The sequence below is a fragment of the Aegilops tauschii genome, chromosome 2 (assembly GCF_002575655.3).
Source record: "Aegilops tauschii subsp. strangulata cultivar AL8/78 chromosome 2, Aet v6.0, whole genome shotgun sequence".
Taxonomy (NCBI): Eukaryota; Viridiplantae; Streptophyta; class Magnoliopsida; order Poales; family Poaceae; genus Aegilops; species Aegilops tauschii.
In genome coordinates this window covers 366,881,464-366,953,552 of record NC_053036.3, presented here as the reverse complement: position 1 = coordinate 366,953,552, position 72,089 = coordinate 366,881,464, and positions in this window count along the sequence as shown.

The following is a 72,089-nucleotide window of genomic DNA, read 5'->3' as shown; positions in this document are numbered from 1 at the left end:
ACTCATGGAAGGCTTGGTCGGCTTGATCATTCCACTCGAAGTGAGTGGACTTCTTCATGAGTCGGTACAAGGGGAGAGCCTTTTCTCCTAGTTGGCTGATAAAACGATTCAGGGAGGCTAAGCAGCCAGTGAACTTCTGCACATCTCGCAGCTTGGTGGGAATCTCCATCCTCTCGATGGCCTTGATCTTGACGGGGTTGCACTCAATGCCGCGTTCGGACACCACGAAGCCCAGCAGCTGGCCGGCTGGCACTCCGAAGACGCACTTCTCGGGGTTGAGCTTGATCTGGAATCGGCGCAAGTTGGCGAATGTTTCTTTCAGGTCTTCCAGCAAGGTACCGTGCTTCTCTGTCTTCACCACAATGTCGTCTACGTAGACGTGGGCATTTCTGCCGAGTTGTTTCAAGAGGCATTTCTGCATGCAACGCTGAAAAGTGGCACCGGCATTTCTCAAGCCGAATGTCATAGTCAGGTAGCAGAAAGCTCCAAAGGGTGTGATGAAGGCAGTCTTCAGGCGGTCGGCTGGGTCCAACTTGATCTGATGGTACCCTGAGTACGCATCCAAAAAACTTAACAGCTCGCATCCGGCTGTGGAGTCTATCACTTGGTCAATCCGTGGCACAGCAAACGGATCCTTTGGGCAAGCCTTGTTCAGACTAGTGTAGTCTATACACATACGCCACTTGTTATTCTTCTTCAGAACCAGAACTGGGTTGGCAAGCCACTCTGGAAAGAATACTTCCATGATAAAGCCAGCGGCAAGGAGCCGGGCTATCTCTTCTCCCACAATTCCTCGCTTCTCTTCGGACAGTCGGCGGAGGGGTTGCTTGACCGGCTTTGCATCAGCTCGGACATGTAGCTTGTGCTCGGCGAAATCCTTCGGGACACCCGGCATGTCCTTTGGGGACCATGCAAAGATGTCTCGATTCTCACGGAGGAAGTCGACGAGCTCGCCTTCCTATTTACTGTCCAAGTTCGCCCCAATGACAGTGAACCTCTCCGAGTTCTCCGGGTCCAGAGGTATCTTCTTCGTCTCTTTGGCAGGCTGGAAGGAGCCCTGCGCATCACAATCCTTGGGGTTGGGGGACAAGGCCGGCTGCTTGCCGGCCATGGCCACAACCCGTTCCAACATCTTCTTCTCTTCTGCCACCACAGGGACTCGGCCAGCCGGCTACTGGCCATGGCGCACTCGATGGACTTCTTGTAGTCGCGGGCTACCGTGATGATCCCCTTCGAGCTCGGCATCTTCATCTTCAGGTAGGCGTAGTGGGGCACAGCCATGAACTTGGCCAGAGCAGGTCGGCCAAGCAGTGCATGATAGGGGCTCTCCAAATACACTACCTCGAACCATATTGCTTCTCGGCGAAAATGATCTTTGTCTCCGAAGAGAACATCCATTTTGATCTTGCCGATTGGGGAGCAAGACAGGCCGGGGACGATACCATGGAAGACGGTGCGGCTCGGCATGAGCTGCTTCGCTTTGATGTTCAGCTTCTCCATGGTATCGCGGTACAGTATGTTGATACTGCTTCCGCCGTCTATCAGGACGCGGGAAAATCTGGCAGCTCGCCTCTCCGTCGCGAGGGTGACGTCCAAGACCATTGCCTAGGAGCCAGGCGAAGGCATCACCTCTGGGTGGTCAGCCTGGCTCCAGCTGATTGGCTTTTCTGACCAGTGCATGAACTCAGGGGCGCTGGTGGCGACTGCATTTACTTCTTGGTGCTGTCGGCGTCGGCTGCGCTTGTCGTCGGCTTGACTGGTGAAGACGACGTAGGCGGCGTGCTCTTCGGGGAATTCGTCTTGGATGGCGCCGACTGCCGGCCGAGCTGCCGGCTGCTGGGGGGCTGGAGGCGGCGGGCCGGGAGGCGGAGGCGGCAACATCCCCTCGCCCTTGGTGATGCGGGTGAGCCAGTGGCATTTCCGGGTTGTGTGGTTGGACGGCTTCGCGCCGCTGTGGAACTTGCAGGGGGCGTCGAGTGCTTGTTCGTAGGAGAAAGACGGCTGCCAAGCCGGCCTTCCACCCTTCTTCTTAGGAGCGGGCCATTCTTCGGGCTGCTCGTCTTCAACTGTGGCCACCTGCCGACTGGAGGAAGTCAGCATGGGGGCCTTGCGCTTGTGGTCGTTCTGGTAGGGGCGCCGATTAGGGTCGCCGGCCGGCGTCTTCGGAGCCGGAGCAATCACCTTTCCGGAGGCGTCTACTCGCAGCTCGGTCTTCATTGAGGAGTTGGCCGTGGCGTATTTGTCTGCGGTGATCAGCAGTTCGTCGAGGGTAGCCGGCTCGTCGCGGAGGAGTCGGTGCTTGAGGAGGGTGCCCTCTCGGCACCCGGCGGTGAAGTACTCGATGGCCTGGACCTCGTGCACCCCCTCGCAGGACTTGCGGAGCTCAGCCCTTCGCGTGAGGTAGTCGCGGGTCGACTCGTTGGGCCCTTGGACGCAGAGGGAGAGCTGGCGAGGCTTGGGAGGCCGCTTGTAGGTGCTGGTGAAGTTGCGGACGAAGACTTCGGTGAAGTCCAGCCAACTGTTGATGCTGTAGGGCTTGAGGCTGTTGAGCCATGTGCGCGCCGTGCCTTGCAGCATGAGGGGGACGTACTTCACGGCGACGCGCCGATTGCCGTTGGCTATGCTGACGGCCGTGGAGTAGTCGATGATCCAATCTTCCGGCTTCACCGAGCCGTTGTAATTGGGCGTGTCTCTGGGGAGCGAGAACCCTTTGGGGAAGGGCTCATCGCGGATGCGGGGGCCAAAGCATGGCGGGCCGACATCGTCTTCTTCTTCTAACGCCAAGGATCGAGCAAGGCGGTCGATCCTGTGGCGGGCGTCGTTCTCGCCGACCCCTTCTCGGCGGCCGAGTCGGTCGCCAAGAGTCGGGTGTGTGATAGGCCGCGGAGTGAGGCGTCTTTCTCTTCGAGGCGGGGGAGGAGGCAGATTTCCTTGGTGTTCAACCGCTCGAGGGCGGCCTTCCGCGTCGCGCTCGATGGTAATGCGAGTCCGGCTGCGGCTGCCAGCCGGCTCCTTGTCTTTCTTCTGGCGCGCGCCGCTCGCAGTGGCGAGCGGGAAGTTGCGGCGTGCTCTCGGCGCGGGGGATGACTATCAGCACGAGCGCCGGCTTCGTGCCGTTCTGTAGCCGCGTCGAGCAGCTGCTGGATCCGTCTTGTCATGTAGGTGAGCTCATCGGCTCCCAGCCCATTGAGCTCTTCTGCGGCCGCCTGAGCGGCTCGCAGATTCTCGAGCGGGGTGGCGTAGACGGGGCGATCTGCGCCCATCATGCTGGCGACGGCCGCGCCGCGCTTCTGGACGAAGCCGGCTCGGCTCGGGCCGCTAGGCGGCGGCGTGCCGAAGGCGGCGCGGTCGACTTCGCGCTGGTGGGCCCCAGTGAGGCGTCTCATGGAGGCTATCTTCTGGCCCTCCGCGATGAGGGCAAGGCGGCGTGCCTCCAGGATCTCGGCGTCGGCGTCGGCCGGGATGGGGACGGAGAGGTCGTGCATTGCCGCTTGCAGGGCGTCGTGGGCATTCTCGCCCGAGTTGGTGACGTGGCTGAGGACCAGCACTTCGGTGACAGCGCTGCTGCCGCTGTCAGCTCGAGGGAGGGGGTCGTCGAAGACCACCACGTCGGAGGGGTAGGCGTCAAGCGATGCGGTGTCGGAGTCCATGAGCATCGGGTCGGTGGAGCCGACCGACTCCATGTCTGCAGCAGGCTTGCTGGAGACGTGAAGTTGGTCGAGGAGGCTGACGAGGCGGTTCTCGGGGTAGTCGGTGCCTGCGTCGGACGCAGGCTCGTCGGAGATGCGAGTCTCGCCGAGCAAATCGGCGAGGCGGCTTGCTGCGCAAGCGTCGTCGACGCCTTGCAGCACGTCGAGGCAAACGCCATCAGGCGCAGCAGGCTGGCTGCGCTCGCGGGGGAGGAAGAGGGTTCCCGTCCAGAACAGGTCTCCGGACGACACGGTGGGCGCCAAATGTCGGGTGGTTGGTGCGACATATGCCAAAGGATGGCTTATCATTGTGGGTGCCAATAAGACGTCGCCGGTGCCTGGAAACGGGATGAGGCGAAGACATGCACGCCGGCGGATCTTACCCAGGTTCGGGGCTCTCCGAGGAGATAACACCCCTAGTCCTGCTCTGCGGGGTCTCCGCATGATCACTAGATCAAGGAAAGGTAGCTACAATCGCTCCTAGAGCTGTTGGGTTCAAGGGAGAAGAAGAACAAGGCTAGCTCTTGCTTCTCTCTATCTATGGTGTGTGTGCTATGCTTAGAAGCCAACCCTTTGCATGGGTGCTCCGGGGGGTTTATATAGGCCTACCCCCCGGGGGTACAATGGTAATCCGACTGGGTGCTGGTCCCAGCCGTCAGTGTCTATGCTCGCCGGCTTCTCCGCCGGCTGTTGGGTCCCGCCGGCTGGTGGGTCCCGCCGGCTGCCGGCTTCTTGGTCGACAGGCCGGCCCCACCGCCTAGGGTCTTGTCGGCGGCTGCTTACTGTAGCCTCGCCTCTGATGACAAGGGCTTTGTCGAGGTAAGCGTGGCTACAGTGGGCCGCCTCGGGGGCTCTCACTGTAGCCTTACCTCCTCTTGTCTCCTTAATGGGGCTCCTGCTTCGAGGAAGGGAGTAGCCGACTTCTGGGGGCCGGCTACGCCCTTGGCCGACTGGGAAAGACCGGGCCGCCTTCACGCCTCTCTCTGGCTGAAGGGGCCCGCGGCCCGTGGGCCGTACGGGAGTCTGTCGTGGATGACGTTGAGGCTAGCATGGCTACAGTGCCGAGCCGCACAGGAGACGGCCGTCCCGTACGGCCTCCTGTAGCCATGCCCGCCTCGGGCTTCGGGGGTATTGGGCTGCACTGTGGCCACACCCCGTCTTGTCGCCGTTATGTGGGAGTAGCTTTGGTGGTTGTGGTCTCGGCCGGCTCCTTGGAGTCGGCGTCCTTCTTGGCCGGCTTCTTGGAGTCGGCCACCCCGTAGTCGTCCTGGGGAGGGGTTGCTGAGGCTGGGTCGCCTTCCGGGAGTGGGCTTCAGAGGTAATCGGCCAGGGAAGGCGGCCCAATGCTTGGAGTGCTTGGAGGCCCGAAGGCCTGATAATTTTTTCAGAAGAACCAGGGGCAGTCGGTTAGGCTACCCGTGGCCATTTACTCCGACAAAACTCCCCGTGTACTCACACATCAAACTGGGGCGCTGGCTTAAGGGCAGAATGCTCTAGCTTATCCAGCAACGAGCAAGATCAACTCCTCTCAAACCATTCGCCATGAAGGCTCTAAGCTTTGACAGTTGGTGAGCATAGTTGTCCCGTTCTCTTGCTGTCAACCTCTGAGGAAACGGGTGTGTGTTGCTCAGGCGTTCAGGGCGGTAACCCGGCAGGGGGTTTTTGTCAGATGGAGAGGTATCCATGCAGTAAAACCAAGTTTGGTTCCAATCTTTGGGGTGACTGTGGAGTTTGGGATGGGGGAAGGTGACTTCTTTCCTCTTCTGAACCGCCATTCCGCCCAGTTCCGTATTGGGTCGATCTGAGAACTCGGTGCGACGGTTTAAGTGAAAGAAATCCCTAAACAGTTCGACTGTAGGTTCCTCTTGCAGATAAACTTCACAGAATACTTGGAAGTGGCAGATGTTGGTAACAGAGTTGGGACCGATGTCTTGAGGGCGCAGCTAAAAATTGGCTAGCACATCTCGGAAATTTTTTGAACCAGGAGGGCTAAAACCTCGTCCGAGATGATAAGCAAACACGACTACCTCTCCATCCTCGGGTGTAGGAGGATTTTCCGGGCCAGGGACCCTCCTGTGGATGACATCTTTCTTGGCTAAAGCGCTCGTTTTAAGAAGGTTGTTTAACTGCTCCTCGGTTACTCCAGAGGGAGCCCAATTGCACTCATAGACTTGTTTAGCCATGACAAGGAAAAATCTGAAAAATGATTATTACCGGTTTAAGATTTACAGTGGACAACTATACAGCGGTATGAGGATACAAGCATATTGGTAAACCGGATTTGGTTATTCGTAAGCCGGAGTCTGACAATGGAACGGTATAATGCATTGACGGTTCAACAGGGGACTAATGGTATCTACCGGGTCATCATTTTTTCTGTGAAGTTAAACCGGCCAATCTGGTATTCAAAGTGTGTAAGTGGAGGAAGAAACAAGTTTCACATCTTGCTATGGTAATTTCAGATCTACCGCGCGTAGGAAAAAAATATATTCTGACATAAATTCCAGCGTACTAAAAGTTCACCAAGTTAAGATGAGTTGGATATCAAACAGGTGCTAAAACTACTACCGTGCGAGATCTATGTGGCTTAAACTACTACCGCGCGAGATCTATGTGGTTTTTGGATCTAATCCATCGATATAAATAAGGAAAAAGAACTGCGGCGACGAACACTGATGAACGACAGAACCCTAAGTGCAGATCTATGGTAAGAGAAAGGGGAGACTTACGGATGCTGTTGAGCAGCGGCGGCGTGCGGAGGAGCTCTGGTACGTTCAGGTCAATGCAGCGGCCAAGGTTGGTGCAGCAGTCGAAGGTTGACGGCGGCGGCCGAGGTCGAAGGGTCGGGCGTCGCGAGGATGACGATGAAGCGAAGAGGCACGAGGGGGAAAATGGAAAGACCCCCTGGCCCTATTTATAAGGGAGATAAACGACAGATGCGAAAATCGAGGAGCCGGATTTTTGGATATGAGGTGATGCTATCGCCTCGATTGTTGGAGGCTCGTTAATGACAGGTGACGTCACGCCGGTTTACCATGATCCTAGAAAATGATGTCATGGCGGTTTACAAGATTGTGTGAAGATGTTGAAGAAGAAATTTTCTTAAGTATTGAGGATTGACATGAACCAGTTCAAATCAATCTGGGGCCTAATGTTGGGGATATTACCACTGGGCATAAACCGGCCAGGAGAGGCCGGGTTAACTTCATAAGTAGTTCATCTGTATCTGAAGCCCATGAAGACAGACGGTGACGCTTCATGAAGGCCCAGGGGCCAAAGCCGGTAGACACAAACCGGCGTTGAGATGTAAACTTGTGTTGTAAGATAGAAGTAGCAGAGACCGAGCTGGACACGATTATGAGCCGGCCTCGGAGTCTGTAAACCGACGGGCGTCAACCCATGTATATAAGGGGACGACCCAGCGGCGGTTCATGGACAACAGACAACAACTCGAGACTCAGGGAAAGCGTATTCGCTCCCTGGTCATCGAAACCCCATCAATTCCATCACAACTAGACGTAGGCTTTTACCTTCATCGTAAGGGGCCGAACTAGTATAAAACTCTCTTGCATCCCTTGTCCGCTTTAACCCCTTTAAGCTAACCCGTAGCGATGGCTCCACGACTAAGTCCTTTCTCCAGGACATCTGCCGTGACAAAACCACGGCAATTTCCATAAGGCTTCAATTTCTGGGACACAACCGAGATTTAGCAGAGTCAACTTAAATTATTTCCAAGTGGTTACTCCTTGCCATCCATTGATGGTTTGGTACATCCTCCACTAAATAGCAGCACCTCTTTCAAAGCACTTAAGAGCATTCTGGGCCATATCCTTTACGGCTATGGTGTTATTGTTCATGTGATCTTCCATGTTCTGAATCCATCGGTCCGTCTCCAATTGAGACATCGCTCCAAAAAATATGAGTTCATCTCCATTCATCCTCTATTAGTTCCAGGGGTTTGGGGCGAGATAAGAGAGATAGAGAGGGATACACACAATACAAACAATAATTTTGTAGAGATGGTTTTATTTTGTGGATGTTCAAAAAAAACATCAAACAAATGACATCTCACAATCGTCGCATCTAACGTAAGTATATAACATGGGCTTGGTCTTCTACTGATCATTCTTGTTGATCTTCTTAAGTTCTTCTGCCAGGCCATTTCTGTTGACGCGAAGTCTCTCGTGACGTCCTTTAATATTCTGGAGTTGCATTCCAAACTTCTGGGTTTCAACATCCTTGGCATGAACCATGGTCCTATTGTCCTTCAGTTCCTGACGAATCTCCGGTATCTCAAGGTTTTTCTCCTCTAGCTTGGCTACTTTCAGCTTCTGGGTCCCGAGTTCTTTACAAAATGCTTCCTTGTCAAATACGGCTTCCTGAAGGTCCATCTTAAAATTCTTGATGTAATACTCCAAATCCTGGCATTACACCAGCTAAGGTTAAAACTTTATCTTTTGTTGATAGATGCTCCATTAGCATTTTTGTCATCCAATCCTTCCGATGAAATGCATGATTAACTCAGCACGGTGACAATAGCATAAGCCGGCGATAACATCATGGATAGCCGTGTTTCTGCCCTTTTCATTGCCATGAGGTATCATTCCATAGTTGGTATCTCCTTCCTTAGGGTTTTCTTGACAAAAACTTTGAGTTTTAACGCTCCATGTTCCGGTCTTTCTCCGACACACCTTGATCTCGGATATTGACAACTTCAATAGTCTGACAAATTCCCTAAGGGTAGCCTTCCTAGGTCATACTAATCTGGAAATTCTTCAGAGCCTTCAAATTCTCCTAGTCTTCGGAGTCTTCAACCGTTGTAGTTTCCATCATAATGCTCGGTAAAATCCTCTTCATTCCGAAGTGGTCTTAGTTGTCCGATATCTTCTCGGAGTGGTCTCATCAGCTGAATCTTTGTGTGGTCAAAAGGGGAAAGGGTATAGTCTAACTATTTGAGATGAGAGGAAAATACTTGGTAAAGCTTAAAAAAGATGAGAGTTAAGGGATCCTTTTTTTGAAACTAAAGTTTTAGAGAAAACCTGTCCTAAGGGCTTGCCAGTTTCTAGGGGTCACATCCTATAGTCAACATGTGCTCTGATACCATCTTGGAGTGACCCGACCCGAATGGATCAAAGTCTCTGTGCTTAAGTGTCATCCCTAGATTGGTATCCTGACATACACAGTAGTCGAGGATTTATAACAGAGGTAAATCACATGTATAGAGTAACGTAAATACTATTACCTCAATCCATATAGAGGAAGTAACAACAAGGTTGTGGAGTTCCAACAATACCAACGGCAAAGTTGAGTGTAGACATCATAACCCTAACGTATCACTTACTCGTCGTAAGAATCCTGCAATATGAGATGTTGCAGCCATGTAGGTCAGTACATTGAATGTACTAGCAATTTCACACCATAAAACAATAATGAGAATATCTATCTCTATATGCATATTTGGCTGGCGGAGGCTCTAAGTTTGATTTTTTTGCATAAAGCTAAATTTTTCCTACAACAAAGGAATATATTTTATTTACTACCAAGTTCATGCCATTATTTAGAAGGTAACCCCAATCCAATCCCAAAATTCCCAAATTGTTAATAACCCAATACGGTAATTAAGTAACATGACAAGATCAACCAATAATTCAAATACCTGATACTCAAAGATGTCCATAACCGGGGACACGACAAATCATGATTTGTTTATACACTCTGCAGAGGTTTGCGCACTTTTCCCTACAAGACTTGATCTCCTCCGTTGAATTTCTCGCACTGCATGATGTTTGAGAAACGGATAATCGAGACACAGTCTTTCTAAGGAGGTCCCCTTAACCGATAGATAGGCCGGTACACCTACAATTCCCCTACATCTACTAGCCTATGATGGAAAGGTTTCCCACAACTTACTCAACTATGCCAGAGCCCATAATGGCTTGTGGCTGCACACGGAAGTTTCTAGCATGAATAATCTTATTATCCCTTTGAACCTAGGTGGCATTCCATAAGATGATCACACGGATACCCCGGTATCTCCTAGGACAACACTAGATTCCCCAAGTGCCCGACAAGCCACTGGTTTCCCCAGGGTGCCCCAACCATTCCACCCAGATGTGTGTTAATTTTGCCACCTTGAAGTTACCCTTAATTTTTATAATTCTCGCAACTTTCATGAATCTCACATACCAATCCCCGTCTACGAACATGGCTAAGCAATATGAGCATAACGTATATTCTCGGGGTTTTCAAGGATCATAGGTTCCTACCTCATGAACTACGTATCAGTGCCCAATTCCCAATCCTACTCATGCAAATCTGTAGTGGTGAACTAATGCATAGTAAAAAAACTGGGTATAGAAAAATATGATCAACGTGTGAACTTGCCTTGTACTGTTGATGAAGATTTGTCGCACTCATAATGCCTGATAGTTCTACTTGTGACACTCCGATCAATCTATCGTAAGTAAGCAATTATAACCACACATCAGCAATCACTCAAAGATCCAAAAGAACGCAGAAAACACTTCGGAAAACTAAAAATATCATCAAATAAAGCTTCTAGACAGAAACATATTTTTAACAGTAACATAATTATGTGATTTTGATCTTAACATAAGGTACATGTCAAGAGCTTTGATTTGCAAAAATAATCAATTAAATCAGAGTTGTAAAACTTAAGTTATAGCCAAAACAAGTTTGAAATAGAATCTGATCTAATTCAAATTTTAAAATTGCAAGAATTTGATTTAATATGTTCTTTGGATAGAGGGGGTCATAACGAAGAATTTGGCGTTGGTTTCGTTGAATTTGGACAAACGGTTTAAAAGTTGTGAGGGTTTGAAAAACAGGTACTGATTTGTAAGAAAAGTATTTTCAGATGGGTCCCTGGCCGAAACTAAAACAGAAAAGAAAAAATCTATCGGACGAACGTCCGCTACGGAAGACTAACGAACGAAATCGTTCGCTACAGAAACTTAACGAACAAATGGTTGGTAAATAACTAAACTAAAATAATAAACCGTGTCTTAAAAGAAAAACCGAAAAGAAAAACCGGATCGGACCGGGGTCGGTTTATTACCGGACCGGCAAAACCGGCAGGTCGGGTCGGGCTGATCGTCGGCGAGTCCGGTGGCGGCTCGGAGCTCCGGCGATGGCGGCGGGGCGAGGCGGCGGCGACTACGCGGGCGGCGGCGTCGGCTACGCGGGAGGCGGAGTAGCGGCGGCGGCTGCTGTGGTTGTTGTTGCTGCTGCTGCTGCGTTGAGGGAGAGAGGGGGCCGGGGCCGGGCTATTTAAGGAGGGGGTGGCCTCGGGAGGCATGGGGGAGGGGCAAGAGAGGCGGCGGCGAGGCGGAGTCCGGGGCGGACACAGGTGCAGGCGGCGTGCTGGCTCGGGACTTTGTCCCGAGCTCGGAGACGAGCGCGCGGTGGCTTGGGACGGCTAGGTTGGGCGCGGCCCAGTTCGGTCAGCCAGAACTAACTTTTTTTAGAACAAAATAGAACAAACAAATAAATAATAAAAATTATATATAGGCATATTATATATCAAAATTTTCAGAAAAAGATTTTTGAAAACATGAACAATATTTTAGCGGCAAATAAATTTCACAAAAATTTCAAATAGAGCAAACAGTGCTACTGTTACAATAAAACCGAATAAAAGTCATTTTAAAATACCAACAACGTCTTCAAATTTATTTTCTCCAAATTTTACATTGAAGGGAATCATTTTACCCTTATTTCCATTTATTTTATTTTTGGAGAAAAATAATTTGAATAAAACCTAATAACTCCAAATTGAAAATGGTTTTCAAAATACCTTCAATGGGACTTTAAATTTGGTTGTCTTAAACTTCAACTCATATTTCATATGATTTGAAGAAGTCATTTTATCTTCTCTCTTGAAAATCATTGAGTTGCATAAAGTTTCTGAATTTGAAATATTTCCAAATGAAATTCAAATATTTTCAAAACCCCTTTTCATTTTAAATGGAAGAAGTCATGTCATCTTCTCTCTAGGGTTTTGTATTTGAAAAAAAATTGAATTCATGGAGATCAGAATACAAAGTGAAAGTTTGGGAAAGTCATTTCATTCCCTCTCATTCAACTTTCAAAAAGAGTCAAATTTCACTCAGTTTCACACAACAAATCACACAAGCAATCATTCTTACTTAATTTAATATAACATTTCAAAATTTAGAATTTTTGGATGTTACGGCGACGAACTGCCTTGGTCTCGCCTCGTCCCTTCGTTAAGGAAGTTATGCGGGCACACATAGTGGTAGTGCCTAGTGCGATGGTGCGGCTACTATTTACTACGTGGTACTGTAGCAGTAGTAGTACTACTTTCTCAACTAGTAGTGTGATGTACTGTACTTCTAAAGTTCATCAGTTTTGAACTCTTGAATCTCAAGGCCAAGGAGCTATAGTTGCAAGTGGAGGGTACTACTGTTCTCTAGAACCACCGTTGTACTATCAATGCAGGGAAAGTAGACATGCGTACTCTTCATGCTCTATTAAAGCGCGTAGCTAGCGTACTCCGTTGCTCCTCTCACGCACACACTAGCAGCCATTTTATCAGCGATGGTTACTGCGGGGGCAGAAAATTGGAGTTCTTTGATACAGCGAGACTAGGCTTTTCGCGTCCATTTGTGCAGGTGTACTCACTACAAAAAAAAAGACACATCCGTCACATTTTGGGCCGAACGAATTTTTTTTCTGTCATACATATGACACTTCTATGAAGATAATTGTGACAAAACCTGGTATCATCATAGATGTGGTGGGCTCCTACTTCTATGACAAAAAATCATGAAAGAAAATGGGCTTTTCGTCCTGGGCGGGCCGGAGACGCAGCTGCATGACAAATTTTTGGGCCATCCATGACGGAAAAAACCGTGGTAGAAGCGAGGGCGAGGAAAATTTCGGGGAGTTCCCGGTTACGGTGGGAGGTCCGGGGCCGAGCGATGCGCGTTTCTCTCGTACACGTACGTGCGTGTGTGCGAGGCGTTGGCTCTAACCGAACCCGAGCGATTGCACTGCAGGCTACGCGTTACTGAACCCGAGCGATCGATCGATGGCTGTTAACTGAACCCGATCGAGCGATTCCTTCGCTACTGCTGCTAACTGAAGCCGATCGATGCTGCCTCTCGGATGAACAGTGAGCGTTGCGGGGGGGGTGGGGGTTGGATGAACATTGAGCGGTGGCATTGCCTCTCGATGAACATGATCCCGTGGTGTGGTCGAGGGCTGGATGAACAGCAGACGGTGGAGGGGTGCCCGTGGAGGGGTGGTTGAACAGGACCCCGTGGTGTGGACGGCTGGATGAACAGTAGACGGTGGAGGGGTGCCCGTGGAGGAGTGGTTGAACAGTAGCCGGTGGAGTAGCGCGCGGTGGAGGCTGGATGAACAGGAGCCCGTGGAGGCTGGAGGAGGTCGACGGTAGCCCGTGGAGACTAGAGGAGGTCGACGGTGGAGATGAACAGTATCCCGTGGAGGCTGGAGGAGGTCGACGGTAGCCCGTAGAGGCTGGAGGAGGTCGACGGTGGAGATGAACAGTATCCCGTGGAGTCCCGTTTTGCGGTACGCCACACCCCTCCCGATGAACAGGGCCCCCGTTTCGACCGTAGGACGTCCGTTTCATCCGTTTTGCGGTACGCCACACCCGTCCCGATCAACAGGACCCCCGTTTTGACCGTAGGAGGTCCGTTTCGTCCGTTTTGCGGTACGCCACACACCTCCCGATCAACAGGACCCCCGTTTTGACCGTAGGAGGTCCATTAACTCCGTTTTGCGGTACGCCACACCCCTCCCGATCAACAGGACCCCGTTCCGAACGTAGGAGGTCCGTTTCCTCCATTGTGCGGTACGCGAGGCCTCGTTTCCATCGCCTGTTCCGTCCAAGCCCTCCCGATGAACATGACCACGCATTCCGTTCCGACCCAGCCGGTTGGCTCCCACGCGTTCCGTTGCCTCCCGATGAACACGACGCATTCCGTTGCCTCCCCATGAACACGACGCATTCCGTTGCCTCCCCATGAACACGACGACGACGCTGTTTCTCCCTTCTAACCCAGCCATGTACACGAGCCCTGGCCGTACATATGCGCGAGTAGGCGTTCGAGACCCCGCCCGTATGTACACATACGTGGCTGTATTTTCTTTCTTGCACCCTGGCCGCTGTACGTACGTGTACATGCTACGTGCGCGCCTCTACTATGACACGTACGCGCCTCTACTACGACACGTGCGCGCCTCTACATCCACCAGTATATATGTACGTACACGTTCGCGACCAGAATGACAATGCTACGTACGCTTCGTCCAGGTGGGTCCCGACTGTCAGGCACTTCCTTGCCTGCAAAGATGTAGCTGGTGGGTCCCAGCAGTCAGGGGGTGAATCATTTTTTTTTCCTGGACGCACTTCCTTGTGTGCAAAGATGTAGCTGGTGGGTCCCAGCAGTCAGGGGGAAACGTTTTTTTCGCGAAATACAGTGGCCCGTCCGGTGGGTCCTAGCTGTCAGGTGGAGGAATCATTATTCTCCGCGTAATAAGGAGGCACTTCCTTGCTGCGGCCGTGGACCCAGCTATCAGCCTCTCCACGTAGAGTCCACGTCCGATGGAAGTCATTCCTTGACTACGTTGACCAAGCGGCGCCGAGAGCACCAGGGCGGTGGACGACGGCGAGGCCTAGGAAGGGGACGACGAGGATCCGGGGAAGACGCGGCAGTGGAAGCCCGCGCGGAGAGGAGTACGAGGATTCACTGGTTCGGCTGCGGTGTGAGGCTGCCGTCGCCGCAGGGCCTGTCCAGGGGTGGGAATAGTAGGGGGCGGTGAGGCATCCGCGGCAGCACAGCCGGCCACGGGAGGCAGGAGCATGAGGCACGAGCGGCGCTGCTTTGGGCGGCTAGAGCAAGAAGACCAGAGGTTGAAGAAGCACTACGGCCGTTGGATGGACATCGTACGGTCACTGGAGCTAGAATCGTTCATATTGACTAAAGTTGACAAAGGCCCCCGTCCCAGTCAACTTAGTATGCCCCCAAGTCAGCCTCCCACCATGGTGGGTCCCAGCTAGCAGGGGGAGTATTCATTTTTTTGTGCGTAATAAGGAGGCACTTCCTTGCGTGCGAAGATATAGCTGGTGGGTCCGAGCTGTCAGCGGCGGTAACGTTTTTTTTTTGCGAAATACAGAGGCCCTTTCGGTGGGTCCCTGATGTCAGGTGGAGGAATCATTATTTTGCGCGTAGTAAGGAGGCATTTCCTTGCGTGCGGCCGTGGACCCAGCTGTCGGCCTCTCCACGTACAGTCCACTTCAGATGCATGTCGGTCGTTGACCACGTTGACCAGGCCGCGCCGAGAGCACCAGGGCGGTGGACGACGGCGAGGCCTACGAAGGGAACGACACAGAGGTAGGGAAGACTCGGCAGTTGTTTCCCACACGGAGGGGAGTACGACTGTACGAGGGTTTACTGGTTCGTCTGCCATCGCCGGAGAATAACAGCAGGTGTGGATGAGTAGAGGGATGGCTAGGCCAACGATGGGAGTACGATGGGGCGGTGAGGCCTGCGCGGCAGCAGAGCCGGCCGCGGGGAGGAGGGAGCAGGCAGTCCCGTCGGCGCTTGTTTGAGCGGCTGGAGCAGGAAGAGCAGAGATTGAAGAAGCACGACGGCCGTTGGATGGCCATCCAACAGTCACTGCTTGTGCGTCAACCTTTTTTTAGGAAAGCCTCAAATCTGTGGAAAATCGCATACAACCCATATGCCATTATTTCTAATAATTTACAGCCCAATTGCTAATTATTAAGGTTTTTTTGGAGCCCATATTCTTTTTGTTAGCATTACAGCCCATATTGTGGCCACGGTTAAAAAATTATACGAAATTTTGCATATTTTGGTGCAGTCCGAACTGTTTTTAATCCCGAAATTTTGACTCACATTCAAACTGATTTTAAAAATAAATGTATATCAATATAAAATCAAACAAATTCTCCATGCATAAAAATTAATGTAATTTAAATCTCAAAATGAAAAAAAGATATTTGAAACTAATTGCCGGTTTGATGTGTTTTAAAAATGTATAGCCCATTTCTCATTACTGATGGGCCATTTTCTCGGCCAGCCACATGAAAGCTCTCCTCGTATTGAAAGATTTGCAGCCCAACAGGCCTGACAAAGCGACTTACTTGGCAAATCACGAAAAAACTGGGCTGTGGTCGTGGACCCAGCTGTCAGCCTCTCCACGTATAGTACTCTTCTGATGGAAGTCGTTCCTTGACCATGTTGACCACGCCGCGCAGAGAGCACCACGGCGGTGGGCGACGGCGAGGCCTAGGAAGGGGACGACGCGGAGCCGGGGAAGACGCGGCAGTGGAAGCCCGCGCGGAGAGGAGTACGAGGGTTCACTGGTTCGGCTGCGGTGTGAGGCTGCCGTCCCCGCAGGGCCTGGCCAGCGATGGGAATAGTAGGGGCAGTGAGGCCTCTGCGGCAGCACAGCCAGCCACGGGAGGCAGGAGCATGCGGCACGACCGGCGCTGCTTTGGGCGGCTGGAGCAAGACCAGAGGTTGAAGAAGCACTACGGCCGTTGGATGGACATCGTACGGTCACTGGAGCTAGAATCGTTTCCTCCATTGTGCGGTACGCGAGGCCTCGTTTCCATCGCCTGTTCCGTCCAAGCCCTCCCGATGAACACGACCACGCATTCCGTTCCGACCCAGCCGGTTGGCTCCCACGTGTTCCGTTGCCTCCCGATGAACACGACGCATTCCGTTGCCTCCCCAAGAACACGACGCATTCCGTTGCCTCCCCATGAACACGACGACGACGCTGTTTCTCCCTTCTGACCCAGCCATGTACACGAGCCCTGGCCGTACATATGCGCGAGTAGGCGTTCGAGACCCCGCCCGTATGTACACATACGTGGCTGTATTTTCTTTCTTGCACCCTGGCCGCTGTACGTACGTGTACATGCTACGTGCGCGCCTCTACTACGACACGTACGCGCCTCTACTACGACACGTGCGCGCCTCTACATCCACCAGTATATATGTACGTACACGTTCGCGACCAGAATGACAATGCTACGTACGCTTCGTCCAGGTGGGTCCCGACTGTCAGGCACTTCCTTGCCTGCAAAGATGTAGCTGGTGGGTCCCAGCAGTCAGGGGGCGAATCATTTTTTTTTCCTGGACGCACTTCCTTGTGTGCAAAGATGTAGCTGGTGGGTCCCAGCAGTCAGGGGGAAACGTTTTTTTCGCGAAATACAGTGGCCCGTCCGGTGGGTCCTAGCTGTCAGGTGGAGGAATCATTATTCTCCGCGTAATAAGGAGGCACTTCCTTGCTGCGGCCGTGGACCCAGCTATCAGCCTCTCCACGTAGAGTCCACGTCCGATGGAAGTCATTCCTTGACTACGTTGACCAAGCGGCGCCGAGAGCACCAGGGCGGTGGACGACGGCGAGGCCTAGGAAGGGGACGACGAGGATCCGGGGAAGACGCGGCAGTGGAAGCCCGCGCGGAGAGGAGTACGAGGATTCACTGGTTCGGCTGCGGTGTGAGGCTGCCGTCGCCGCAGGGCCTGTCCAGGGGTGGGAATAGTAGGGGGCGGTGAGGCATCCGCGGCAGCACAGCCGGCCACGGGAGGCAGGAGCATGAGGCACGAGCGGCGCTGCTTTGGGCGGCTAGAGCAAGAAGACCAGAGGTTGAAGAAGCACTACGGCCGTTGGATGGACAACGTACGGTCACTGGAGCTAGAATCGTTCATATTGACTAAAGTTGACAAAGGCCCCCGTCCCAGTCAACTTAGTATGCCCCCAAGTCAGCCTCCCACCATGGTGGGTCCCAGCTAGCAGGGGGAGTATTCATTTTTTTGTGCGTAATAAGGAGGCACTTCCTTGCGTGCGAAGATATAGCTGGTGGGTCCGAGATGTCAGCGGCGGTAACGTTTTTTTTTGCGAAATACAGAGGCCCTTTCGGTGGGTCCCTGATGTCAGGTGGAGGAATCATTATTTTGCGCGTAGTAAGGAGGCATTTCCTTGCGTGCGGCCGTGGACCCAGCTGTCGGCCTCTCCACGTACAGTCCACTTCAGATGCATGTCGGTCGTTGACCACGTTGACCAGGCCGCGCCGAGAGCACCAGGGCGGTGGAAGACGGCGAGGCCTACGAAGGGAACGACACAGAGGCAGGGAAGACTCGGCAGTTGTTTCCCACACGGAGGGGAGTATGACTGTACGAGGGTTTACTGGTTCGTCTGCCGTCGCCGGAGAATAACAGCGGGTGTGGGTGAGTAGATGGATGGCTAGGCCAGCGATGGGAGTACGGTGGGGCGGTGAGGCCATCGCGGCAGCAGAGCTGGCCGCGGGGAGGAGGGAGCAGGCAGTCCCGCCGGCGCTTGTTTGAGCGGCTGGAGCAAGAAGAGCAGAGATTGAAGAAGCACGACGGCCGTTGGATGGCCATCCAACAGTCACTGCTTGTGCGTCAACCTTTTTTTTAGGAAAGCCTCAAATCTGTGGAAAACATCATATAGCCCATCTGCCATTATTTCTAATAATTTATAGCCCAATTGCTAATTATTAATGTTTTTTTGGAGCCCATATTCTTTTTGTTAGCATTACAACCCGTATTGTGGCCACGGTTGAAAAATTCTACGAAATTTTGCATATTTCGGTGCGGTCCAAACTGTTTTTAATCCCGAAATTTCGACTCACATTCAAACTGATTTTAAAAATAAATGTATATCAAAATAAAATCAAACAAATTCTCCACGCATAAAAATTAATGTAATTTAAAATCTGAAAATGAAAAAAAGATATTTGAAACTAATTGCCGGTTTGATGTGTTTTAAAAATGTATAGCCCATTTCTCATTACTGATGGGCCATTTTCTCGGCCAGCCACATGAAAGCTCTCCTCGTATTGAAAGATTTGCAGCCCAACAGGCCTGACAAAGCGACTTACTTGGCAAATCACGAAAAAACTGGGCTGTGGCCGTGGACCCAGCTGTCAGCCTCTCCACGTACAGTACTCTTCCGATGGAAGTGGTTCCTTGACCACGTTGACCAAGCCGCGCAGAGAGCACCACGGCGGTGCACGACGGCGAGGCCTAGGAAGTGGACGATGCGGAGCCGGGGAAGACGCGGCAGTGGAAGCCTGCGCGGAGAGGAGTACGAGGGTTCACTGGTTCGGCTGCGGTGTGAGGCTGCCGTCGCCGCAGGGCCTGGCCAGCGGTGGGAATAGTCGGGGGCGGTGAGGCCTCCACGGCAGCACAGCCGGCCATGGGAGGCAGGAGCATGCGGCACGACCGGCGCTGCTTTGGGCGGCTAGAGCAAGAAGACCAGAGGTTGAAGAAGCACTACGGCCGTTGGATGGACATCGTACGGTCACTGAGCTAGAATCGTTCATATTGACTAAAGTTGACAAAGGCCCCCGTCCCAGTCAACTTAGTAGGCCCACAAGTCAGCCTCCCACCATGGTGGGTCCCAGCTAGCAGGGGGAGTGTTCATTTTTTTGTGCGTAATAAGGAGGCACTTCCTTGCGTGCGAAGATATAGCTGGTGGGTCCGAGCTGTCAGCGGCGGTAATGTTTTTTTGCCAAATACAGAGGCCCTTTCGGTGGGTCCCTGATGTCAGGTGGAGGAATCATTATTTTGCGCGTAATAAGGAGGCATTTCCTTGCGTGCGGGCATGGACCCAGCTGTCGGCCTCTCCACGTACAATCCACTTCAGATGCATGTCGGTCGTTGACCACGTTGCCCAGGCCGCGCCGAGAGCACCAGGGTGGTGGACGACGGCGAGGCCTACGAAAGGAATGACACGGAGGCAGGGAAGACTCGGCAGTTGTTTCCCACGCGAAGGGGATTACGACTGTACGAGGGTTTACTGGTTCGTCTGCCGTCGCCGGAGAATAACAACAGGTGTGGGTGAGTAGAGGGATGGCTAGGCCAGTGATGCGAGTACGGTGGGGCGGTGAGGCCTACGCGGCAGCAGAGCCAGCCGCAGTGAGGAGGGAGCAGGCAATCCCGCCGGCGCTTGTTTGAGCGGCTGGAGCAGGAAGAGCAGAGATTGAAGAAGCACGACGGCCGTTGGATGGCCATCCAATAGTCACTGCTAGTGCGTCAACCTTTTTTTTAGGAAAGCCTCAAATCTATGGAAAATAGCATACAGCCCATCTGCCATTATTTCTAATAATTTACAGCCCATTTGCTAATTATTAAGGTTTTTTTGGAGCCCATCTTCTTTTTGTTAGCATTACAGCCCATATTGTGGCCACGGTTAAAAAATTATACGAAATTTTGCATATTTCGGTGCGGTCCGAACTGTTTTTAATCCTGAAATTTCGACTCACATTCAAACTGATTTTAAAAATAAATGTATATCAATATAAAATCCAACAAATTCTCCACGCATAAAAATTAATGTAATTTAAAATCTCGAAATAAAAAAAAAGATATTTGAAACTAATTGCCGGTTTGATGTGTTTTAAAAATGTATAGCCCATTTCTCATTACTGATGGGCCATTTTCTCGGCCAACCGAAAGAAAGCTCTCCTCGTCTTGAAAGATTTGCAGCCCAACAGGCCTGACAAAGCGACTTACTTGGCAAATCACAAAAAAACTGGGCTGTGGCCGTGGACCCAGCTGCCAGCCTCTCCACGTATAGTACTCTTCCGATGGAAGTTGTTCCTTGACCACATTGACCACGCCGCGCGGAGAGCACCACGACGGTGGACGACGGTGAGGCCTAGGAAGGGGACGACGCGGAGCCGGGGAAGACGCGGCAGTGGAAGCCCGCGCGGAGAGGAGTACGAGGGTTCACTGGTTCGGCTGCGGTGTGAGGCTGCCGTCGCCACAGGGCCTGGCCAGCGGTGGGAATACTAGGGGACTGTGAGGCCTCCGCGGCAGCACAGCCGGCCACGGGAGGCAGGAGCATGCGGCACGACCGGCGCTGCTTTGGGCGGCTGGAGCAAGAAGACCAGAGGTTGAAGAAGCACTACGGCCGTTGGATGGACATCGTACGGTCACTGGAGCTAGAATCATTCATATTGACTAAAGTTGACAAAGGCCCCCGTCCCAGTCAACTTAGTAGGCCCACATGTCAGCCTCCCACCATGGTGGGTCCCAGCTAGCAGGGGGAGTATTCATTTTTTTGTGCGTAATAAGCAGGCACTTCCTTGCGTGCGAAGATATAGCTGGTGGGTCCGAGCTGTCAGCGGCGGTAACGTTTTTTTGCCAAATACAGAGGCCCTTTCGGTGGGTCCCTGATGTCAGGTGGAGGAATCATTATTTTGCGCGTAATAAGGAGGCATTTCCTTGTGTGCGGCCATGGACCCAGCTGTCGGCCTCTCCACGTACAGTCCACTTCAGATAAATGTCGGTCGTTGACCTCGTTGACCAGGCCGCGCCGAGAGCACCAGGGTGGTGGACGACGGCGAGGCCTACGAAAGGAATGACCCGGAGGCAGGGAAGACTCGGCAGTTGTTTCCCACGCGAAGGGGAGTACGACTGTACGAGGGTTTACTGGTTCGTCTGCCGTCGCCGGAGAATAACAGCAGGTGTGGGTGAGTAGAGGGATGGCTAGGCCAGCGATGGGAGTACGGTGGGGCGGTGAGGCCTGCGCGGCAGCAGAGCCAGCCGCAGGAAGGAGGGAGCAGGCAGTCCCGCCGGCGCTTGTTTGAGCGGCTGGAGCAGGAAGAGCAGAGATTGAAGAAGCACGGCGGCCGTTGGATGGCCATCCAATAGTCACTGCTTGTGCGTCAACCTTTTTTTTAGGAAAGCCTCAAATCTGTGGAAAATAGCATACATCCCATCTGCCATTATTTCTAATAATTTACAGCCCATTTGCTAATTATTAAGGTTTTTTTGGAGCCCATATTCTTTTTGTTAGCATTACAGCCCATATTGTGGCCACGGTTAAAAAATTATACGAAATTTTGCATATTTCGGTGCGGTCCGAACTGTTTTTAATCCCGAAATTTCGACTCACATTCAAACTGATTTTAAAAATAAATGTATATCAATATAAAATCCAACAAATTCTCCACGCATAAAAATTAATGTAATTTAAAATCTCGAAATAAAAAAATATATTTGAAACTAATTGCCGGTTTGATGTGTTTTAAAAATGTATAGCCCATTTCTCATTACTGATGGGCCATTTTCTGGGCCAGCCGAAAGAAAGCTCTCCTCGTCTTGAAAGATTTGCAGCCCAACAGGCCTGACAAAGCGACTTACTTGGCAAATCACAAAAAAACTGGGCTGTGGCCGTGGACCCAGCTGTCAGCCTCTCCACGTACAGTACTCTTTCGATGGAAGTTGTTCCTTGACCATGTTGACCACGCCGCGCGGAGAGCACCACGGCGGTGGACGACGGTGAGGCCTAGGAAGGGGACGACGCGGAGCCGGGGAAGGCGCGGCAGTGGAAGCTCGCGCGGAGAGGAGTACGAGGGTTCACTGGTTCGGCTGCGGTGTGAGGCTGCCGTCGCCACAGGGCCTGGCCAGCGGTGGGAATACTAGGGGACGGTGAGGCCTCCGCGGCAGCACAGCCGGCCACGGGAGGCAGGAGCATGCGGCACGACCGGCGCTGCTTTGGGCGGCTGGAGCAAGAAGACCAGAGGTTGAAGAAGCACTACGGCCGTTGGATGGACATCGTCCGGTCATTGGAGCTAGAATCATTCATATTGACTAAAGTTGAAAAAGGCCCCCGTCCCAGTCAACTTAGTAGGCCCACATGTCAGCCTCCCACCATGGTGGGTCCCAGCTAGCAGGGGGAGTATTCATTTTTTGTGCGTAATAAGGAGGCACTTCCTTGCGTGCGAAGATATAGCTGGTGGGTCCGAGCTGTCAGCGGCGGTAATGTTTTTTTTGCGAAATACAAAGGCCCTTTCGGTGGGTCCCTGATGTGAGGTGGAGGAATCATTATTTTGCGCGTAATAAGGAGGCATTTCCTTGCGTGCGGCCATGGACCCAGCTGTCGGCCTCTCCACGTACAGTCCACTTCAGATGCATGTTGGTCGTTGACCACGTTGACCAGGCCGCGCCGAGAGCACCAGGGTGGTGGACGACGGCGAGGTCTAGGAAGGGAACGACACGGAGGCAGGGAAGACTCGGCAGTTGTTTTCCACGCGAAGGGGAGTACGACTGTACGAGGGTTTACTGGTTCGTCTGCCGTCGCTGGAGAATAACAGCAGGTGTGGGTGAGTAGAGGGATGGCTAGGCCAGCGATGAGAGTATGGTGGGGCGGTGAGGCCTGCGCGGCAGCAGAGCCAGCCGCGGGGAGGAGGGAGCAGCCCAAAACCACGTCCAACACTTGCCAAAACTTCGTCCCTCGTTTTCTCTGTGTTTCGCACACTCGGCATTGTGTGGGCATTTTGACTGTGCATCATATGAAGATGTGCTATGCATGAATGTTGATCAGCATGATGCTAACTGGCTGGTAGTTCCATTTTCGACCATGAATAAAACTTCCAGCATGATGTTAACCCTGTTTGAAAAGGCCGTGTTAATATAAATGCTCTGCCTCTGAAAGTTGCAGTTTCTTAGCTGAAACTGAACTTGCAATTTCTTATCTGAAACTGAAACTTGCAGTTTCTTCTCTGAGAATCACATTGTCTGCACTTTTATACTCCTATGAAACTACATTTTTTAAGTGCTAAAAATAGATCTCTAGAATTCATAAAATACTTCATATGCTCATTACTGCAAATCTGAAATTCAAAAGACATTCATATCTGAAAGTTCTCTCAAAATACACAACACAAAACACAATTCACAACCTGCAAATACTGACAACCCTAAGCTCCTCCTGACAATTCACAACTTGCCTGACTATTGGGCTGGGGGGGGGCAGCCCCCTCCTATTTCAGAAAAGAGTACTCCCTAGAAAACTGCCAATATAAGCTACTAGTATTTGGTTAGATGATTTGCGGCCGAGAAAGATCCGTCCACAGAGAGCGCCACACATCCCACTGGTGGTGGTGGATGCCAATGCGTGCATGCAGCATGGTTGGTGTCAGTAATTTTTACTTGGCACACCTCGCACTCTGCATATATGCTGGTTCCATACGTACATTTGTGCAGTTCCACCAAAATGCAGCTGAATAACCCTGTTTGCACAGATAATGAAAAAACGTGATTACATTATAGTGGCACTAGTTGATGAAACACACAAAATAAATAGAAGAAAATATTGTGATAGTATCATAGTATGCCATGCTGCGAGGGCGAGATGGGCCCTGCGACGCCTCATACTGGATATCGTCCCAAGTCTCCCAGATACACCTTCTGCCAGTGATGAACATCAGTGTACAACGGTAGTACAAGGAGGCGCCTTGAGACATTCAAATCTCTATTTTTGTACATATCAACTAAAATTAAGCACCCCAGTTTGCAGAAACGCTTAAACATTAACAATGGGACTAGTTCATGAAACATACATTAAAAAAGAGAAGCACTTTCTTTATCTACATTGGAAATGAAATGATAGAGATGACACTCGCTCTTAACTGTATTATTACTTCATTTTATTAGTGACACTAGGGTCGAGCAGGTGGCAAACGAGGTGTACCGTGCGTCGCAAGGATGGAGGCCGGGGGTGCTTAGACTGGGATGCTGAAGCTGTCTCTTTCAGTCACCAACATGGATGATTCAATTCATGGGACCTTTTGGTGCAGTTCACCTAAAATGAAGCAATGTCCCGTGAGCTAGCAGCTTCTTCTTCAATTTTTTTAAGAAAAGGGCTCCAGCCCCGGTTCCATTTCCATCAGAAAACGAAACCCACAGAGCTTCTTCTTCATTAGTTGCAATAAAATTGAGCAACATCAAGGGTTGTTGTGAAGCTCCTGGAATGCTCAACTATAATTTGGATATGATTTGTGCAGTTCAACTAAGATCGAGCGTGAAATGTATATCTCTGTTTGCACAAAAAAGGGTGGAAAGGAGGGTGACTAACAAGTGATGAAACATGCATCAAATGAAAAGAAGCATGTTCCTTATCTGAATGACAATCCTACAAGGACAGTAGCAATTTCTAAAGCACTGGCATTTCTAAAGCACTGACACTATGATAACCGTTAAATACGACATTACTTTGGGCATGGGAGAGTAGGCGGACTAGGACAGTTGCATTTCTAACGAAAAGAACCAACTTATCTTAATGGGAAATTTTAGCAGGAGATGTAAAGAAGTGCCATTGATTCATATTACTGGAGGCATTACATTGAAAACAACATTGGTTTAACGTGTCCTTACTTTTAACAGTGCGACTGCTACATTTTACCAGTGGCATTACATAAGAGTGGCTCGGGGCAACAAACATCAGAACAGGATATCTGGGTTGGTCCCATTTTTGTTCGGTATAGCCACCTTATACTATGTGAGGCTAGCAAATCTAGTGCTGGACTTACTCTGTTGACTTGTCCCCCAGTCCCCACTTTCTTTCCTTTTTCAACCAATAGATCGGGTTTATATTGAGTTTGTACTGCGTTTCCCTTTATTTCCCTATTAGACATAGAGACCAGTTGGATAGCCAGTCTCTGCTACTTTTCGCCCCCATTATTTCCTCTTTCGACCAAGTTCTAGATTCAGGTAACAAATCCTCCCCCAGCCCCACCTCCTTTCTTCCTTCTTTGAACCAAGTAGTACTAGATTCGAGTGCATGAACTAGTTTTACCTTTTAAACGTAAAAAAATTAGGTGGTTTTTGAACAGCCGATCGATCCTATCCACGAGGGGGCCTGAGAAATAGTAAAAGATACAAATGCAGCGACGTCAGGAGCTCGGGAAGTAGAGCAAGGCCGGTTTTGAAGGAAGTTATACCTGATGGTCGCCGGGATGTCGCTAGGTGGGCTGCGGGAGGCCGGATCTGCCCACACTACGGCAGCGAGGAAGAAGGGGTCGGAGGCCCTCCCTCGCCAGCGATGCTTGGGAGAGAACGGCAAGGCAGGCTGATCGGGACGCGCCCAGCAGTGGGTAAGAGCCGTTGCCGAGGACGACCGCGTGAACGTTGCACCTTCTCACCTTCCCCGGCGGAGAGGATCCGGCTGGATCTATGACCAGCAGTGAGCAGAGAGAGAGAGAGAGTGTGGCCACCGCTATCGTGTTTAGATATGGAGAGGCCGAGACAGTGTGAAGAGAGCATCACTAGCAAGCAAGCGCGGAGGCTCCTGCCTATACAGTGGAGTAGTACTAGTTTTCTTTTGTCTACCGGAGCCGGCTTGACCTCGTCAATGACTCTCGAGAAGTCTTCATGCACATGGCCCGGAGGCGCAGTTTTCGTCATTTTGATCTGAAGCGCCGGATTATAACATATAACACGAAAAAATGCCGCATGACAAGAAATCATAACCTCACTGCCCAAAGGAGACAACATGAATCCCGACGGACAAACTAGACGAGGAACAAAGCTCAAATTAAAGATAAACTCGTAGAAAAGGGGTCCATCGATAGATGTCCTAATTAACATAGCCGGCTTGACCTAGATGGCAGCCGAGTAGTCACTGTTCGTGCATGTGCACCCAATGACTAGCCCAACTCGGTTGTCGCTGTTTAACCCTCGCAGTGATCCGAAGCACATGACACCTAATTTTGCGAGATGACAAGAAACCTTTTTTTAGATTTCTGACCACAACTACAGCCATGTACAACATAGCCTGCACGATATGTAGACGATAGCCAATCCAGGCGTGTCTGCTGGAGTCTCGTCACATGCATGGACAAACTGATCTTCCGTGTCTTGCAGGGTTCGTCCAGGCACCAACGTAGTACAACACTTCTCTAGTACTATCGCTCGTCTCCCTCTTCTATTAAGTCACCCGACTTGCGGGGCCGGCGAGTGTGCCTATGGTCGGTTCTCAATTGCCATCCCACATGTGTGTGCAAACGCAATATGACGCGCGTTCCATTCGGAGAGCAGCGTGCCAGACCGACCGACCGTCTGGGGTGCGACGCGAACGCGAGGGCGTGCTGTATACTCCGTACATGTGTACCACCGTTTTCTAGACGCTTTGCTCCATGGCGCGGGCGCAATCCATGGATACAAAATTAGTATACTGTATACTATTTAAAAGTCGAGGGCGGGGCTTTTCCTGCGCGGTAGGCGGGGCAGTTCCGCCTAGTCGGTTTGACAAAGATGCGAGAAGACGAGGGAGTAGGCTGCTGCAAACGTAGGGCTGTGTGATTTGACAGCGAGTTACTGCTGGACAGGTGGGGCCCCGTGATTGGACTTGCCATTATCATTTTAACTATGGCGCTATGACCGGCGTGAGTCTCCCGATTCCTGATCACGTCCATACAGGTGCCTCTCCCAACGCTCCACCATGTAGTAGAGGCTGGCTCTTGCATGAGAGCCCACTTCTCCACTTTTTCCTTGCCTCTCTTTCCTCCACATATGCAAAAATGCCATGTAAAGCGCACTATTGTACTTACTTTTACTTGCTCCTACAGGTGCTTAAGCTTGCCACATAGGCATAAAGTCTGATGTGGCAAGTTAATCAAGAAGAGAGAGACTAGATTGGTGACCCAAGGAAGAAACGGTGCTAAGCGCGTGTACCTAGGTGAAAAGACAATTTTGAGTCTATAGCTAATTAAATGAAGCAAACTTAGCGACACCATTTCATTGGAAGAGGTCACTCCTTGGCAAATGCAATAAATACTAGTACTCCCTGTGTCGTTCTTATATTATGGGACGGAGGGATTACGAAGAAAGAAATAGAGAGGAGTAAAAAAATTACACTTATAGCCAACCTTATAGCCAACCATGTTGTAGTATGTGTGACTAAGTGATGACTATGTATGACATGCCAACATCAGATAGCCTAACAAACCGTGTTAAATCTCCAAGGGCGTGACCACGCGAGCGACACGACGGTCGTGGTTGGCGCGACCATGATACGGGCTGCTGGCAGGCCTTGGATCTGAGATCAAATGGTCGCATGCTATGTTGCTGAAAATTTGCAGAATAACCCTCCAGGATAGGATATTCACCCATAGGTCTAGAATCACGCCATGCAACCGTTCGATCTCAGATCCAAGGGCTCTCGGAAGCCCGTATCATGGGAGAATGGAAAGCCACTACCCTGCCGTTCGCACGCTGGCAGTTCTCTCCTACTCGCCCCCGCACGTCCTTCAATACTACGGCGGTTCGCTCCTAGTCGTCCCGTCCATTCACATTAAAGCAGTTCCACGAATCCTAACCCTCCTCCGAAATCCATGGCATCCCAAATCTCCACGATCGGCGGTGAGTACAAGGTTAGAACCATCACCGGCCATGAGTTCGATGCCATCTACACCCGTTCTTCCACGACGGTGAAAGGATGCCTTTCTCGCTTCAGACACATGTTCGAAGACTCAGATGATGAGTGGGTCGCTGGGCTAGATGTTGAGTACACCACAGTCCTGGGACGAGAGAAGGATCTAAAGGACGAAGAGAGGATGAAGCCCGCCGTGATCCAGGTTTGCGTGCATGACTTATGCTTGGTCTACCACATATGCCATGCCGACGTTGAGTGCCAGGATTTTAAGGACTTCCTCGAGAGCAACCTAGTCAAATTCGTTACTGTAGACTTTGGTACCGACAAATAAGTCATGCGTCGGATAGGCCTCGTTGTAGGAAACACCTTCGACCTCCAGAAGAATAGGCTGGTGTCCTCTCGTCAGCCTTCAATGCTGACCCTGGCAGGAGCCATGGTTCATCCTTAGTACGGTAAACTAGAGAAACCTTCATACACGTTTCATCGTCATGCATGGCAGCGGAATGTACTAGACATAGACCACATCCACTACGCTGAAATGGATGGCTACCTTTGCTTCAATATCTACAAGGGTTGGGTGAAGAGCAACAACCAAGTGTGCGGTTCAAGCAAAGAAGTATCGGCCAAGAGGAAGAGGGACAAGGACGAAGTCGAGGACGTGGACGAGAACTCCGAGTAAGGTGGCAGTGTCGTTGCTCATGGTGGTTCTAATGCGGTGTCTACCGGAATAGTTGCAAAGTTGCATTTCAGGTGTGGTTAATTTAATTTGAGGGGTGTGTTGTGCTGAGCCCCCAGCAGAACTATGTTATGTTTCTTCTCGTTACTTTAACTCTTCAGTACGTACATACTAGTATTTCTTACATTTCATCTTTTAGTTGGTATAGTACTACCACTCGTTTCTTCACATTATATACGTACAATATATATGGCCAACATCATATAGCCAGCAGTTTAGTTGTCAAAGAATTTCAGGGTGCTTAGTTTTGTCAAAGAATTCCAGGATGCTTAGAGGGTGACTGGATCCAAGGGACTTATTTTAGTCTGACTAAAAATAGTCTCTTTAAGAAGATAAAGTTCCAAGCACCCCTGACTAAAGAGGGGCTAAAACTAGTCTTGAGACTAAAAAATTTTAGTCAGGGGTACCCCTACTAAAATGTGGATTAGTCCTCTCTCTACTCATTTAACTCCTCTCCTTTAACACAGGCGAGTTTTGGATTGGAGGGTTTGGAGGATAATAAATGCTCATTAACTTTATTTTAGCCGTTTTAGTATTTGGATCCAAGCATGGGTGAGGCTAGCATGTTTTAGTCCCACTACTTTTAGTCATGGGACTAAAACGTATCCAAGCACCCTCTAGTTTTATTTGAGGGGTGGGTTGTGCTGGACACCATTATTGTGACTAGCCTTTTTAATAGTACTATATGCATAATTTGGCGACGAGCGCTCTCTATATGTACCACCTTTTTTTTAATTTCAAGTTTTGCTCCATGGCGCAATCCATTGATACTACTGTTGTACAAAAGTATACATTTTTTAAAAGGCTAGAGGGCGGGGAAGTCTAGCTTGGTCGGTTTCATGAGAGGCGAGGGCCTTTGTGATTTGACGACTCATTACTGCTGGAAGGCAGGGCCTTGTGATTTGACTGCTCGTATAAATTCGCCGACGACTTGATCAAGGAGGAGCAAAGAACCGTGCGGTATACTCAAGTTTTCCACTGGAGTAGTACTGCGACGGAGGAGCACGAAACACGGCAGCCCAGTGCCATATGGCGATAAAAATGATCTAATTTGCTAGTCATCTCATTGTTAGCATTGTTCTATTCATTCCCTAAAAAACATTGTTCTATTCATGCCTCGCAGAGAATGTGACACATGCGGCGAAACACCCGAAGCAAAAGATGAAACACAGTAGCAAAAGAAGAAGGAAGATTATCACCCCAAATGATCTAATTCGCCGCGGAGTTGTAACTGCTTCTTCATCGCCTTCACGACCTCCATCTCCTTGCACGTCTCCTCTGCCATCTTCTTCATTCTGTCCATGACGTAGGATTTCTCGACGCGAGCCTTCATCATCTGTTCCACAGCCGCATTACGTACATTGACAGCAGTCGGGTGCTCGATGCGGAGCTTCGCCAACTCCTCCTTCTGTTCCATGACGAGGGCCTGCAACATCTTCATCGAGGAACTACTATTCTCATGCAGCTTCTTCCAGCCGGCGTTCTTCTCCTTCAACAGGTCGATCTCGTGGCAGAGCTTCGCCTTGTCCTCCTGAAGTCGCAGGATTTCGCCGGTCGCCTTCTTCTCCGAGGCAATGCTCTTCTTCAGCAGCATCACCAAGCCGGCGGTCAACTCCCCCTACTGATTGAGCTCAGCGGGCATGTCGTCGAGGCTCTCCTTTAGCAACTCCATCAAGCCTTGGATGAACTCCTTTTGCTTATTGAGCTGATCGGGCATGCGGTCGAGGGATAACGACTCCAGCTCCGCCGGCTCGGCATTTTTGCCTCCGCGGCTAGGGCGCTCCTGGGAGCCATCGCCTGCCCGTGAGAGATCTTTCGAGGTCTCTGCGTGGTGGTGAGCCCTCTCTTTTTTTCCGCAGCCTTGGTTGCCGCTCCCTTGTTACGAGTAGTTCTCGACCTAGAGCTCTGCTCACCGGCCATGGCCACGACAGACGAAGAAGAAGCACTTATGAGGAGGAAAGGTAGAGTAATTTTCGGTTAGGTAGTTCCCCTTTTTATAACCTAAGTAATACCTGCATAGTGGGAACACATTCAGGTTTGGTACGTACTAGTAGGTGTGAGCAGGCTTTCAAATGTGATGGGAACAAGGTAAAGATTAGTTGATGGTTTTGGTTTCGAGGCCTGAAACGGCTCCCGATGAGTTTAGCGGAACATAAATTTCAAGTACTACACTGCTCAAATGCGTAAATATTATGTTACTGTCAAAAATTGGCACAAAATACGAAGGAGACCAATGGAAGTACTACTAGCAACCCACGATTTAACTACTCGCATGCGCGCAGAGGAGTAATAATGTCTTTCTTCCGCCCTCACGTCCACTCAATTTGCATGCGCTGTATTAATTGACCATCAATGAAGTGAACAACTTTACACGCGTCAAATTATCACATGGGGTGGATCTTGGTACAAAATTGCGTCCGCCCGTGTACCCGCGTGTGCGTGCGAGGGATGAGTGCGTGCGTGGCGTGCGTGCACATCTTCGTTTCGTGCATGTACCGCCAGTATGGCTTAGGGAGGACGAGTACATTCTTCTGGAACCAGCAGCACGTCACTGTGATCAATCCACGCAAGGAGGTCGCGACAACGCCTCCACATGTGCCACGTGGCTTCATGAACTATAAGAGAGACACTATAGCATGTAAGCTCTGAGTCATATATGCCTGATGTAGCCCTTCGTTTAATTCTTATAGTTCATCTCATTCAAAATCAATTAGTTTTTATAAAAAAGCTAAGAACGCGGGAATAGGAAAAACATGGGATTATAGTGGAATGTCGTCTTGAATCCTACAGGATTGTACGAGTGTTTGATTGTGCATAGAAAAAACACAAAATTCTTTCAAAGAGGTTTGAGTGGATGGGATGTTTCCTATGAAATCTAGTGCAAATGAATCATATGGAAAAATTCCTATGGTTTACAATCCTACAAATCAAACAACCAAGATAGGAAAAATTCCTAATGATTAGAATCCTCCAAAATTCCTTTGAGAATCCTTTGAATCAAAGAAGCCCTTAATCTATTTTATGATTCATGGAATTGTGCGTTGTAAAGCATAAAGTAAAAACAAATAATGGCAATTCAACTAGAAAAAAAGTTTGGGCAGTTATGATACGGAAGATTCTAGAACAAAAGAGAACCACTATTGTTTTGAGGTTTGTGCATTATGCTTAAGTTCAACCATGGAGTCTGCTAGATTGTACATGTGGCAAAATCCGGTGGGGGCTAGAAGATGGTGCGAGGGGCCGAGTGGAGGGAGACTATGAAGGAATGCACAAGTGCGAGATCGATATTTAGAGAGAGGGGGCGAACACGTGCGTTGTTGCGCGCAGTGGCGGAGCCATGAAAAATAAATGAGCTAGGGGGCCAAGCATTGCTAATCCTTTACGAGGAGTGTCAATTCATGAACTTAAACCATTTTTAGCAGCAATTGTCTAATGATCACATTCATATTAGCCTCGATATATAGTGATGTTAGGGGGGAGGGGGCAGGGCCCTTACTGCCCCCTGTCTTCGCCATTGTGCACGCGTCTGAGAGATGAAGCGGAAGGCATGGATGATGAGAGGGGGATGTTGGATATATAATTAATGTGGGTGTATTAGCTATATATATAATCCTATATAGAGAGGTATAGATTGATCGATGTGGACGTGGGAAGAGGGTGAGACCTCACTGGATATATCGATTGATCAGTTTGTGTGGAAAACTATGAAAGACCTAGCTATATACACACATACATAGAGGAACTTCGATCGTTGCGCATGAACGCGTGAGAGATAAAGAATGCCCGATATGATGGAGAGGGGGATGTGTGTGGGTGTGTGCCTTCATGGGAGACCGACCTAAAGAAAAAGATTGTATGCGTGCGATGGATAATGCTGACTGGTAGTGTGTGTGCATGCATGCACGAGAGAAAGTTAGTGGTAAAATTATAAAGAGAAGACTACTGTGTGGGTGTAAAAGAATAGGTGAGGTCATAATCAATGTAAAGTTGAATTCAAATATTTGAATAAGAGATCCTGATGTTTGAAACCCATGCATGCATGAATATAACTGAGATCTGCGCGGTGTGGTTTGGAAACAAGCATGTTGTAATGTATACACATTGAACAAGGTCAGAATGATTTGAATTTGAGATACCGATGGCAGACATCATTTGGCCATGTCGCATCCGTGCATGGACACACTATTCTAATTGGAGATGATGGGCGGCTTTCGCATCACATATCTATATCTATACCCCTATATATATATATTATATATTATATATATTTTTATATTGTGTGCGGGTAACTTTAACTTTGAAAGATGGTCGTTGGATGAGGCGAATCCGATGGTCCAAAGATGGCAAATTTGAGCACTACTGGCCGTTGGATATCATCTAGATTCCACCAGATTTCGCCACAGGTATAATCTAGAAGACTCCATGGTTGAACTTAAGCATAATGCACAAACATCAAAACACAAGCACTTCTTATTTGTTCTAGAATCTTCCATATCAGAATTGCCCAAATGTTTTTCTACATGATTTGCCATTATTTGTTTTTACTTTATGTCTTACGACGCACAATTCCATGAATCTTAAAAATGATTAGCTTTCTTATAAAAACTAGATGATTTTGAATGAAATGAACTATAAGAATTAAACGAATATCTACATCATGCATATATGACTCAAAGCTTGCATGCTATAATGTGGTATTTATTCATAATTTGGTTGCCACATCTCATGCGTGCATTGCACGTGTACCTTACTCTAGTCTAAATGGTGTTTGTGTGTGTGTTGTGCGTGTTGAGGTGCAAATTGTCTTTTTTTTGGTACACGTTAAGCTTGGTTCCCCACTGCTATCCCATCTGCCCACCCATTCGTACACCGAGGCCGCGAAAACCCGCAACAAAACCCCACACCCTGCTCCGTTTGCCACCCAGCCGGAGCCTCTTCCCCGACGACGTCGTCCACAGCAACACCTTGACGTCCCTCATCCACCGTACCGGATGAGGATCCGTCTTCGATCTCATCGTCCCGCCGGTTCAGCCACTCCGTCCTCCACCTCCAAGGAGCTGCCCCGACATTCCCCTCGTCTTTCGCGCCACCTCCATTCCCACACCGCTGTCTTCGCCTGCACCACCGGAAGAGCATCATCATCACCGTTTCCTCGGATGAAGCTGTGGCCTAATCGGCGCCACCAAAGATGTTGTACACTAATCGCCGCATTCTTCTTGATTCGATCTCACGGTGCTGTCGGCGCTCGGTCCCGAGCCAACACGGCGCGGCTCCATCCACGGCGGCGTCGCCGGCCACTTCCTCCACGACGTCGCTCCCTCGGCGGCAACGTCCACATCAGTAAGAGTTGCTGCTGCTTTAGCTCTCGCTCGCGCTGCTGCTCTGCTCTTGCTCTCGGTCCCCTGCCTGGTCTGCTCTTGCTCGCGCTGCTGCTCTCGGTCTTGCTCTTGCTTGCGATGCTCCTCCGATTTAGCTACACTTCAGTCGACTGAATCGACTTTTGGGTCAGTCGATTTTCAGGGGGTGGGGGGCTCGCCGGGGTGAAGGAAGAACCAGCCGCAGCGGGGAGGGGAGCTCGCCGGAGAGGTACCCCACTATCTATCTTAGGGTTCAGGATGGGGGCGGCGGTCGCCGGCGGTGGTGGGGCGTTGGCGGGGCGGTGGCGTGGGGATCGCCGGAGAAAAAGCTCAGCACGGGGGGGGGCCTAGAGGGATGGCCTGGGCGGCGGCGGACCGGCGGTGGGGAGTGTTTTTGTGGCGGGCGGGGCGGCGCACCGCGGGCGGCGGGGGGCTGCTGTTTGGCCGGTGGTGGCTGGCGGCTCAGGGGGGTGGAGGTTGAAGATGAACCGCAGGCCCTTGATTTCATATCCAACGGCTGCAAAATCGACTGACCAGAGATGGAAAAGTCAGTCGACCGACGTGTAGCCTCACCTTGCTAGTGCGTTCAGTTTCGACAGCAAAATTCAGTTTCGATAGTTAAGTTAAGTTTCGACAGTTAAGTTCAGTTTCGACAGTTAAATTCAGTTTCGACTGTTAAGTTCAGAGATGAGCGGCTGATGTATTTTACATCTAGCACTTTGTGGTTATGTATTTTACGTCATGTATTGGAGATGCTATTAGAATTCCACTCAGGTTAACGTTGTTCGTTGTCTCTCTTGTCCTGCTTCAGCCTCTGCGTCGTACAACTCATCGGAGTTGCTCCAACGACGAAACCCTCCATCACAGTGGAGCAGTACCTCGGGCTCCATCTCCAGACGCCTAAGATCTTCTTCCCCTCCTCCGACAGCCAAGTCAGCCGGAGCGTCCTCATCGGCCAACCCAATCACGCTGAGATCGACATGGCTTCTCCAAAGAGGTTGTACACTTGTTGCATCTCTTTTTTACTCTACATGTTATATATATTGTCCACTGAGCACTCGTAGTAACGGGAAATACGATTATTTTATCCTACTATATGACAAGCAGTGAGGTACTAGGCAACTTAGCTATCTGTGATGTACTCTCTTGAACGCCATCATTATTTATCTCTGCGCGTTTGAGCTGTGCATTTGTCGATGGGCCTGGGAGTTGAGCTTGTATGGCAGTGGCCTGGGTCCAAAGTAATAGAAGTAGCACAAAAACATTTTTTAGTGTAGGAGTTTCCTTGCTCAAGCCTGCCTACTAGAATCGTCAGTGCTTGAAAGGAAAAGTGAATGAAAAACATCGGAATTGGAAAGTTTCCTATGGTACTACTTTTCATGAATTTGGTGCAAAGGAATGGAGCAAAGGAAAACTATAGGATTTGTTCCTTTAGAGTCTCCTTGAAAGAAAAACCGTAGGAAGTCTAATTTCCACTTCTCCTCCTTTTCATATTCATATTCATCAAGCACAAGACTAAGAGATAGTAGCATAATAGCATTATAACCGTACATTTTCTTGTGGTTTGACTTAATCTCACCATGCTTTTTTGCATCCTGTGATCTTCCAATTGTTGTGAATCAAACACCCAGATTGGCAGAAATCCTGTGTTTTTAAATTCTCTGTTTTGCACGTGCATTCCTATCCTATTCCTGTCTATTTCCTATCCCTGCATTGTTAGAATCCTCAAATTAAAACAAGCCCTTACTCAATTACTTCTGTTACAGATATGTGTTAAAGAAAACCTTGTGTGGTTTGTCCTGCTCCTGCGGCGCTGTGTTCCACCCCAGCTCAGCTGCTCCAACGATGGAAGGGTTCACCACTGCAGGGATCTGCTCTCCAGACTGTCTTTCGCCGCCTCGGATCTTCTTCCCCGCCGCTGGCAGCCACGGCAACTGCATTACCATCATCAACTGAGCAGATGACCTTGAGGACTACACGGGTCCGCAAGAGAGGTCGCACTCTTCCGTGTCTGCTTACGTTATGCGGCGCTTAATATGATGACATGCTACATTATCGTCGTGTTCACCTATTAGACTCCGAGTCAGGTCCAAACTAATGTTGAAACTTGAGTTTTTAAATGGTTGTGGGGTACATATTGGGGCAGCAATCAGTACTATCTGTCTACTATCTGGTTAATCTCCGGTGTCTACTATGAGTTTCATGTTGGCTGCAAACAAACATTAAAGGAGCCATTATCTGTATTTTTGAACTAAAGCTATTATCTGCCTGCTATCATTGGTTTTGGGTCTATCCACAGTTTCCTACCATCACTCTGGATTTGTGCATGCACTCCTTACATAATCTCACTATGTTTTATTCCTATGCATGCCAGTTATTGTACACAATGGAACTGATCATGTAGAGCAAAAGAGACGAGCCTTGCGTGGCAATAAAATTTAATGCAGACGTTGTTCCATGGTGGGCGCAAAGGCAGCCCCCCTCCACCCGTTTCGGATCGTAATCAAGAGGAAGATAACTGTTCTGAGGGGGATTCAGAAGGAGAAGACCACTCCTATTTACCCCATGAGGTCTTCGCTCTAACTTGACATGCTGATGTTGGTAATATCATGCATATGGTGCTTTGCATTGCTTACTGTATACATTAAAGATGTCATCTGCTTAGTTTAGACATGCTTTGTGTCAATGCCATCTGTTTAGTTTCTTTATCGTATATGTGAATCATGCAATGCCATCTTGTCCAGCCAGGCATCATATATGTGAATTTTGCAATGCCACCCTGGTTAGCCAGTCATCTTATATGTGAATTATATCATGCCATCATTTTTTTATTACGTGTTAAATTTGTCAACAATTTTAGTACATTCAATTACTCTTCCTGTGCATCAGCCATTCGGCACGGTCATGGAAAAATCTGGAGTGGAAACATGGTCTTCAGAGCAGACAATACTATGTGACGAAGCGCATGTCTTGCTGGTTACCGATAGCTCCTCAGAGGAGGATTCAGAGACAGATGACCAGTCATATCCCCCCCCCCGAGGTGCATGCCCTAACTTGGCAGGGTTATGTTGCTCATATCGTGCGTATGGTATCTTGCCTTGCTATGTCATTTGCTTAGTTTAGACATGCTTTGTGTGAATGCCACCTGTTTAGTGTCTAATTACCATATATGTGAATTATGCAATGCCATCTTGTTGCAAGACATTATATATGTGAATTATGCAATGTTATCTTGTTGCAAGGCATTATGTATGTGAATTATGCAATGCCATGCTGTTTAGGCAAGCGTCATATATGTGAATTATATCATGCCGTCCTTTTTTTGTATTTCTCATTGCTTTTGTCGACAATGTTTGTATATTCAACTGCTCTTCCTGTGCATCAGCCATTTAATTGGTGATGGAGAAATCTGGAGTGAAAACAAGGTCTTCAGAGCAGACAATGCTACCTGCTGAAGCAGATATCTTGCTGGTTACAGATAGCTCTTCAGAGGAGGATTCAGAGGCAGATGACCAGTCCTATTATCCCCCTGAGGTGTATGCTCAAACTTGGCAGGGTTATATTACTCATATAATGCATATGTTGTATTGCAATGCTTAGTTTTTACATCATATACACAATATTGAATGCCATCTCCTTAGTTGACACATCATATATGCGATTGTGCTCTGCTCACTTCCTTAGTATATAAATCATATATTTGAATTATGTCATGCCATGATGTTTACATAGACAGCATGTATCTGAATTATGGCATGCCAACCCATTTTCTAAAGACATAATATAGTTATATCATCTCATCATGTTTACATAGTCATCATATTTTAAATTATGTCATTCTATCTGTGAATTATATCATGCCATCATGTTTCCATCGACGACATGTTTGTGATTTATGGCATGCTAACCACTTTAATAGACACATCGTATAGTTATATCATGTCATCCTGTTTACATAGTCATCATATTTTGAAGTATGTCATTCTATCCTGTTTAGTTAGCCATCATACATGTGAAATTGTGTCATGCTATCCTGTTTAATTAGCCATCATATATTTGAAATTATGTCCTGGTATTCTGTTTGCTTAGATAACATAAATGTGAATTATTTCATGCCCTGTTTTCTTCCCTACTATCCATTGCACCTGTCTATCTAACAATGTCTGTACATTCAATTACTTTTCTTGTTTATCGGCCATTTCAATTGGAGGGAGTGATGGCAGTATCCGTGGGAGTAAAAACACGGTCTTCAGAAAAGATCGTGCTACCTGTCGATGCAGATAGAACCACGGTTGTACTTGCCCAATAACCAGCCCCACCACACATAACCCACACTCATGCAGATTGTACCCCTACCCAGTTGGACAGAGAACCAGCTACACCCCTTCTAACCCCAACCCCAGCAGATAGACACCCAGTTCCCGTTGACACAGCACCGTCTCCACCACAGAGCACCCAAACACGAGCAGTTAGTAAGGCAACTGCAGTGCCCAAATCACGAGGACCACCACTCCGAACCCGAAGTCAACGCTTAAAGCAGAAGAAGAAGTGTTCTCAGGTCAGGTTCCGTAGCTATGGTTCATACTACTTTGCTCTTGCATCACTGTATTTACTGATACCAACTAATTTCAAATTTGAAGGATGCAATTGAAACTCCAATGGTGCAACAGGTATGTTTTAAACCTCTTTCTTCAACGTGTTTGGCTGTTTGCTGTTGTAACTTGCTCTATGTTGATTTCAGTTTCAATTGAATAAACAGTTATGTTCTCATGCCATGCACATTACAAGTGTTGTTATTGCTGTGTAGTTTCCCACACTTATATTCTGTCTATGCAGCTTTGTCTTAAATAGATATGATTCAAACTGTATCTATCTTGATTTGGCAACATAAACATGAATGATATAGACCATACAGTGACCATACTACATAGATATATGTTTGTTTCATGCTGTTATCCTGTCCACCTTACTACTAAACTAGTTTACCAAAATGAGTTTCATATACTACATTGTAAACCTGGGATGTGTTTGTTTGTTTCTCTTTTATAACGCGGATAAAATATTGGAGAAGCGTACCCTGTTATGCAATGGTAAAGGAAGTAATGCAGATAAGGTTCAAGATAGTGAGACATCCCTGTTGGTCTCCAAGAAAGCTGATAAAAACTATATTGAAGACACTGAGACAACCCCAAAGTCCTGTCTTGATGTAGTGTTCGAGTTACTGGCTACCACTGCTCGCACCAGCTCTTCGAACTCGTTGCCTGAATCATTTCGGCTTCTTGAGTCTCAACTTCAAGTTGAAAGACATCGATCGGATGTTATGCGACAGGAAGCCGAAGGACTGAGGAAGTCCCTGCAGAATTCAGATGCATACTTTCTGGTGCAACAGCAAGCGCTGGAGGACTTAAGCGCCAAACAAGAGAAAGTTAATAAGCTTGCTAAGCATCTTGCCAGCATTATGGGTACCCAGGATATTGTTTCTTGAGCTCTTCTGAAGTGGTTTCAGTTCTGGACTTGTTTTGCTGCGGCGTTTATATGCTGTTGTGTTCCCTATATTTGCACTGGTGGCGAACTTTGATGCCCAGTGGATGTAATATGTGTAATAGCCGTGATAGCCTAGTGTAAGTTGCTTGCTTATTTATTTCCTTGTTGTCTTGTTTATTTGTTTGCTTGTAGTCAGTGCAGTTCTTTTTCTGCGGTTTGCTAGTGGCTGCAATAACCTATTTTTTAAAACTAGGCCACAATAACCATGGGCTAATATATACTGTAGTGACACTGGGCCTCCTACGGGCCGTAGAAACAGTGGGCCTTCTACGGGCCGTAGAAACAGTGGGCCTTCTACGGGCCGTAGAAACAAAGGGCCTTCTACGGGCCGTAGAAACAGTGGGCCTTCTACGGGCCGTAGAAACAATGGGCCTTCTACGGGTCGTATCATCAATGGGCCTTATACGGGCCGTATGATCGATTGGCCAAACATGGGCCAAACAGACCGCATTCTGGCCATGAACGGGCTAGAGTTGGAATCGTCCGTTCACGGGCCGACCATAACGAGCCATCGTTAATAGGCCGTATTTGATGATGCTATGAAAACGGCCCAACGTATTAACAGACCACAAACGGGCCGACTGTAACCATGGGCTAAATTTGGCCCACAAGCAGAAAATGACAGTAACGGGCCGTAAGTAAACGAATGCTGGAAAATAGCCCAAGAATAAATGGGCTCTGAGAAGGCCGACAGATAACATGGGCTGGAAACAGCCCAACGGAATAACGGGCCGTTAATGGGTATAAAGTGATACACTGTTCTTTACGGGCCAGTTTCACCACGGGCCGTTAATGGGTGTAAAGTGATACACTGTTCATTACGGGCCAGTTTCACCACGGGTCGTTAATAGGCCAAGAGTTACATAGGCCCTCATATGGGCCGAACGACGTCATGGGCCAGAAGTGAAAATGGGCTGGAATCATATTGGATGGCCCAGATGACGCTACTGGGCCTAATTCGAATAGGGCGTAACGGGCCTTGGGTTAGCGGGCTGTAAATGGGCTATATGCGACCAGGCCGTTAACAGGCTTTCCATGGGCCGGCCCGCCACCTTTTGAGCAAGTCAAACGGGCCGGCCTTTTCACAGGAATGGGCCTCTGTTGGGCCGTGCCACGTGTCGACGTATCATAGGCGCCTTCTGTCCAATGAGTGGATGACATCTGTCCCAGCGATGAGCCGACACGTGTTTCCTCCAGCCAATGATGATTTTGCACGTGGAAAATCCCCATTGATCGGGGCTGTTAACGGGTTATCGGATCCAAAACCCGACCCGATAGCTTAACGGCATTCTGTGACGCGCGATTTATCGTCATGGAAGTGGACACTTCCGTGATGATAATTTTGGTAATGTCATGGAACACTTCTACGATAGCACAGGTATGACTATCTTGATTCTGTCATAAATTTGTCATGGATGTACATGCATGACAAAAAACGCGACCTACTGTGACAAACACGTATCATCACGGAAGTGTATTTTTTGTAGTGAATGGATCTCGTCGAACTTTGTTAGTTGGCCCTTCCTTCTTTATGAATGAGATGAGGCAAAGCTTTTGCCTCCGTTTCGAAACAAAAAAATCACATCAGGAGGAATATTTTTATAGAGTTTAGAGCCGATAATGGAGCAAAGTCCATGAGTGCAACGCCACAAGCTATAGATTAGTAATGTACAGAGCCATATTGCACAGTTCCCAATGCCAGCCAGGCTTTTCCGGCTCCTCGGGCTTAAATGGGAGGCGCTAGTTTAAATATGGTAGCTAATGAGGAAGCTGGAAGCGAGGTGGGGCTAGGGTGAGAGCACGCAGGCAAGAAACGTTGCACAGTGTGAACTGATATATAGGAGTACTAAGTACTACTTTACACAGTAGTAGTACTAGTAGGAGTACTACTCTAGTACGCAAGCCATGAGATGATGGCAGGGAAAACACGTTAACGTGACCGGGGCATCCAGTGCACCCATATTGTGGTGCAACATGTCCGTTCAACTTCAAAAGTCAAACTACCAGTGTATAATATTGGCTCGCAATGAGGTTAATATTTAAAAAAAGGCTGCCGTGCGTTCAGCCAGGATCGACCCACAAAACGAGCTATACACTCCCGCGACCACTATTAGTAAAACACAACCTAGAATATCCTTTTGTCGCTAGTAGATTCTTCCTTACAAGAAACCACTACCAAGAAACTACCACTTTCCAACCAGCCCTACCAAGAAACGACTACTCTACAACAATTAGCAAAAACATACCAAAATTTTCTTAATCTGTCGCAATAAACTACCAAGCGCTGTTATGGGCACGTTTCAACCCATCTCGCCCCTTAAGTCAATGCCTTCTATTTGACCGATAAGTTAGGCATTATAACTTGTGGGACCTACATGTCAGTCTGGACAAAAATCCCCGAGTGACCTCCTACCTCCGGCCCGTCCACCTAGTCCTCCTCGGCCATGGGACGCAGCTACCGTCCCCGGCAGAAGGTGAGGTAAAAAGCGCCGGCGGCGCGGAGGCCATCTTGCGGCAGCCCGGATGCCAGCTCCGTCCGGCGCTCGCGGCCGCTAGCTAGCCAAGCTAGCACACACCCTGCTGATGCATCCAGCTGTTTGTCTGCAAGGTTTGCTTGCTAGGTTGGCACGACGGTGCGGCGGCTTGCTCGCGCACGCTGCGCTAAGGCTAGCCATCTGGCTCGAGCAAAGGCCAGAGCGGCGGCTTGCTCGCGCGTGAGCCATGCTCGGGCTAGCCAGCCAACCCGTGCGGAGGCCCGCGTGGCGTCCGGCCAGTCCGGCGGAGTGGCGGCCAGCTCGCTCATCACCGGCGCCATGGAAAAACACGCATAAGAAATGTTTGAAGTAATGTTCAGGAAAAATAATGATTGGACAAGGAAGAAGAGGATAGAAGCTCATATGTGGGTCCCTCGTGTCTTAACGATCAGCACAAGGTCAAACAAAAGGTGTTGGTTTAAGGTGCCTCGTCAGCACGGACGTGTGGGCCAACCCTGTCATAAACGGGTTCAAACGAGCCTAATCGACACTAGGTACTAGTTTTTGGGCGCGGATTAAGAAATTTTCAGTATATTTTTGCTATTTTTTGTACAGTAGTTTCTTCCTAGGGCTGGTTGAAAGTGGTAGTTTTTTGTTAAATACTCTACATACTGGAAGTAGGAGTGAAAGTTAAGCTTTGGAAGCGAATAGCATGACTACTTACATAGTGCCTATTTGTTCATACTTCAAACTAAATATCAACCATGAGTGACTAATATCTTGGAAAACTCGAAACTTTGGAAATAATAGCAAATTTCATTGCGTGGTTGGAAATCCTAGCAATGTGCACGTGCGTTGCAGCGGATCATAAGTAGAATAATACTTATTCATAAACTTGATAGAAAACACTCTAATTTTGATGAAGTGAGGGAGCGATGTGGTTGGCTTTTAAGATACTAATTAAGGGTTCTTCTGCAAATTGGGTAGAGAAGTAGGATGTTGTTGAGAAAAGGCAACAACTTACCTCACAGTCGTTAGATGTAGATCTAATGGTCAGAAATGACGGATGGCAGACACACCATCATCACCAACTAAGTCTTCTTTAGGAGTACTAGCAAGATGCACGTGCATTGCACGGAACATCAAGATGCATTTTTTTATAAAACACTTGTTGTGATTGACCCATGCGGGAGGAATCCCATGTGTAAAAACTAATGATATCTCGAGAAAGAGGATAGACAAGATGAGGAGGAGTGGGGCGTGGTGGTGAATTGTGGTCAGACTGAGCGGAGGCATGGGGATGGACAACGCTGGCAGCGACCACCATGCCAGATTGTTCCAGAGGCTTCATTTTTTAATTGCTCAACAATGAGGTTGTGGGAGATAAGGATAAACAAGAGAAGGCCTTATCTACAAATGTGGAGAGAGGTGCGGGTATCTTTTTTCAAAATTGCCATAGTTTGCTTTCTATCCGTCAGATATAGATCGGGCGGTCTATATTGCAAGATGGCAGGCATACCATCATCACCAACTCAGTATTTCTATATCTAGAAATGTGCCCTTGCATTGCAACGGATCCGAAGTAGAGTAGTACTTGTTCACAAAGTTGAAAGAAAACTCTCTTGTTTTGATATACACATACCACTAAAAATATATTACGTGTCACTCGAAATATATTTCTCAGACTGTTTTGATGACGTGAGGGAGGGATGTGGTTGTTTTCAAGATAATAAGGGCTTTTCTGCAAATTGGAGCAGAGAAGTGGGCTATTGTTGCAAAAATGCCAAAACTTACCTCACAGCCGTTAGATGCAGATCTAATGGTCAGAAATGACGGATGGCGGACACCCCATCATCACCAACTGAGTCTTTTATATTTTTTTATAAGAAGAGATATAAGTATGGAGATACAAACATATTATCGATACTTATTTCCATAAACATGGATCTACGTTCTATTCAACGGCTGAGCATGTGGGGCCTTAGCATGATGACTTCCCGATTGTGTAAAACAAAGGTTTTCCCGTCGCCGATAGGGAGGGGCTGACGGCGGCGCGCTTTCGGCTCGCTCTAGTCCTAGTAGTCATACTAGGTAGTCTACCGACGTGTAGATTTATTGTTTTTCACGTCTCGTATTCGACGTACTGCCATGACTGTTGATGAATAGACGGTAAGGTATTCATGAGAAAACCTTGGTTGAGTGTGTGTGCGAGACAGATATAGCGCGTATGTGTGTGATATGTAGAAACTGAGGCAATGATAAGAGATTCTTTGTGTGTCTCTGTGTGTGGAGGATAGAGAGATACATGAGCATGGGGCTTTTTGTTGTGTAACGTGGACACACATAGACATAATTAGAGAGTGAGTGCCTGAGGTAGACATGCGGACATAGGGAGCACTAGTAGAAAACTAGGCTTTGGTCACAGGGCAATATTCACATTAGTCCCGGTTCAGTCACGAACCGAGACTAATGTGAGCATTGGTACCGATTCGTGCGGCCAGGGGCCTGCCGGGCCTCGTGGGGGCATTGGTCCCGGTTCTTCCGGCCCCTTTGGTCCTGGTTGGTGGGACAAACCGGGACCAATGGGCCTCGCTCCTTGCCCACCACCATTGGTCCCGGTTGGTGGCTTGAACCGGGACCAGAGGCTCACCCTTTAGTCCCGGTTCATACCACAAACCGGGACTAAAGGGTTGGTCCTAGTAGCGGTCAGAGTTTAGTCCCACCTCGCCAACCGAAGGGCGCTCACACCGGCTTATAAGCCCGTCCCTCTCTGCCTTCTTGAGCTCCTCTCAAAGTGAAAATAGATGCCCTTATACAGGGAATTTGACCTAAATTCACAGTAAATTCCTTTGAATTTCATAGAAATTTATTATGAATTTAGCTTGAATTTTCTCTATAGGTGCATCTATGTTCATTTTTTATAGTAAATAAAATAAATAAGCCTTAATAAAATAAATAAACCTTAATAAAATAAAATAAAATAAACTATAGTAAATAAAATAAATAAACCTTAATAAAATAAAATAAAATAAACTATAGTAATTAAAATAAATAAACCTTAATAAATTAAATAAAAATAGCAGCAGTAAAATAAATAAAAGTAGCAGCAGTAAAATAAATAAAAATAAAATAAATAAAGTAAAGTAAAATACATAAGTAATTAGAAACAAAATGGAATAAAATAAATAAGTTTTTTGTTGTAAATAGAAACAAAACAAAATAAATAAAGCAAAAGAGAAAACAAAAACAGGGAAAAAATTATGCCACCTACTGGGCCACCACGGACTGAATACGACTTGAAACCCATCCATGGGCCAGGATTCAGGCCCGTAGAAGGCCCAGTAGGCCCCACAGGCCAAGAGAATGGTTAGGCCCGAAAGCCTGCAGTTGAGAGGAGCTCGAGAGGGTGGGCGCCGCAGCGCTTATAAACCACTCTCGAGCTCTCTCAACTAGCGAGGTGGGACTAAACTTTTGATGCGGGGCAGCACAAGGCCTTTGGTCCCGGTTGGTGCCACCAACCGGGACTAAAGGGGGGCATTGGTCCCGGTTCGTGGCACCAACCGGGACCAAAGGCCTTTAGTCCCGGTTGGTGCCACGAACCGGGACCAATGAGTTGCCTATATATACCCCATCGCCACAGCAGAGCACTCCACAGTGCTCTATTTTTTCTGGCCGGCGAGGGGAGGGCATTTGGGTGCTCTAGCTCACCTCCTATGCACATGAGGTGTTCGATGAAATGTCTGAGCCACACTAGTTAATCTCTCTCCTCTCGAAACTCGACCTCCGAGCTCCATTTTCCCCGAGATTTGTCTAGGTTTAGCGGTCCGTCACGTCCCGTCCCCGTATTCACCGCCGTCGATCGCCCGCGCCGATCTCGTCGCCAGCACCACCGTGGTGAGCCTCTTGTTCTTATCTTCTTTCTGAAATAAAAAAAATTCTTACTTTAGATAGATACTTGTCTAATTTTGTTACTTTTATTATTCCTTCTTATTACATAGTGCGATGGTTTTGGTATCCGCCCCCGTCGGCCCTCGTCCTGTCTATGATTCGGACGTGGTATATATTATCTTTTTATAACTATTTGGTTCATTTATTGTTTATGACAAATATGCCGACCAACGTGACATAGATTTTATTTATCTAGGAGGTGGTTGAACCGGAAATTCTAACCGACCCTATTGTCGAGAGGTTGAATTTAGTTGAAGAAGAAAACAATTACTTGAAGGAAAAAATAAAAAAAATTGAGGAGGAGAAGATGATATTGGAGTTGCATGTTGCGGATGTCGTCGATGATCACAAGATCAAGATGGATGCAATGCGCTTGAAGATTAGAAAGATTAGAAAATATGCCATTCATACCGAGGCTTGGTATCATTATGCCTTTGGATCAATTGTTACCTTGGTTGCGATTATGATCGCATTTGTTTTCGCATTGAAATGTTTTACATACTTTCAATGTATGGTTTAATTAATTAGATGCTCTGGAGAGCTATATATATGTTGTTAGATGAGAACTATGTATGTAATTTGGTTTTAATGTGATGATGAACTTCTATTAATTTGGTCACTTAATTATCTATTCATGATGTTCTGTAATGGTTTTTGACACACTTAATTATATATAATGCACGCAGATGAACCGGCAATGGATGTACGGTGACACACACACCTCCGAGTACATTAAGGGCATGCATGATTTTCTCGAAGTGGCTGAGGCAAACAAGCAGAATGGTTTTATGTGTTGTCCATGCCCTATATGTGGGAATACGAAGTCTTACTCTGACCGAAAAATCCTTCACACCCACCTACTTTACAAGGGTTTCATGCCACACTATAATGTTTGGACGAGGCACGGAGAAATAGGGTGATGCTGCAACGGGGGAAGCTGCTGAAGATCAAGAGGAACCAGAGGATGTGCCCAATGATGCTGCAAGGGGGGAAGCTGCTGAAGATCCAGAAGAACCAGTGCCCGATGATGATGATATCCGCCGGGTCATTGTCGATGCAAGGACGCAATCCGAAAGTCAAAAGGAGAAGCTGAAGTTCGATCGCATGTTAGAGGATCACAAAAAAAGGTTGTACCCCAATTACGAAGATGGCAACACAAAGCTCAGTACCGTACTGGAATTGCTACAGTGGAAGGCAGAGAATGCTGTTCCTGACAAAGGATTTGAGAAGCTATTGAAAATATTGAAGAAGAAGCTTCCAAAGGATAACGAATTGCCCGACAGTACATACGCAGCCTGAAATGCTAACGCGTGGATGCCTATTGGTCCCGGTTGGTGACACCAACCGGGACAAAAGGCCCTGCCTATTGGTCCCGGTTGGTGGCACCAACAGGGACCAAAGGCCCCCCTGCCTGGGCTGGCAGCAGCGGCCACGTGGAGGACCTTTTGTCCCGGTTCGTGTAAGAACCGCGACTAAAGGGTTAGGGATTTAGTAACGACCCTTTAGTCCTGGTCCGAAAACCGGGACAAAAGGCCCTTACCAACTGGGGTAAAAGCCCCTTTTCCTACTAGTGGAGAGATGTGTGAGTTAGAGAGACGGAGAATTTTCGTGTGCATGTGAGCTAGAGAGAGAGGGGTATATATATATATACCTAGAGCTGGAGAGAATATGCAAGGGTGTGTGTCTTAAAAGAAGGATCCAGATAGATGGGTGTTTGTGCGTCTGTGTGGGTGTGCACACGCACGTGTGTGTGAGAGGGAGTGTGTGTATGTGGAGAAGAGAGACCACTAATGATGTAAACCTAGTAGGGAAGGGGGAAAGGTGTGACATGTGTGTCCAAGAGAGAGAAAGGCATGTGTAGTAGCGGGATAGCATGGGTGCGGGCGGGGAGCAGACTATTTGGAAGAGACATCGAGTGTGTGTGGGAGACGGGTGTGAGAGCGAGAGATAGAGCGAGTGAGGGAGATAGAGAGGACGAGATGGCGGGAGAGAGGGGTCGTTTGTGTGCGGAAGTGGCTTATAGATAGGGAGACAAGGTTGATGTTGTTCGAAAGTGGCCTATGTACGGAGACGCAAGGAAAGCGAGTCATCGTGTGTGTGATAAATAGTTCATGAGAGATCTAGGATAGATTGTGTAGACAACAACGTGCGAGATTGAGAACGATGATACGCTAGAGAGTTATGGAAAGTGTCACGACATATATGTATATAGGGAAGGAGCTGGGTCTGGTCCGCATGTGGGAGAGATAGAAAGAGGAGAGTGGTGTACAAGGAGATAATAGGGTGCTTGTTTCTAGTGGGGGTGGTGAGTGAGGTGTGTATCAACTAATGCGAGAGAGAGATAGAGAGATGGTGGAGAGTGTGCGAGAACCACATAACTAGGGAGACAGACGTTTGGGGGCGACATTTTCGGTGTATGGGTAAGATACACTACTATATAGTGCATGTGCTTGGGAAAGAGAGATGCCGGGAGACCTAGAGAGTGGCGAAAGAGATGCATGCATGCCCGAGAGACAAATCGATATAGACCTATATTGGGATCCAGACTTAGAAGAGAGAGGGGGTTAATGTGCTCCTATGTTCGTGTCCGAGGGAGAGAAAGGCTTGGGGTGGGGGACGGGGTGGTGGGCTTCAGATAAAGAGTGAGGTGTCTATATTTGAGAGACTTATTAAGCGTAACTGAGATATATATGGTCAATAGTGTGTGCACTCATGGTTGATCAATTTGTTTTATAGTTTGGACTATGAGATAATGATACTTTCGAACATGCGTGATATACTTTGAAGTACCAGAATTACAAACCTAAGATTGGAATTTTTGAATTCGACTCCATTATTAGCTTTTGTAATTCATTTAATGGGGGTACATTTTTTAAGCCGTGATTTCATGATTTCAAATTCATAAATCAAACCTAGAGATATACACATACGGTCATGTTCAAACCTTATGATCATCCACTTTATTCATGCACAAACACATTTTTGTTTTTTTCATCATATAGGATAAACACATTTGGAATTTTATTTGAATTTGACCATATGATCATATTTCCTTCCACTAGCTCAATGATCCATACTTGAATTGAATTGACAATCTAAGTTTCGAGTTGGAGACATATTTCCTTCCACTAGCTCAATGATCATATTTTTGAAACTTGCACTTTTTTTGCGTGCACACCAAATAAATTCTCAGTCGTGATATCATAGTCGGCCGTACAAGAGTGGAAAACTTAATTTCAGCCACCAAAAGCTTTCAAACTTCCCGCTCACATCGAAATATCTCGCGCCCGAAAGTTTGGCCATGCGATATTCCTGTTTTACCCCTGCCACATGAATAGAAAAGGGCTGCTTTGGTAACTCCATTGTTTTCCCCTCTGTGCCCCAACATTCTTCCCTAGAGACCCTCCCCTTCCCCTCCCTCGCCTCCTCTCCCCCCAACCACGCCAAGCCGCGGAATCTAGTCCTCCGCCGCAGCGGTGGATCACGCACCCCGCCGGATCTACCTTCCGCAAGTTGGAATCCCCAAATGCCAACTCACCACTTTTGCCGGCGCCGCTTCAGCTACCGGCTTGCTCATGGTCCATTGGACTGGATCTGCTTCACCGGCGCCCTCGTCCACCAATGTGTAGGCCCTTCACCGACTCCCTCATCCGCCACATCGCTGGCCCTTCATACAAGCCCTCGTCCGCCGCAATAGATCCGCCTCACCGAAAGCACTATAGACCATGCCAGATGTGCTTCACCATCGCCTTCGTCGACTGCACTAGACCCGCTCCACGGACCCCATATTCAACTACACCGGCCCTGCTTTACTAACGTCGCAGCCTCATTAGGTTATTTCGATTTGTACTCCTTCGGTTTTTCTCTTCTTTATTGTGGCACTATTCACTTACCACAGATGAGCTTTCTTGTATGCCGACAGGCGGCGCAACCGAAGCACCGGAGCCGCTTCAGCAACGGCGACGGTCGGCCCAAACTCAACCGCAACACGAGCACCATCGACGATCCTTAACTTTCACATATGACAACGACATCCATAGGCCACCGAGAATCGGGTACTATTATCCAACGGCTGCCGCCTACGTTCACTTTCTTAGCATAAGCACCGCACCTTCAAATATCTTCAGGGCATCATTCAACTTTTCATCAGACGCGTTCTTCTGCTTGCACCTGTAGGGCCATACGTGTGATAGTGAACATGTTACATGTGCTAAATTACAAACCAGTGCACATATTGTTACAATGCTTTTGTTTTGCCCTAAGTATTACTATACTTCCTACATATCACTGCCTACTATTTTACTTCTTGCATGCTATATTTATGATAACGATGTTGTTCTAATGCCACCTGTTGGTTACATCAGACTGCTTCTATGGCCCTGTTTGGGTACTCTAACTTAGCTAGAGGTTAAAGTTAGTTTATAGCTCATGACTAACCCTAAACTAACTCTAGCCAAAGAGGTGTTTGGATGACAGGGTTATATTGACAATAAATGCACTAGGAGAACTAGCTCCAATTAGCACGTCTTGGGTGGGATAAGTTTTTTTGGGTGGGTTAGATGCAACTAGCTCAAACTAGCCCTCATGTTTGGATACTTTAGGGCTATTTGAGCCCAAACTAGCTCTAACCAATGGTTCCAAACAGGGCCTATGTTCTCTATGCTTAATAACACATCAGCAAACTAGCTTGTGGTTCCGCTTCTTTTTGTTCGTTTTACCCTACATTTTTTGATGCTAGCTATTACATCACTACTCCGAGCCTCTGTTAATTACTTTTTTGTGTGTTCTTGATCTTCCCAAGTTGCATGAATAATTTGATGCTTCTATTCATTATGGAGATGCCAACCCCATCAAGCAAAATATTTGTTCTTTTGGGGCTGGCACCTCGAACAAGCATAAAAATAGAGTGATGCACATATATTGTCGTGTAAATACACACCCTTCTTTCATTAGTTTAGATTAACCATTGATGATCAATTCGTTCCAGTGCATGTGCTGGAAATTAATTTTACCTAAATAGAAGGGGAAGAATAAACAACATCGACTAGATTTACAACCACGGTATGCTGACGATATCTTCAAAGAGCATTGCAACAGCAGCGAGGCTTCACAAGAACATATGGTAAGCCAGTGTGTTTTAGTACATGTGAAATGTAATGCACATGGGCTGCCTTCTTGGCTTGTGCCCTCAACCTGTAATCCTACAGAATTACAAATAGTTCAGTTGTCTTCTTTGTTGTATTGCTTGATTCGAACGCTTGTTTGTTACTTGTTAGGCTATACCTGAGTTGGCCTATATGTCAGCAGTGCCTACTGTACTATCGTAAAGAAATGCATGCCTAATTCATTTGACTCCTTAAATTTTCCTATGAAGTTCATCACAAGACTGTCTTTGTAGTTTATATGAGGCCACACTATTTAAGTGCTTTCTCGGATTATTTTAACTACTTATATGCCTGGTCAAGTTAAATATAGCGGTTGTACACTTCCTTTTATCTTACCATTTTAATTTGTTTTCGGCTGATGCTGCTTCGAACCATTTAAATATAGCTTGCCATGCTCGGCAATAATTCATGTGCCATTTACCATGTAAGCTTACTGCCTGGATCATGCGATAACTATCTCTTACTTATGTCCAGCGGAACCTTTCAGGATGCCATTCACACTAGGACACAATGTACAACCCTAGAATCTATTTGTGGAAGCAGTGCGCCATACATGTTACCAGGTAGTAGCAGTTTAGGGGCAACACTTGGAGAGCAGTCTGAGCACATATATTACAATTCTTGAGGCTCTACTAGAAGCAGAAAGAGATGGTGTGGCTGCCATGAATGAGGTAATCTTGATCTTGAGGCTAGAAATTATGCAATTAGTTGCACGCATTATGCAAGCAAGCCAAGAATTGGAGGAAGTAAGAATGTTGCATTCGAAGATGGAGGAGGCCCTGCTGCTTCTGCCATCTGAAGCCCAGGGTAATCCCCGTTCTTCTTTACATACCAGTTGAAACTGTCATTAGATTAGTATACTTGCATGTTTTTTTTGACTGGGAACTGTGGGGCAAACCCCCACAACATATCAAAATTTTATTAGGAAGAGACAACAGTTACAATAGGATGATTAGTATACTTGCATGTTGTGTCATGTCTCTTAATCGATTATGTTGTAACACCCCTTTGTTGTCCATGTGTTGTAATGATCTGAATTTTTTAGGTGAGGTAATCCTCAGTAGTTGTATGATTGACATAAGGTGAACTATTTTTTTTGTGAGCAGATTGTATAGGATGAAATAACTGTTTGACACAAGGTGTATCCAACCTACTGAATTCGAAGATCAGGGCATTTCCAAATCATATTCATATATAAAGGTGGAATAAATCTTTGTCGTGGTTTTGAAGAAATAAATAACAAAAACGTAGAATGATGTATGGATATTCGTCATCAAATACAAATTGGATTTGAATTTAGTTGCCAGGGCCCAAGGTAAACGTGAATGCTAATTCTCCCAAATTATGAACAAAGCGGCAAAACACCCACTATCATTTGTCGGCTGCCCAAAGCCTGTGTTCGTGAGATGGAAATTACTGTCTACCCTTGACACTTCACATCCTAATCGGCCTGATTTCCACTGCTGTCGATAAGGGTAGGTTAGTAACTTCACTCAGACGTGACACGACTGCCTGTCTCCCCATTCAGACATGGTGGGAGCCAAACATGGGCGGCAAACACACATTTGATTCAAACTCGTTCGAAAGACCTATCCCTCCCTCCATTTTCCTCGTCTGAAATCGATGTAGGCAAATATTTTAAATAGGGGCAGGTGTGTAACTTCCCTCAGACGTGACACAACCGCCCTAGCTATCAGCCCCGTTCATACACCGTGGGCGCCAACCGTGGGCGGCAAAAAACCCTCTCCTCGCCCAAAATCGCTATCGGCAAATATTGGGGAGATGCGAATTACCGTCCTATCCCCAACCGACGAGATGTTCGAAATTTTAAACGGGGGCTAAGTTCGTAACTTTCCCAAATTTCAGACAAGCGCGTCCCAAAGTTTGAGATCCCCTCCCCATCCCCCTCCATTTCCCCATTCATACACCGTCGGCGCCACAACAACCCCCCACACTGGCCAGCCTCCTCCCTCTGCCACACCATCCTCCACCTTGCCGCAGCCGCTACCCCTACCCCGTTGTCCACTACAAGAGATGGACGTCTCTCATCCACGGCACCGGACCAGGATCCTTTCATTGTGTCCTCTGGCTTCATCAGCGCCATCGTCCACCTTACCATTGTCGCTCCTACGACCGCCTCGTCCACGGCAGCAGGACTTATCCCCCGACCCGGCTGTCTTCTGTCTCAAGTCTTCTTTCGCGGCGCCGGCAGCCATCGCACCCGCAGCACCCTCAACGTATCAGCAAGGGCCTACATGGCATCGTAAGAGAGTTGGCACTCTTTCATATCTGCTTAAGTTATTGATCTCACCCGGAAAATAGATCGTAACTTGTTCACTGTACTTTTCTTGTCCATACCAAATCGTAGTGGCTAGTTGAAAGCAAACATTGGTTGCGAAGTAGCCATCGTCCGGTTTGCACCTTCAGATCCGCCATGGAACTGTCACTATACTCGTAAAGCTTATGGTTTCCTACCCTTTATATTCACTACCATCATCGTAGGTGCTTTGTGTCATGCTAGCACTGCTCCTCAAGACCTCAACCCATCAAGCGAAACAACATGACAATCATAATTCCAAAGCTTAGTTGTTCAAATACGAATATGGTATGATGCTCATATTACTAAAACAGAGAATGTTTAATTGGTCAGCTATCCTATATTCATTTCGAAAAGCATGTGCGCCACACATAGAGAGACAACAAGGATTTGCATTTCTCTGTGCGCTCTGGTTCATCATGGGTTGGCAACACACATTTTATTATCTAAAATCTGCTTGCTCTTTGTTATCATGTTCCTCTACTGTTATTCTTAATAAGTATATTACTTCCTTCGTTCCTAAACTGCCTTGGGTGCGTGCGTGAGTTGTGGTGGCGTGCATTTGTATCGGGTGTTGTTCATCGTTGCTTTATTTATAAAGCGGGGCGAAAGCCTTTTTCGGTGAAACATAAGTCCTTTTAGATATTCCAATAAGAAACAGATGTATATAGACATATTTTAGAGTGTACATTCACTCATTTTGCTCCGTATGTAGTCCGCATTCGAATCTCTAAGAGATTTATATTTAAGAACGGAAGGAGTAGTACAGTATGTTCCTTGTCGGGAAGTGGAGCAGGGACATTTGCAATCGACAGGTCTATTGGGTCGCTTCAGATGGATGCTTTCAACGATTCTAGATGGTCTGCCATAATATCCAGGAAATGATTGGACCTATGTCATCTTCGATAGTCTGGACTGATAGTAACAGTATTGTGCCTTCAGTTGAATAGAGCTAACCCTTTTGGGGCCGAACCCTTTCTTGCTGTAACGGCAATACAAGCCCATATGGTCCAGCTAGTTCCACTTTCCTGATTTTACTCTTGATGCTTAGGGTTTTCCCCTTTTATCTACCGTACAATGATTTGCGTAGGTGCTTTCTATCATACTAGTAGTACACCACCCTTCAAGCGAAACAACACATCAGTCATAATTCCAAAGCTTAGTTGTTCAAATATGATTGTGATATGATACTGATATTAGTTAACAGACACATTTAATTGGTTAGCTAAAAGTCCCACTTGAGTTTCCAAATCCATGTCGCGGCATATAGAGAGACAGCAGGAATTGGATTTCTTTGTCACTTGTTGACTGTACTTTCTTATCCATACCAAATCTTAGTTGCTATTTCAAAGCAAACATCGGTTGCTAAGTACCCTTTGTGCGGTTTGTAGCTTCAGATCTGCCGTGCCACTGGCACAGTCAACACTATACTCATCATGCTTACGGTTTCCCCATTTTATGATGACCACGATCAGCCAATGTGGTTCGTGTCGTAATAGCACTGCTCCACCCATCAATCTAAACAAGCTTAGTTGTACAAATTCGAATATGATATGATGCTGATATTAGAAATACTGGTAGAGGTTTAATTGGTCAGCTAAATGTTCCTACTTTAGTTTCGAAATGCATGTGAGCCACATATGGAGAGACCGGAAGGAATAGTATTTCTCTGTGCGCTCTGGTTCATCATGGGTGGGAAACACATATTGCATTATCTAAAATCTTCTTGCTCTTTGTTATCATGTTCCTCTTCTGTTCTTCTTAATAAGTACATTACTTCCTCTGTTCCTAAACTGCCTTCGGTGCGTGCGTGTGTTGTGGTGGCATGCATTTGGACCGGGTGTTGTTCATCGTTGCTTTATTTATAAAGCAGTGCAAAAACCTTTTTCGGTAAAACATAAGTCTTTTTAGATATTCCAATAAGAACTATATACGGATGTATATAGACATATTTTATATTGTACATTCACTCATTTTGCTCTGTATGTAGTCCGCATTCAAATCTCTAAGAGACTTATATTTGGGAATGGGGGGAATAGTACAGTATGTTCCTTGTCGGGAAGTGGAGCAAGGACATTTGCAGTCGACAGATCTGGTGGGTCACTTCAGATGGATGCTTTCAACTATTCTAGATGGTCTGCCATGATATCCGAGAAATGCTGAGAGCTATGTCGTCTTTGATGTAGAAAATATAGAACCTATAATATTCGTTGTATTGAACTGACCCTTGTGTAGGGTATATATAGATGTACAGTTGAGAGAGAGAGACGGAATAGAGGGCAAGTCATACATGATTTAATATATTCTATCTATAACTCCTATCTCTATCATAAACACAATATACTTCTAACATTTGAGAGTCTAGACTGATAGTAATAGTATTGTGCCTTCAGTTGAATAGAGCTGTCCCTTTTGGGGCCGGAGCCTTTCTAGCCATACCGGCAATACAAGCCCATATGTTCCAGCTAGTTCCACTTTCCTGATTTTAATCGTGATGCTTAGGGTTTTCCCATTTTATCTACACTACTATGATCTGCGTAGGTGCTTCCTGTTGTACTAGCAATACTCCACCCTTCAAACTAAACGACACAACACTCATAATTCCAAAGCTTAGATGTTCAAATATGATTGTGATATGATACTGATATTAGTTAACAGACACATTTAATTGTTTAGCTAAAGGTCCGACTTGAGTTTCCAAATGCATGTTGCGACATATAGAGAGGTAGCAGGAATTGCATTTCTTTGTATCTTGCCGACTGTACTTTCTTGTCCATACCAGATCTTAGTTGTTCTTTCAAAGCAAACATCGGTTGCTAAGTACCCTGTGCGCGGTTTGCAGCTTCAGATCTGCCATGCCACTGCCACGGTCAACACTATACTCATCATGCTTACGGTTTCCCCATTTTATGATGACCACGATCAGCCTATGTGGTTCGTGTTGTAATAGCACTGCTCCACCCATCAAGCTAAACAAGCTTAGTTGTACAAATTCGAATATGATATTATGCTGATATTAGTAATACTGATAGAGGTTTAATTGGTCAGCCAAATGTTCCTACTTTAGTTTCGAAATGCATGTGAGCCACATATGGAGAGGCCGGAAGGAATAGTATTTCTGTGTGCACTCTGGTTCATCATGGGTGGTCAACAGACATTGTATAGAAAGACTTGTAATATCTTTAATCTACTTGCTCTTCTTCTGTTCTTTAACATGATCCTCTTCTCTTCTTCTCTAATAAGGATGTTCCTTTTTGGGAAGAGTAGCAGAGACATTTCCGGTCAACAGGTAAGGTCGAGTTGTTCTCCCTTAGTCTATTTGAATCTATCCGGTTAGGTGGACTTCTTCTTCTTTACTACATGTTGAAGCTGTCATCTTCAAAGTATCATCACTTCTGGAGCTCTCATATTTTTAGTAGTAGGCCACATTATATTAATGCACACACCAAATTACAGCATGCATGGCATCTCTCAGAAGAAATTGCAGAGATAGCACAAAGGGGTTTACAGGGAGGAAGTATTGGATTACAATCACTTCTGCATTAAAAAGATAATCTCACATATTTTTATGTTTTCATGCATGTCAAGTATTAAACATGATCAAAATGAATATGAGAATGGGCGCACGAGAGGAATATTGCGGAATAATCCACTGGCTAAGAAACATGGCATCGTGGAGGATGGCCTATCTTATTCACCCATCATGGTGCTTGCTCTAACTTCGCAAGGTTCTATTGGTCACACATATCATGCATCTGACCTCTTGCATTACTTCTACTTTGTTACACCACCATCTACTTAGTTTAAGCATCATATATGAGTATATGCCATACCTATCCATTTTCTGTACCTATTCCATGTCTCATCATACTATGTTTTTCCAGTCAAATGTTGTTCTTTCGTAATAGATGTACAAAAGGAAGAGGGTGAGTGCATATCCTCAAGGAGTACAGACTAGGTATTTGGAAAAGGCAGTGATACTTGTTCAATCAGATAGATTAGTAGCCACAAAAAACACAGGCCCAACTTTACCACACTTTGCCCCTACTCCACTGGCCAAACCCCTATTATAACTGCAGAGAGTCCATCGTTAGGTACTGTCTATGATATAATTTCAAAATTTGAACTCCTACATTTTTGCCTGTGCCTTACCTTCTCTCTTGTATGAAAACTAATTTCAAATGAATCTTCTTTCTCAAAGGATCATAGGATCTCACAACAATACTGGGCACTGCTTTGTTCTTGTCTGTACCTCTTGCCCTTTGTCAGCATACTTACACTCATTGCTGTTTGATTATGTAGCATCACTGTAAATGTTCGCTTCCTTATCCTCCCTTTAACTACTGCAGGATGCTGCTAACGTGATAATATGATCAGAGACCCTTTGACGAAACTGTGTGCGATGCATTAATCGCTAATGGTGATGTAAAAAAACCATCAAAAAATATGCAAAACATTTGCGATGAATGATACATCAAACACGATTCAGATTTTAGTTGCGTGTGAGATGCGGGTCATCCGGTTGATCCATACGAACTATTTGCAATGAGATAGAACAACAGAAACGGGCAGCCAAATCAAGGTGTGTGTGATATATGGCACACAGTTCGCTCGGATGATCCGTTCGTGATGATCGAGGTGAACACAAACAATTCGGCGTAACAAGATATGTGTGATATCCGGCAAACAGGTCGGTAATCAAAATTGTGTGCAATCATTATAGACAGCCCATACGGTCTTTTTTGTTAAGTGTGTGCTTGTCAGGGTACACAGTTCAACAAACCAACCTGTTGACGATAATGTAGAAGATCTCTGTCGAATACATATTACTAACCTTCTGCGATGAGATTGACAGCATCAACGGAGATAACAAATTAATATGATCGAACGGAAGCAGAGATATATACAGTCTACTTAATTTAGTCCTTCTTGTTGCCCCGCGACATCGTCGTGGCAAGGATGCTTCTTGCCGCTGACCGTTGGCTTTTCATCGTCGCCGCCGTCGTCATAGTCGTTGTTGTCGTCGTCCTCCTCCTCCTCCTCCTCCTCGTCCAACCATTCCTCCTCATCATCATTATCGTCCTCTTCTTCGTCCTCCGACGGCTCCTCGCCTGTCTAGTTGTTATATGACGACTCCAGAGGCGGCGTCCCTTCCATGATCCGGATATAATCAAGGTCTGGGCTCGACGTCGGACTCATGAAAGACGAGCGGGATGATTCCGATGTTGAACTATCATCGGGCGCCAGACTGCTGGCCGAACTGTCGTCCTCGCTGTCGCTCGACATGGTTGCGGTCATATAAAAACCGCGAGAAAGTGAGATTGCAGAGTGTGTGCAAGTGTGTAGCGCGGCCTGCCGGGGACGATGAAGATGGTGGACACTTAAGCGAGGTATGCAGAGAAGAGGAAATGCCAATTTAAGCGGGGGTTGACGTATAATCTAACCGTTGATATAATCAACCGCAATTATTTGTACCCAGTCTCTCCAAATTCCCAGGGTTGCGCAAGACTCCTATTGGCTGATTTCTTTTTCAGGACAAAAACAAGGGACGAGTTTTGGGATTATGCACCGGTACCGGTTCGAACGGTGTAGGACAGTTGGGAAGCAATACATTGAGCTCTTCTTATCGATGAAGCCAGTAATAATCAAACTACAAAGGAAAAGAAAAAAAAGACAAAGGAAATTATCTGCATGAATCTTCGCATAACATCAATGGCATAGGACCTATGTGCATTACTTAGGCTGGTCGTAATGGGAGTATCATAAGTGGTATCATGCATGCCAACTACTCCCTCCGTTCCTAAATATAAGTCTTTTTAGAGATTGCACTACAAACTACATACGGATGTATATAGACATATTTTAGAGTGTAGATTCACTCATTTTGCTCCGTATGTAGTCCATAGTGGAATCTCTAAAAAGACTTATATTTAGGAACGGAGGGAGTAGACTTTTTGGATGAGGCGGCACACAATTAAATAAGGAAAGAGAGGATGTGGTATCATATCATGATACCATATCGTATTAAATGTTGTACTAGTTTGTGTCTTGCATGGCAATTAATAAGGCAACCTAAGATACTAACTTATGATACTCTGCATTACAGAAGTAGTATCATACCCTAATATCATATGCATGATACTAGTATATGATACTCCCCATTACAACCAGCCTTAGAGCACATCTAGATGTGCTTTAGCAATACTGTCAAACAAAACCCCTAATCATCATTGCAAACAGCGCATTCAACATGGCTAGTGCAACCACAACTACACATGCTAGTGCCTTCTTGTCTCTTGCTTTCATCTGTTGCCTATGATTGATTCTTTCTTGCTTCATCGTACTGATTGTACATTCCAGATCAGCTAGTTTCTTCTTTAGCTTTACGTTATCTTCTGCGAGCTTGGTGATAACAGTCCGAGCCCTGCCATGCCATTCCTTATCCAGCCAGTTACAAAAGGCACAAGCCTCATATCCCTGCCAATGTTAAATAGTATTCGGGATGAGCGGTGGCATTAACTCAAGTAAAATGATGAACTTAGCATTAACCTCTAAGAGGCAACTGAGAAACTGCCTGCCAATGTCAAATCCCTCTATGCATACACGTCGAGTGGGAGTGTGCCCGTGCACACAACTCAGATTTTGGTACTGCTCGGTGGCACAAAACTCAGAGTCGAACTTGTGTTGCGGGAGTCTGGATTCATGCTCCGGATCCGGCGACAGATCGCTTTCCTGGTGGGGTGGGGGGTCATTTTGGACAGATTCAGCAAGGAGCTACTTTGGACATGCTAAAAAAGTTCGGGATAGATTGGAACCTGACAGGACGATTCAGATATGTAGTACACATGCCTTCTGATGACCTTAGGCAAGTGCTTGGCGGAGACCGCCGTCGTGGCGGCGCTGCCGAGAGCGGCGATACGAGTAGGAGTAGCCGCACCGAAACCATAAGCACCACTCGTCTGCATTCCCCCAATGTCAGCGCCACGCGAGGGAATTTGGAGGCTATCTAGGGATTTGGGGGAATTGGGGAAACACTGGGGATAAGCTAACGGTCGGTAACTACTTATGGCACTATATGTTGTATACAACACACTGCTTATACATGTCGTTTGTGTTAGGTTTTACAACTTCACACATGATTTCCGCACCAAACCGTGTGAGAAGACAACGTAGGTGAGACACGGTTGCCGTTACATAACCGTATGGGATGTACTACCCTGTACAGTGATACCGTGTAAACAGCCGCTCTGCGTATATCCGTCAAAAAATAAAACAGCCGCTCTGCAGAGAGAGATGGTGGCGGTGGCCTAGGCAGCGGCTACTGGAGAAGAGGTCAATCCTCGGTCCATGGGCGGTGGTGGCGTCATAGGAGGTCAATCCTTGGTCTGCAGCGGGAGATAGGAGGAGCTCAACCATCAAGGTCGGCAGCGGCGTGATTGGAGCACATCCATCGCGGTCGATGGCGGGATAGTGGAGGTCGAACTTCAGGCGGCAGCCGCACTAAGCTTTGCTCCTCGACCCTGCTGTCTCGGCGTGCCGCCGCATCGCACTTCTTTGTCTGCAGGGTAGAGGTCACCGCACGATTAATTAATTAAGGTATTCTTTTCGTGAGTGGCTTAATTAAGGTATTCAATTACTAAGGGTAAGGTTGTAGTACTCTGCGTGTAAATTGACTGGCCATTAATTTTTGTGATTGCACGTCTGGATAACAATATGGAGCGCCCTCAGTAATTATGAAAATAAAACCTTGTGATTTATGCACGCATCTTTGGGCATAAGTTAATCCGTGTATTAATGTTGTTGTTTTGTTTTTAGTTACCATTCGTATGGTGCAGATGGAACGACCTGAATGGATGATGAATCGGAGAACCGCAGATTTTATCAGTGGCGTGACAGAGTTCATGAATTTGGCTGAAAGTACAAAGAGGAGAATTGGTGATGCGGATTACATCCTGTGTCCATGTACTCATTGTGCCAATACAGAGTCACGTCAAGTTGCAGATGTCTAGTGGCACTTAGTCTCTCGGGGATTCATGGATGGATATACACATTGGACCAGACACGGTGAAGAGCAGGTCATGGATGAATATACCCAGGGCTGCGAGATGCCAAACCCCGATCAGTGTCACATGGATGTTGAATCCAACATCTGGGCAGAGGCGTCAAGCTACCAATGGAACACCGGAAAGCAGAAATGCTCAGTGGAAAACCAAGACGTCGACGCAGATGATGACGATCTTGATATGCCAGATTTTGCTGCTATGATTGCAGATTTCAAGGGCCCAAAAAGGACATGATTGGGTACAAGGATCTGCCAACCATTGATGTGGACTCCAAGAAAGAATTTTATCCAGGTTGCAAAAAGAAATATTCCAAGTTGAGTGTCACCCTAGTGCTTCTCAGATTTAAAGCAGCAAACAGTCTATCAAACAAGGGCTTCACAGAGATGTTAGGTCTTTTCAAAGAAATTCTTCTGGAAGATAATGTGCTCCCCAGAAGCACGAAGGAAGCGAAGAAATTGTTTGCCCATGGGAACTTGAAGTACAAAAGATACACGCTTGTATGAATGATTGTATATTGTACCGTGGTGAGTACAAAGATTTGCATGCATGTCCCATATGCAAGCATGCATGATACAAGCACAGGAGAGCAAAGGACAAGTACAAATTGGACGACGAGATCAAGACAGGAATCCCGTTCAAGGTTGTTTGGTACTTTCCTTTAATTCCAAGGTTGAGACGTTTGTTTGCAAACCCTACAGAGGCAAAGAGGTTGCGGTGGCATCACGATGAGTGAACTGCGGATAAATATATGAGGCACCAGAAAGATGGGGCTCAGTGGGAATTAATCGACAACAAGTTTCAAGACTTTGACAAGGATCCTAGAAGTATAAGGCTTGGGGAGTGTACAGACGGGATGAATCCTTTTAGCGATATGAGCACCAATCACAGCACATGGCCGGTGCTTCTCTGCATATATAACCTAGCTCCTTTGTTGTGTATGGAGAAAAAATACATTATGATGTCAATGATTATCCAAGGCCCGAAGCAACTTAGAAATGACATCGACATTTACTTTCGGCTACTAGTAGAAGAACTGCTAATAGTGTGGATAGATGCGCATGCTGTAAAGTGTTATGATGCTTCCAAAAAGGAGATTTTCGATCTACATGCGATGCTGGTGCACACCATTCAAGATATGCTGACATTAGGCAATACATCGGGGCAGAAAACAAAGGGAGATGTAGGGTGTGTCACATGCATGGATAGGACATCTAGCATATTTTTTCCCAACTCGCGCAAAACCGTGTATTTGCGTCATCGTAGGTTATTATGGAGAAATCACCCATACCGAAAGATGAAAGCTGAATTTGATGGGACAACAGAGGTAGATGTGGGCCCAAGACCCTATGATGGGGAGGTGGTGCACAACATGGCTAAACAAATTAATGTTATTCTTGGCAAGAAGCATGCTTTGACGGTGAAACAAACACCCAAGGGTCAAGTGTTTAAGAAGAAATCGGTGTTCTGGAAATTACCTTACTGGGAGATTCTACGTGTACGTCACTACATCGATGTCATGCACGTAGAGAAGAACGTATGTGAAAGCATCCTTGGTACTCTGCTCAAGATTAAAGGTGCAACAAAGGATGGTAACGGTGCACGGCTCGATATGCTTGCTGATCAATCAAAATGCAAGAGTGAAGCAGAAGATGATGACAAATTCATCAAAGCTCGCCAGAGTTACAATTTCAGTACAAAAGAAGCAACACACCTCTTCACCTATTTGTTGTTAGTTAAGACACCAAACATCAGAATTCTTGTGGATGTGAGCTCAGGTAAAATGAAGTTGGGACACATGAAGTCACATGATTGCCATGTAATGTTGACACAAATCCTCCCAGTGGCCATCAGGAATCTGATGGACAAAGATATAAGACACACACTCATTGAGCTCTCTGATTTCTTCAACCAACTATGGCAGAAAGTTGTAGATCCTAAAGAGTTGGATCATATGCAAGATGATATTGCAAGAATATTGTCCAACCTAGAGATGTTTTTCCCACCGTCATTCTTTGATGTCATGGTCCATCTCACTATGCAGCTTGTCGATGAGATAAAGTATTGTGGTCCTGTGTTTCTTCGAAACATGTATCCCTTCGAGCGGTTCATGGGAATACTGAAGCGCTATTGTCGGAACCGAAACCATCCAGAGGAAAGCATCCTACAAGGTTATACCGCGGAGGAGGTGGTTGAGTTTTGCACCGAATACATGAAACAAAGACCAATAGGTTTGCCCCTCTCTCTCCATGAAGGGAAGGCTGAAAGGTAAGCCGGTCCTTGCTGGCACGCAAATGGCTGCACCCGGAGAATTGGCAGAGAAAGCCCATTTGACGGTACTGCTTAACAACCCAGTTGTCAGTGCTTATGCCGCAGAACACTTGGCGGAGATACACCAAAGCTTCTTACTAATGGTGCCTTCATCAGATGTGGACATGAAGGAGCACACTAAGAAATACGCCGAAGGGCTGAAGAATCGTTTGGCACAAGGAACCATTGATGACATTGTTACGTGGTTGGCACAAAAGCCATCACCTACAGTGTTGACGTACCAAGCATATGACATTAATGGATACACGTTCTACACTGAGGAACGTGGTGAGAAGACCTCATATCAGAACAGCTCTGTTCGCATAGAATGCATGACTGTAGATGAAGTTGATAAATAGGTATACTATGGAACCATCAAAGAGATTTGGGAGCTTAACTATGTGAAAGTTAAGGTGGCATTATTCATGTGTGCATGGATCCCTCTTGGTCATGTAAAGGTTGATGATTATAGGAAGACATGTGTTAACAGGACAACGATGGCATATCATGCAGACCCGTTCATTCTTGCCGGCGATGCTACCCAGATTTTCTATGCGGAAGACCCCTTGCACAAGAACCGCCATGTAGTGATGCATCGGAAGAGGAGGGTACTGGGTGTCGAGGATGTTTCCAATGAGGACGAGTACTATGAATTTGCTGAGTTGTCACCCAAGGGATGATGCACCCATCTAACAGAGAAGCGTAAAATCATCAGAAAACCCAAGTTCATTCGGGGTCAACATAATGATCCCAATTCCCCCATGTACATGGGAATTAAGCCGTAAGACTAGTCTTCATGCCTACCCTGCAACTTAATTCGTTCAATTTAGAACTATCGCATGTACTGAATTTGTGAGTTATGCCTGGTTTTCTGTTGATGCAAGAACCGTTAATATGTTAACCTTGATATGCTGTCAGCTCAGGCATGGAATATGAACTGTTTATTATTATTATTATTATTATTATTATTATTATTATTATTATTATCATTATTATTATATCATAGAGGTAGCACACTCAATTGATCTCACTCCAGCATGTGTGAACAAAAGGTATGCAATCTGGTTTGCGAATAGCACGCGGTTTGTCCATGAAAGTCGTGTGCCGACCAAACCCCGCGCGCGATCTTAGTCGTGCTTTCTGATTGGCCAGAACCCAAACCCCATGGATCGTACGTCTACACCGTTGGATGCTCCCAGATCAAACGGAAATCCTCATCCCTTTTGTCAGCAAATGGAGTTTCGATTGTAATTCTATTTTATGCACAAAATGCATGTTAAACTAAAAAATGTCTTAAATATAGCTAACGATACCTGAAATGCGCCAGAAAATTAAACCCATGGTATAATGGTGATTGCGTACCGTGGAAATTTTTATGAGGCCAAACGATGAAGTCACCAGCCACTGGAGTTTGAATTGACACGTCTCCTTTTGGAAACCATGATCCTTCATTTGAGATGCTCCGGCTTGGAAGGAGCAGTCATCAAAATTTGTGCCAAACTTTACCAAAAAATTTCTACGGGCTCATGAGAGCACGCCACGGGCACACATCAATTTTGATGATGTCCGGACTCCATCTGAATTTCCTGTATTTAAAATACCAACTAGGCCTATGCTGGCCGCACCTCGCGGCCGAAATGTTTGAAACTTCTCCCCGCGTCTCAAACAAATGGATGAAAACTCGCAAAGCGACGCACAAATGATTGGTACACCTTCTTTGCTAAGGCTGGCCATAGTGGGGGTATCATAGCCGGTATCATGCACTCGGGAATAGCAAATATGATGATGTGGCAAGGAATTAAAGAAGGGAGAGTGGGTCAGAGTAACATAGCTAGATACCGTAAATTATAATAAATGCTATACTACTTTGTGTCATGCATGGGCATAAATACGGTCATCTATGATACTATGCACTATGAAGGTACATAGTATCATACACTAGTATCATATGCATGATACTAGTATATAATACTCCCCACTATAAGGCTGGCCATAGTGGTGGGATCATAGCCGATATCATGCACTCGGAAATAGCAAGTATGCTGATGTGGCAAAGAATTAAAGAAGATAGAGAGGGTTAGAGTAACATATAGGTAGATATCGTATCATGTTAAATGTGATGCTAATTTGTGTCATGCATGGCAATAAATATGAGCATCCATGATACTACTCTATTATACTACATATGCACTAAAATTAAAGGTGGTATCATACACTAGTATCATATGCATGATACTAGTATATGATACTCTCCACTATGTGTAGCCTAAGTATAGCCTAACTAAAACACCCACATGTAGTTGTAGTAGGGTTTTGACTTTATATGCACTAAATGTAAGGTAAGTGCAAAAAATGACTTAAACATAGCAGACGAGACCCGAAATGGGCCAGAAAATCAGACCAAGGGTATATCTGTGATTGTTTACCATGATTTTTTTCGAGGCAAAATGATGTAGTCACTGACGATTTGGAGTCCGAAGTGCCGTGTCTCCTTTTGCAAACTATATATGATCCTTCTTGTGAGATGCTCTGGTATGGAAGGTGCGAGCACCAAAACTTGTGCCAAACTTTACCAATTTTTTTCCATGCGATCGTGAGAGTATGCCACAGTGACACAATGATTTTCTATATTTCTGGACACTATATGCATTTCCTGTAATTAAAAAACCAACAAGGCCTACACCTGTGGCGGCTCCTGGGGGCCGAGCTGTTTGATTTTTTTCCCGTTTCTAGGACAATGAATGAAAACTCGCAAAGCGACACACAAATGATCTTGCTAACACCCACGTGTAGTTGCGAGATCTCAAATGACTCAAATATAGCAAACGAGATCTGAAAATGACCAGAAAATCGAACCATAGGGTACAATCATGATTTCTTATATGGAAAAAAAATTGGAGGCGAAACAATGAACTCATGTTTACATTCAAACGAAAATATGCTGTTAGTTCATGTAAATCTTTTCAAATAGCACACGGTTAACTCACGAAAGCTGCGTGCCTACTAAGCCGTGGGCGATGCCCCCTGCCATGCGTGTGATCTGAGTCGTGCGTTTTGATTGGCCAGAACCCAAACCCCGCGGATCGTACATCTGCACCGTTGGATTCTCCTTGATCGAACGGCAATCATCATCCCTTTCGACAGCAAATGCATTTACGGTTGTGATTTTATTTATATCCACAAATTGCACGTTGAATTCACAAAATGTCTTAAATATAGCAAACGAAACCTGAAATACGTTATAAAATCAAACCCGTGGTATAATGGTGATTGCGTACCGTGGAAATTTTTATGAGGCCAAACGATGAAGTCACCGGCCACTGGAGTTTGAATTGACACGTCTCCTTTTGGAAACCATGGTCCTTCATGTGAGATGCTCTGGTTTGGAAAGAGCAATCCTCAAAACTTGTGCCAAACTTTACAAAAAAAATTCCCCGGGGTCATGAGAGCACGCCACAGACACACACCGATTTTGATGATGTCTGGACTCCATCTGAATTCTCTGTAATTAAAATACCAACTAGGCCTACGCCGATGGCCGCACCTCGCGGTCGGAATGTTCGAAACTTCTCCCCATTTCTCGGGCAATGGATGAGAACTCGCAAAGCGACACACAAATGATTTGTACACCTTCTTCGCTAACTAACACCCAGATGTAGTTGTAGAACGATTTTGAATTTATGAGCACTAAATGCAACGTAAGTGCAAAAAAATGACTTAAATATAGCAGACGAGACCTGAAATGGGCCAAAAAATCAAACCTAGGGTACATACGTGATTGTTTACCATAAAAAAAATTCGAGGCGGAATGATGTAGTCACTGACGATTGGAGTCCGAAGTGCCACGTCTCCTTTTGGAAACTATGATCCTTCTTGTGAGATGGTTCGATTTGGAAGGTGGGAGTCAAAATTTGTGCCAAACATTACCAAATTTTTTCCATGGGATCCTGAGAGCACGCCATGTTGACACACTGATTTTCGTTATTTCTGTACTCTATATGTATTTCCTATAATTAGAATACCAACAAGGCCTACGCCTCTGGCCGCACCCTGCGGCCGAACTGTTTGAATTTTTTGCCTCTTCTCGAACAATGAACGAAAACTCCCAAAGCTACACAGAAATATAGGAAATGATACCTCAAATGCACCAGAAAACCATAGGGTACAATGGTGATTTCTAACAGTGGAAAACAATTTGGAGGCGAAACGATGAACTCTTGTTTTCTTTCAAAGGAAAATATGTTGTTAGTTCATGTAAATGTTTTCAAATAGCACATGGTTCACTCACGAAAGCCGTGTGCCTACCAAACCGTGGCCGATGCCCCCCCGCCCCCCTTGCTGCGAGCGTGATCCGAGTCGTGCGTTCTGATTGGCCAGAACCCAAACCCCATGGATCGTATGTCTGCACCATTGGATACTCCCAGTTCGAACGACAGACCTCATCCCTTTCGACAGCAAATGCAGTCCGGCTAGGATTTGTTTTATACGCCAAAATGCACGGTAAAGGCCAAAAAATGTGCCAAATATAGCACACAAGACCTAAAATGCGCTAGCAAATGAAACCCGTGGTATAATGGTGATTGCTTAACATGGGAAAAATTTAGAGGAGAAACGATGAACTCACGTCTTCATTTCAAAATTAGTACGTCTTCATTTCAAACAAAATTATTCTCTTTGTGCACACGAGCGCTTAGAAGCAACCGTTTGCATAGGCCTTTCCACGCAGCGACCGGGGATATTTTTTCACCCTTTCACCTAGGCTGCCAACCCCCCCCCCCCCACCACCCGCCCACATTTCACGCAACTAGTCCACCCAATCTCCATCGCCAGCTCCCCCCTCCACCAGATCCACCACAGAACCCTCTCCGGCAACGGCGTGCTCACCCCGGTCGTGTGCCCGCTCTTCGGCGTCAACCCTACCTCCAATTCCGTTCCCAACACGCGGCTGTCCGCGTCTCGCCGTCTTCATTTTATCACCAGCCACCCTCGAGCATATCGATCCTGTAGCCCTCGCCTCTCCTATGGTCCGGTCGGGTTTGCATTAAGAAACCTGTTAATTACTGCTCTCCATCGTGGTGAGGCATATTTCCTTGCAATCCTTCTTCCTATTTTGCTCTGTACGTTCCCAAATTGGCTATAAAATAACGGAGAGCCTATATATGTACATCACCTACCTTCCTAACTTGTACATATAAGTTGTATTTGTTCCAATAAGTTACTGCTGATTTGTAGATCGCGGGCGCTCGAGTCACACAAACTTAACAAATAAGCCGTACATTTTCTAAATTATTTCATGACATGTTTAGATAGCTTGAACCAAGTTATTAGTTTTATGCTGATCCTCCTTTCCCGAGTTTTGCATGTGTTCTCTGTAGATGCCGAGTAGCTGCGACAACACTCATGCTTCAGGCGATGTATCTTCATTTGATTCCGACAACCCTACGTCTTCAGCAGATGGTGAGGGATCAAGTAATATTGAACGGGATAGAGCTGCGGCAATTACCCTTCCGGTCAGGACACGGAGGAACGCTCCAAGGAAGCCCACGCACCAGCCTAAATGTGTATATGATGTAACCGAGATCGATTTAAAGTCTTGGGCTCCAACTAAACCAGATAAAGCACGCACGATGTTCGGGAGTGTGTGTCAATTTGTTGCAGGGCAAGGCTCAACATTAATATGCTGGGGTTTTGGAAGGCTAACACGGAAACACAGCAAAGGATAGTCCAGGGGATGATGGATCACTTCAACGTTCCAGAGCAGTGGAGAATGCAGGTGGAACAGGCTGCACTGAAGAGGGCTAGGGATGCTTGGAGAAACTGGAAGCACGTGTTGTACAAGAATTACTTGAGTGAAGGCAATGACCCAATCCCCATACCCCAAAATTACAAAGGCAGACTGGGCAGAATTCAAAAGTGTCAGGGCAACTATAGAGTTTGCTGAGAAGAGTGCCAAGCAATCGGAACTTTAGAGGAGGAACACACACCCCCACCGTATGGGTGTGGCAGGATACTACGACATGAAACCGATATGGGACCAGGAGGACAAAGAAATAGTAGTGGCGGGTGGCAAACCGGCCTCTAGTGAAATGAAGGGCGAACGCACTAGAGACTACTTGCGGGCATGTGCAAGGAGGCATGATGACGAACCTTATTACTTTGAAAACTCACATAAGGAAGAACTATATCGCGTGATGTTAAAGGCTTCCAAGATCCCTGGAAGGTTCTACAGGAACTCAGGGCCATGTGACAATCTGTCCGATGCTCTGGAAACAAGAGAGCTCCCTGGTCGTGCAAGCGGTATAGGTGTTAATGTCCTGCACAAGAGGGCTTTCACACTCAGCAAAGAAGAGAGGCTCACCATGAATAAAGCGAGGAGTGAAATTAAGAAGAATGAATTGTATGAAAGGTTGAGGAAGGACATGTATCCGGCTATTCGAAAGGATGTTGAGGATTCAATGATGATGTAGAAGACTCTAACACTGACAGATAGCCAACAGATGGGATGGGAGGCAGGCATGGAGGAAGCTGGTTATTGCGCGACAACACCGCACAAGAGTAGTTGTGCATCAGGTGACCCCAGCGACACTGAGACTGCTGCTGCTCATGATGATGCTATATCTGATCTATCTAGAATGAAAGACAGACTGAAGGGCGTGCTTACACAATATGGAGGTACATTAAAATGTGCAACAACCTGGCTTTGCCCACCCTTCTTGGAAGATGGCCTCTTGTTGGACAATGTTCCATTGAAGCCGGGCTGTGTGAAGTGCTACGTGACTGAAGTAAAGCCTGGATTCAATGAATTTGCCCTGAAGAATGTCCTAGGAGACTTCGATGAGCAAAGGACCTTGGGAGAAACATTGTTACATCACATCCAGTGGCCACGAAAGGAAATAGAGTTGACATCCCTGAAGCCCCGCCAAGAGCAACCAATGTCGCCCCTCAATCGGTGACAGGGCCATTAACATGGTCGTATGTATCTTCAAAAACACATCCCATGCCACAGCAGCTCTCGCGTGCTTCCCACAAAGAACCTAATACTTGTAATTCGACGGCTGATGCATCAACCTAACACATCCCATGGACCTACGGGACAGCGCCATTAACATGGTCGTCTGTATCTTCAAAAAGACATCCCATGCAGAATCATTTCTCTGGCCATATCATGAACGTAAGTCAAGTAAACAACCACACATACACTGATTGTCTTTCAGATTTCAACATAATTCGTAAGTTCATGGCTTTCTTAATATGTAGCAATCACTGAATATTGGTATTCATTGTTCCAAACAAGAACACAGTTTACTACATGGATTCTCTCAACAGACGCTCAAGATCTGATGCATGTTCAACAAGTCATGGATAGGTATTGAATTCTATGATGTTGAAATTAATTTGCATTCATATATGGTTCAATAATTGATGTTGTCAAAATTCATCTTCATTTGCAGTGTGCTCGCGTTGTGGAAAACTAAACCAGGGAACCTGTTCAATAGGGAACTACCTCTGCAACACGAGATCGTTTCTCCAGTAACACACCAGAATCCATTATTTTCGGAAATTTATCCAATAGTCTGCAAAAAACTTTTCTTACGCTAGTCAAATGTTCAAGCTTCTAAATAAAAATCTTTCTATTTCTGTCCGAAAAAATACATCTAACACCAGTTAGGTTGTTCCTAATAGGACAAATACATGACTAGTTTTGTACAAAAAATTTCAGTGTCCTCAGCAGCAAGCAGGGACCAACCTTTGTGGATACTATGTTTGCAGACACATGATCTCCATCTGCAATTCTGCTGATAGTTTTGAAGATCCTCGCGAATTAGTACTAATAAGTCTATCTTAATTAATATCTTCTACTCCACCCATATGGCACATTCGGATCTTAAAAATACTACAACTCATCTTAGAACCGAGGAACCCTGAACCGCTCCCTGCTGGTGAATTGCTGGTGGTTCGGAGATTTATCAGCGACTTCTTCCTGAAGAATCACTACATCAATCCCACTGGTGATAATGAAGATTTCAGCATGCGTTCTCCTGAAACATTGAGTAAGAGTTAGCCGCTAAACATATACGCATGGATCCATTGTTTTCCATCTGATGAGGTCTTCGTATTTCGTACACTATGATTAATTATGTAATGCATATATGTGTCGACAAATCACTGGAATTTAGCTACCATGTGTTCAATTGCAGTTGTTGTGAAATATGATGAATGTTCTTCCTGTGGACACTATTTGTTCAATTGAATATTGT